We start from the raw sequence: 66,573 nt of genomic DNA on the forward strand, positions 1-66,573 counted from the left end.
TCACCATGGCGGCGGCTACGATGTGCTGAGATCTCGCTGCACCTGGCCACGGCTGCTCTGCCCACTTCCTCTCGCAGCAAGAAGAGAAAGGAAACAGTGACGCGCCTGCGGCTGCCCTCCCATTGGCTGCCCCAGTGCCCCCACCCCACCCCTGCGCTCCTCCAGCAGTCAGGGCTGGCCACCATGGGGCACTAGAGGGTGCTGTGCTGCAGGGGGCGGGATGCTCAGCAGGGGGCGCTCTCCCCCGGCTGTCAGGGCTGGCCGCCATGGGGCGCTAGGGGGTGCGGGGACAGATGGACACACACACACACAGGCTGTTTCCTCTTATCCTGGATTTATTGGTCTTGTACCCACAGCCCAACCTCCCTGGCACGAGCCACGCCGAGCTCCCCACGAAGCTCTCTCCTCGCACCCGCAACACCCCCCGTGGCGGGAAGGAAAGTCCTCCAGAGCCCTGCAGCGGGGCACTGGCGTCAGAGGGAGCCACGCCCTGCACTGTTGCAGCCGGCCGGGAGGGTCCTGGGCTTCAGGGGACCGAGTAAGGGAAGTCCAGGGCCAGCCGCAGAAAGAAGGGTTTGACCAGCAGCCCCAGATATGACCCATGGGCCCATCTAGCCCGGTATCCCGCCTCTCCCCGGATCAGGCCCATGGGCCCAGCTAGCCATGAGGTTTTAGGGGACAGGGGAATGGGTATAGGAGGCTGGGAAGGATGTGGGGAGAGTGGTTATGGGGCAGGGAGAAGTTTGGAGACTGAGGAGCAGGGAAGGGATGAGAGGACAGGGCATAGATGAGGGTGGGGAGAGGATCAGGGGGCTGGTACAGGGATTTGGGGGCACAGTAGGCAGATAGGGATCTGGGAGTTAGGGAGGGGATGGGGGGAATTTGGGAGGAGTTTCCCCCCACCCCCCAGACCCTACGCGACACCCATGCCCCCTTCCCACCGCCCTGTCCAGCTCACGGCTGGCCTCAAGCAACATCTGCAGCTTCCCCCACTGAGGGTCCCTCCATCCATGGGCCAAGTGTCTTGTGGCAGCCAGGCCCCGAGATCCTCCCTGTTGGCTTCTCCGCTGGGGTCTCCATTCTGGGGGGAGGGTCTCCCATGTCCTGGGCTCTCCGCAGCCAAACCAGCCCAGCCAGTTCCCGGAGGTGGAGCTCCGGCAGTCCGGGCTGGCACCACTGAGGCATTCCGCGGTTCCCATGTCCTGGGCTCCACCATGGCAGCGTCTCTTGGGGCGCCCATGTCCTGAACTTTCCCCCGGGGCAGCTCTCCCCATCAGTCGTCTGCACCCAACTCTCACCCAGCGCATCCGCCCCCATGGCACAACCCCTTCCCTTCCCCATCAGGGCTTGGCCCGGCCGTGGACCCGGCGGTGCTTGACCACGTGGGAGCGCTGGCTGAAGCTGCGCCCGCACTCCCCACAGGTGTAGGGCTTCTCCCCGGTGTGGACGCGCCGGTGTTTGAGCAGGTCGGAGCTCTGGAGGAAGCGCTTGTCGCAGTCGGCGCAGCCAAAGGGCCGCTGGCCGGCGTGGACGCGCCGGTGCTGGAGCAGGCTGGAGCTCTGGCCGAAGCGCTTGCCGCAGTCGGCACAGCCGAAGGGCCGCTCGCCGGAGTGCGTGGCCTGATGCTTGAGGAGATGGGAGCTGCGGCCGAAGCCCTTGCCACACTGGGCGCAGCGGAAGGGGCGAGCGCCGGAGCTGGCGCGCCGGTGCTGGAGCAGGTTGGAGCTTTGGCTGAAGGCCCGGCCGCAGTCGGGGCAGCGGTAGGGGCGCTCACCCGTATGGACGCGCTGGTGCCGCACCAGGTCCGAGCTCTGGCTGAAGGCCCGACCACAGTCGGGGCAGCGGTACGGCCGCTCGCCCGTGTGCGTGGTCTGGTGCTGCAGCAGGTGCGAGCTCTGCCGGAAGGATTTCCCGCACTCCCCGCACTGGTAGGAACGGCCGGCCGGCTTGCGGCGGGGGTTCGCTGGCGGGGAGTGGCGGGGTGCCGGGGGTGCAGACTCCCCGGCAGCTGCTGAGGAGAGAGAAGGGAGATCCGTGGGTGAACAAGGTAAATCGCTCCCCCTGGGATTGGAAGAAGAGGTTACTGACCTGTAACGGGAGGCTCTTCAAGACATGTGGTCCCTATCTGTATTCCACAGAGCATTTACACGTGCATAATGCGTCCGGAGCTGGAGAATTGGAAAGTAGCAGCGTCCATTGGTCTGTGTTTTCACCCTTGCTCCGCCCCATCGTTTTGTCCGAGGCGATAAAGGGCGGGGTGGACCAACCGCAGCGCCAGTTCCTTCTGCACCGCAAATCGAAGAGAGCCGCAGCAGAGGGGAAAGAGGGTGGGCTTGAAATATAGACAGGGACCACACAACTCAAAGAACCTCCAGTTACAGGGAAGTAATCTCCTCTCGTCTTCTTCTTCGAGTGCTGGTCTCTATTGTATTCCACAGAAGGTGACTGACAAGCAGTACCTAAATCCTCCTGTGTGTGGAGATCGCTTGCCCCTTAAGCCTTTCTGCTCTGGCGATAAACAGTCTAGGGGACTTCCTGAAGGGTTTCATCCTCAGCAAAAAAGCCAAGGCCCTGCAGACATCAAGGGAGTGAAGGTGCCGCTCTTCCACCGAGGCGTGAGGCCTTGGAAAGACGGCAGGTAAGTGCATGGGTTGGTTGACATGAAACCGGGATACGACCTTTGGTAGAAACGTTGGCTGCAGAGAGATTTTGTCCATATGGAATGTGGTGGTGGAGGTCCACCATCATGGCCCCCGGTTCACCTGCTCTTCTCGCGGAGGTGACAGCTACAAGGAAGGCGACTTTTGTGGAAAGGAGGGGCAGGGAACCAGTGGCTTGAAGGGAGGTTTCATTAATGTCGCGAGAACGAGGTTGAGATCCCACTGGGGAGCAAAAGGTTGAACAAGTTCAGAGGAGACTCTTCCAGTCAATGGGTGTGTAAATACAGTGGGGGATGAGCGGACATGGAAAATGTGGGAAAACCAGAACTGGTGTGGCCAGAACGGGGCCACTAGAATAACAGAATTCTCCCACCTCATCTTGTGGAGGACTCGTGTCAGGAGTGCTAATGGGGGAAAGGCATAACTGATCTGGTCTGACCAGAAAAGGACCAGGCATCACCTTAGGAATGGGCACAGAGCCCGCTCCTGGAGCTGTTGGTGCAGGAGGCAAAGAGGTCTGTGGTTGGAGTTCCCCATTGGCTGAAAATGTCATTGACTACCGTGTCGTGAAGCTCCTATTCATGATCAACTACAAATTTCCTGCTGAGAGAGTCTAAGTCCCCGGAAGACAGGCCGCCAACAACAGGAATTTGTGGGCAATGCACCAATCCCATAGACGAACCGCTTCTGCACAGCGCATAGTCAACCTCGTGCCCCCTTGTCTGTTGACATAACAAACAGTGGTGGCATTGTCGGACACACTGAGAACACGATGGGAGTGAACGGAGGGAAGAAAAGCTTGACACGGTGTCTGCACCACCCAAAGCTCTGGAATGTTGATGTGCTTTCTGGATTCCCGACGGATCCAGGTCCCTTGTGTCATGAGTGATGCATCCATGATGGTCGTCATGTCCGTGGAGGATGGGAGGAACGGTGTCACCTGCCTTGGGTCCATCCACCATTAGGGAGCGGACTGACAGCAGAAAGTCCATGGTTTGTCACATGGGTGAATAAGGCTCCCTGGAGCCACAGCTGAAGACAGCGAAGGCGGTGATCTACGTGTGGCCAAGGAGGTCTAGGCAGGTCCTGACCGGAACAGAAGGACTGTTGTCTACTCAGGTGACGAGTTCCCACAGGGTCTGGAACCTGTCCCTCACCCAGTACGCCTGTGCCAAGACTGCGTCAATTGAGGCCTCTATGAAATGCAGGAACTGTGTAGGAACCAAAGTTGATTTTTCAACGTTTACTCTCAACCCATGGAGGAAAGGAATCTGAGTGACATGGAGGTCGAGGTTTGTCCCTGGATTGCATGGATAACAGCCAGTCATCGCTGCTACGACAGAGGAAACTTTCATGAAGGCTTGTGAAGCAGGATTGAGTCCGAAGAGTAGGACCCTGTATTGGAAGCACTGCGGGTCTACCGTGAATCTCAAGAACCTTCTCTGGGTCGGATGTATGTCTGTGTGAAAAGAGGCGGCTTGCATATTGAGAGCTGTAACCCACGACTTTTTCTAGCGATGATCTGATGACTGACCACACAGAACCCAGACTTGCAGATGAAGCGATTGAGGCGGCGGTGGTCCAGGATTGCTCTCCACCCACCCTTTTTCTTGGGTGCTGGGAAATACGTGGATAGGACCTCACGCCCTGATAGTCCGGAGGAATGTGCTCTACCACTCCTAGCTGCAGTAGGGAGTCCATGTCTAGGGAAGTGGCTGGGGTATGCCAAACAATGGTAGCTGGGAGGAGAATGGCATCGTTGATTGGTAGGGCAGCCCTGGTCAGTATCGGGGAACTGAAGGATGTCCAGGAGCTAATGCTTGTTCCCTCCAATGGAACATGGAAGTCCTCTACCACCCTGCATAGGAAGTCCTGGAACTGGCAACAGTCATCCGGAACGGGAAGGCTCCAAAGGTGGATACTGGGGCCAGGACCCCCAGTATGGATCTGGTGGATGCTACAATGGGACACATGGAGTGGGATACCAGTGACTTCTCTGCTGGGGGGAGAGGAGGGTGCTGCCACAAAGCTGGTGGTCCCCTAGGGGGTGTGTAGAGGCCGTATGGGATGGGCAGTCTTTGTGCTTCATCCGCACCCTCCAATGATGAAAACTCGGATCCCGGTTCCACTGGTGCTACCTACCCTTGAAGCCGGCAGAACCATATAAATCGAATCAACTGCGGTAAGTCCTGGGCTGGAAAGCATAATTCCCTGGGCGCAGACAGCAGAAGAAGATGTGGAGAACTTGGTTCTCCAAGGGCAAAGAGTTCACATGCTCCGGCACTGGCTTTAACCTCCCTGGTGTTAGTGGTGGCGCTCTGTAGCTGGAACTAGAGCAGAGGACTGTCTTGAAACCGACGGTTCCCTTGATCTAAGGAAGGCTGGCATGGAAGGCAGGCGTGGCTCGGTAGCGGCAGATCTGCCTCTCTACGCGATTTCTTGTCCTGCTTGTGAGTCCTGAAATGCTCCACTTCTCTTTGGCTAGACCTCGTAGAGGGCACATTGTCCTTGTTAGGCGTGGAGGAAGATGTACAGCCGTGCTTATGCGCGTGCTTCCTTGCTTCCCAACTAGAGCCCGGCACGGGTCCATAGCACTGGTACCAGCAGAACTGGAACGTGGTCTCCGTGGTTGAAGGCACACTCCTGGAGTTCTCAGGACAATGCACAGGGGGATTCCCTGACCTGGGTCCCACTGCGGGCTCATGGCGAACTCTATAAGAGGCTTCTTGAGGTGGAGAGCCTGGCGTTCTCAGGTACGGCTCGGGAAGGCCAGGCAGATACGGCAGCTGGATGAAACGCAGGCTCCTCCCAAGCAGAAGAGGCTCCTCCCTCACTGAGAACGAATGTGGACAGGAGGCGCAGATCTGAACCCCGGCATCTTCGACATAATTCAGTCCCCAGGCCTGAGTGCTGAGTTGTGGGGGGTGAGTGGTAAACAGATCCTCCCAAATCTTTTCTCTCCTAAAAGTTACTTCCAAGACCTAAACTACAAGAGTGGCAAAAACTAGAATAAAACTAAGACTATACAACTCTACAACTGCGTTTTTTCTGAAGTGCATCAGAGATGAGAGGACACTAGCTGCTCCAACCCGGATCATGTGGTGGTGAGAAGGGACTGAAGGCAGGGTCAGTCCGCCCTGCCCATTATCGCCTTGGACAAAACTGTGAGGCAAAGCAAGGGTGGGTGTGTGGACCAATGGACACTACCACTTTAAAATTCTCTGGGCGCACGTGTGGCACAGGAGGAAACCCTCAGTGAAATACAATAGAGACCATCACTCGAAGATCAACTGAAAGTGAGGGTAGAACCCAGGAGTCCTGGCTCCCAGCCCCTCCACTCAAACCACCAGACCCCACTCCCCTCCCAGCCCTAACACAATGGGGTCCCAATCTGGGCCAGGAGCTCTGATGCTGAAGGTTATAACAGCGAGTGTCAGGGGACACTGTTTGAAAGGGCCCCAATTATGACCTTCCCCTTAAGGGTCTCCCTCATTCCTCACCTGTGTGGGTCTCATTGGGGGTCCCCCCGGCCTCAGGAGAGGGGAGATCAGGGCCCCACGGCTCTTCCCCTCGCTCCATCCACCTTACGTCGGCCTTGGGGAGGGGGAAGCCTGGGGAGAAACATGGGGAAATGATGGAGTCAGTGGGGCCCGATCCCCCACTGGGGTCAATGGGGTGTGGTTCCAGTGATGCCAGTGAGGCAGAGGGGGATGGTGGGATACCATTGGAAGGGCCTAGCTGGGGATGTGACGGATTCGCCATCTCTCAGAGGCCAGTCATGGGTGTGGGACGTCTCTCTGAAAGCTCCGCTCTAGCTCAGCCATAAGATATGGGCTGGAAGGAGGAATTACCCGGTGGTGGCCTGTGGTCTGGGTTAGGCGGGAGGCCAAAGCCGATGGTGCCCACGGTCCCTAGGTGGCTGGAGGTGTATGAACAAGGGGCCATGAAAGGGTTAAAGACCATCTCGGACCTAACGAGCTCGGCTCAGCTAGGTGGGGGGCCAGATCCCTACCCAAGGCCAGAACAGCTCCGTCATTCTGCTGCATGGCGTCCCTGGCGATCTGCTTTGCCCCTTGTCCACTGGCACTGGCACCAGTGCCTCCCCTTCGCCTGGAAAGACAAGTGTCCCTGCACTGAGTGGCTGGGCTGAGGCAGCGCCCGGTGCGATGGGGCCCAATCTCAGGGGGTGGGGGAGCTGTTCTGTGAAGTCCCTGGCTCGATGGGGCCCCGATCTCGGTCGGGGGGAGATTCTGTGCAGCGCCTGGAACAATGGGACCCTAATCTCGGGGGGGGGGAGGGGGGCATCTGTGCAGTGGCACAATGGGGCCCTGATCTCAGTGAGAAATCTGAGGCACTACCTACTATTAAGTAGTTATTCTGATATGGTCCAATCAGGCTGGTACCTAAAGGCAGCTGAGATCAGCCCTGCCCCTCTGCCCCCCAACTCTGCCCGCCCCCCCCCCCCCCCTGCGCAATCAGATGTGACTCAAGACTGCCCCAGAGACATCTGAAATAAGAACCTGGCCCTGCCTCCTTTGCAATTAAGGGTGACTCCAGATTGAACCTGGGAGGGCGGGCTGAGATCAGAATCCAACCCTGCCCCTGTTGCAGTCAGGACCAGGATTGACTCCAGATTGACCCCAGGGGAGCTGAGATCAGAATCCAGCCCCGTTCCCCCTCCATAATCAGGAGTGACTCCGGATTGCTGCAGCAGGGGTAGCTGAGATCACAGAGCTCCCCAAACCCACATCAAGGCTCTGCCCAGCCCTCTCCCAGGACCTGAATCTCCCAGCTCCTCCCTCCCCCCACTCACCGCTCCGTGGGGGGGAAGCACTGGCCCTTTAAGGGCGCCCCGAAAAGCTGCCAGGGGGATGTTGAGATTCCTCCGTTCCCAGGCTCTGCCCCCGTGGGGGGTGGGGTGCATGGGAAGATCCCTTCATTATGACATCACAGCCCGCCCCCCAAGGAAGGATGCATCTGAACTCTATGGTTTTAACCCCTTTGTGTCCACAGGGCAATCGCTCCATGCACCTGGGGCTGGCGGGTGGTATGTATTTTCTGTCCTGCCTAGCTTGCCGTATCTAACAGAGCTAGAATATTATGCTATAGACCAGACAGAACTAGCTGAGCTTTGAGTTGGAGAATAAACTCACTCTGTTTTGTGTGTGCTGGCACATCTGTGTCCCTGCCTGCTGGTTTCTCTCTGAGCGCAAGTAACTTCCAAATATCCAAACATAACAAAGTGGTGAGGAGGATGACGGGTCTGTGCCTGGCCAGCCACCGGCAAGGAGCAAGAGTAAAATGTAAGGAAAACCTTTTGCCGTTCTGTGTGGCTGCGCTGTTCGCGCTGACGGTGGAAACTGAAAGCAGACAGATTGGGAAGGGGGAGGAAGCAGTGCAAAGGAAATTACTAGTAGTTGTGTGTATACAATAGTATACAAATAGTAACAACCCCAACACACATGAATAAAAGACATTACAAGAAGAAGAAGAAAAAAGACAGCAATGGCTACACTTACTGGGCCCCGGGACATTTTGATGAAATTGGCGCAATGGAGCTCGTATTCTGAGTGTTTTGAGTTTTGTGTTGTTGCAAATGGAATTGGAGATGATAAGAAGGTGGCAACTTTCTTAACTGTTATGGGAGCTAAAATATTTAGTCTGCTGCACAGCTTAGTGCACCCTGATAAGCCAGGCACAAAATCTTACAGTGACATTGTGGAAATCCTGGAGGCACATTTTCCCCCAAAACCACTGGTAATTGCAGAGAGATTTAGGTTCCACAAAAGGAATCAAGAAGAAGGTGAAACAATTGTGCAATCTGTAGCAGCTCTGAAGAAGCTTGCTGAGCACTGTGAATTTAATGATATGTTAAATGACACCCTACGTGATAGGTTAGTGTGTGGTCTGCACAATGAAGCAATAGAGAAGTGCCTATTGACAGAGGCCCAGCTCACCTGGCAGAAAGGCATTGAAATTGCAATCTCTATGGAGCTGGCTGCAAAGGAAGCCCAACAGCTCAGTGCATCAACCAGAGTGCATAAGATGTCACAAGAACCTACCCACAAGACAGTGGAAGCCGGGAATGTTACCGCTGTGGAAAGCTGGGTCACCATGCATCAGAATGCTGGTGTAAAGACATAATGTGTCGACAATGTGGCAAAAAGGGACACACTGAGCGTGCCTGCAAACAAAAGAAAGAAGAGGCAAACCAGAGAAAAAGAAGCCTGCTCTCTGGCGGATCTGCATGTGGTAGAGCAGACTCAGGATGATCAAAGTGACACCCAGTCAGAAGAAGAAGTGCCACTCCATGCCTTGTCTATGGCAGTTGGCTCACATGAATACTGGGTAACCCGCTGTTGGAAGGTAAACCTGTACACATGGAACTGGATACCGGCACAGCAGTTTCACTGGTCTCAGACACTGTGTATAAAGAGACGCTAAAGCATCTCCTGCTTAAACCAACAAAAATTGTTCTGAAGACGTACACTGGAGAAGCTGTACCCATGTTGGGCACTACTGATGTTAAAGTGGAATTCAATGGACAGACTGCTACATTGCCACTGTTTGTGGTGGAAAGCAATTACCCAGACTGAATGGGAAGGTCCTGGCTTAAGAAGATCCAATTGATTGGACAGAAGTGCACAGGATGGCTAAAGGAGAAAGGGGTTTGACAGCTGTATTAAAGAAACATGCTGCTGTTTTTGGAGGGGACTATAAATCTCTGTGGTTGACATAAGTCTGGTAAGGCTGAGTGCTAAAGGATTCTGGGAGTAAGGCCTCTTAGCATTAGACAAATTGCATGGCAAGTCACTAAGAATACAGAACTTGCACCTGGCACTGACATAAGCCATGAATGTTTATCCAGGCCTTGTGAACGTTGCTGTGCTGATGTGACAGACCAACGGTCATGGTCAGCGAATGGTCAGTTCGCCTAGTGAATACACGTGGGTGTGTATAATGGTGAATCTGGGACTAAGTGACCCGGGTCAACTGACCAGCACAACATCAGGTGCCTGGGTGAATATTTGACAATATGGACGTCAGCTGATCCCCATTGTTCCTCCCAAAATTAATTAAACCAAGTCATAAATAATCATGATATGCTAAATAAGTGCTAGCAGAGCATGTTTTGAGAACATGCGATTCCTTTGGGAAATATAAGTACAGGAGAATATCACATGCCAAAGAGAAAGAGAGACTCCAATTAACATCTGAAGAAGGACTTTAGAACCAAAGTCAGGATAGCCAACACCCTACCACAAGGGACCATTAAATAGATCAGGTATTCAAGAATGAGAAGAACCAGAGAGTCAGGGTAGCCAAGACCCTGCTACAGGGGACTCAAAAAACAGACCAAGTACCTAAAGGAACCAAAAGAAGGAAGAAAACAGTCTCCATCTAGAATTGGTATCTGTACCTGCTTTTTTTGCTAATCAGGATACTATGTGGGGCCAGCATAGGTACTGAGGGTTTATGCTTGTGAAATTGAGGCTTACTAAGGAGAGGCATTGTATAGTCCTTTCTATGTGTCTGTGATACCTGCTTTTCAATAAATAGCTCTACATTGAAGAGATTGTATCCTAGTCTTCACTGGTACGGTTATTGGGTGTCCAGCTGTGGGTATCTGAATTGATCCTGGCCCAACAGGTACCTGGGAAGTATGAAAGGAATCACTGTGAAACTGAACATTAAGCCTGACAGCCAATCAAAACATCTGAAAGCCAGAAGGGTGCCATCTGCCATCAGGCCAAAGGTTGAAATGGAACTGGAGCACCTGGTCAAGAATGGAGTCCTAGTACCTGCTATCCACAGCCAATGGGCAACCCCAATCGTTCCAGCATTGAAGAAAGATGGATCCATTCGGATTTGTAAGGATTTTACGGTCACTGTTAACACTGGTGTTGTGTGCAGGACAATACCCTCTTCCCCGCATCAATAACCTCTTCGCTGGCTTGGCTGGCGGACAAAAGTTCAGCAAGATTGATCTGAGTCAGGCGTATTTACAGACACACGTTGATGAGAAGTCCCAAGAGCTGTTGACTATTATGACGCATGGGCTGTACCAATACTGTGGCTTGCCCTTTGGAATAACGTCGGCTCCAGCTTTGTTCCAGAGAGCTATGGACCAGATCTTGCGTGGCTCGCAAGAGTCCAGTGCTATCTTGACAACATTCTGGTCACTGGCAAGAAGGAGGAGGATCACCATAAGAACTTATATGCTGCCCTGCAAAGACTGGAAGAGTATGGCCTACAAGTCTGTAAAGACAAATGTGAATTCTTCCCAGCCCTCTGCTGAATATTGTCATTGATGCCACTGCCTTCGTAAGGCTCCTGCAAAGGTCAAGGCTGTTGTGGAAGCTCCATCTCCTCGAAAAGTGAGCCAACTTCGCTCTTTTTTAGGGCTATTGAACGATTATGGAAAGTTTATTCCACAGTTTGCAACACTACTAAACCACTACATGAACTCCTCTGCCAAAACAAGGTCTAGATGTGAACTGAAGCCTGAGATGTTGCATTTAAAAAGGGTAAACACTCATTGCTTAATTCAGAGGTTCTAACTCCTTTTGACCCATCTTTACCTCAATAATTGGCCTGTGATGACTCTCCTTATGGCGTGGGAGTGGTCATGTCACACATTATGCCTTCAGGAGAGGAGAGACCCACTGTTTTTGCATCATGCACCTTAAGCAAGGCAGAAACTAACTATGCCCAAATCAAACGTGAAGCACTGGGAATCGTTTTCGGAATTCGGAAATTTCACCAGTACCTGTTTGGATGGAAGTTCACACTTCTCACCGACCATCGACCTCTAACATCAATTTTTGGACTACACACAGGCATTCCACCATTGGCTGCTAGTCATATGCAATGGTGGGCATTGTTGCTTTCCGCACACACACGAGATCAAATATCAGAAATCCACTCTGCACTGCAACGCAGATGGTCTCTCAAGGTTGCCTTTACCAGTTAACCATCAAGATACTGGCCAGAAAGAAATCTATTTTGAACAGATGGCAACCACACCCCTCACCGCTACTCAAGTAAGGAAGGCAACCTGCATTGACTCAGTATTATCCCAAGTTATGGACCTAGTGATGCATGGAACATCTCCAAGGGACTCTCAGGTCTCACCCGATGTTCATCCTTCCATGTCCAGGCGGATGGAGTTATCAAGTCATTAGGGTTGCTTATTGGGGGGGTTGTGTGTCCTTATTCCACCACTACTAGCCACTAGACCCCATGCCCCTCCCAGAGGTGGGGATAGAACCCAGGAGTCCTGGCTTCCAGTACCTCTCCCAGTAGGGGGGCTGTGGGAGGCAGGGCAGGAGTGCTGGTTGTGGGGGGAGCTCCCGGCTATGCCAGCTCTGGCCTCTCCCAGCAGGAGGCGCTCTCTCCTGGCAGTCAGGGGTGGCCTCTGTGGGGCCCCAGCAGTGATGAAAAGCAGAGATGCCAAGTTACAGCTCTCCTTAAAAGTGAGATTTACAACCACAAAGGGTGAGATTCTGCAGAAAAGGAACTGGGAGTTACAGTGGACAAGAAGCTGGATATGAGTCAGCAGTGTGCCCTGGTTGCCAAGGCTACCGGCATATTGGCCTACATTAGTAGGAGCGTTGCCAGCAGATGGAGGGAAGTGATTATTCCCCTCTATTCAGCATTGGTGAGGCCGCATTTGGAGTATTGTGTCCAGTTTTGGGCCCCCCCCCCCCCTACAGGAAGGATGTGGACAAATTGGAGAGAGTCCTATGGAGGACAAGAAAATGATTAGGGGGCTAAAGCACATGACTTATGAGGAGAGGCTGAGGGAATTGGGCTTGTTTACTCTGCAGAAGAGAAGAGTGAGGTGGGATTTGATAGCAGCCTTTAACTACCTGAAAGGGGGGTCCAGGGAGGATGGGGCTAGGCTGTTCTCAGTGGTGGCAGATGAAAGAACAAGGAGCAATGGTCTCAAGTTGCAGTGGGGAAGGTCTAGGCTGGATATTAGGAAAGTTTTTCCCTAGGAGGGTGGTGAAGCACTGGAATGGGTTACCTAGGGAGGTGATGGAATCTCTATCCTTAGAGGTTTTAAACTGCGGCTTGACAAAGCCCTGGCTTGGATGATTTAGCTGAGGTTAGTCCTGCTTTGAGCAGGGGGTTGGACTAGATGACCTCCTGAGGGCCCTTCCATCTCTAATCTTCTATGATTATAAGACAGGGACTCCCATCTTTGGTCCTTGGCAACATGCAATAGTCTAGATTTTTAATCCAACCAGCAACACCAGATTCGCACAAGCTTGGATGTTAATAATCTGATACAAACAGCGAGTGGATGTTTTTATGCAATATAAGTTTTGCACGTTTGTGTCTGTGTAACTTCATGCTTAACTTAACATGCTGTATTTTAATAATCCCATTGCCTCGGACAAAGGCATCGGCCAAATGAATCAACTGATATTTAACCTTCATCAGGACACACTGAAAACTGTACAGAAAACAAAAAATCTTGGACCCAATAAAAAAATTAACCCATAAAACCAATCAAATCTTTCTGAAAGAATATTGCTAACAGAGTTTCTGGCAAAATACTAGGAATCAATTACTGTACTACCAAAAAAAAAAAAATGTCAGGAAACAAATTACTGCTAGGAAACCTGTGCCCTGAAGAGGGTCAAAAATAATAATGAATTAATAATAACAGTAATCATAATGATTACACATATTCATCTTACTTTACCAGTGAGGGGATTTGCCACAGGTACACAGGAATTTGTGGCTGTGAACACACTACTCTGCCATTTGTGCAGTGTATTTCACTTTCCAGATGGCGACTTGCATCTTTTTCGCCTTGACGACCACAGGACAGCTCCCGGTGACACAGCGTACGTTGAAAAAAAGTCTTGCCTGCTCCCGGGACAAGGAAGGGCCGTGAATTTGGCCAGTATGGTTTAAATTTGGAACCGTATTTTGCAGAACCCGCAAACTTTTGATCAAGTCCTGCTTGTTTTTTGGACACTTTTTTTTTTTTTGTGACTGTCAAGTACTCACACACACACAAAAGCCTCCATGTAACCTCCTCTCATGCACTTACACTCACAGCACCGGAGTAGAAATATTTTAAACCTTTATATATTTACTGAAAACGAGTGAGAGAAGCTTAGGAAAGTGCATGACAGAGTGTGTAATGCATGAGTCTCACAGTCAGGGACTGAGAGTTGACGTGTTTGGGAGAGTCCCCCAGCAGTTGCAGCTCTCTCGGCCCCACAGCTGGGCACTAGCTGCAGAGGGAGCCATGCTTTGAACTGTCCTGCAGGGTCCCGGGCTTTGGGGGACCAAGCTAGGAAAGTCCAGAGCCAACCGGAGAGAGGATTTGAATAGCAGCCCCAAATCCAACCCATTGGCCCATCTAGCCCGATATCCTGACTCCCCCTAAACCCCACCCCAGGTGAGACCCATGGGTCCATCCAGCCATGAGGTTTTGAGCCAGTGTCCTGAGTTCTCCTCTGTGGCAGCTCTCCCCACACGGTTTGTCTGCCCCCATCTTTCCCCCGATCACCCCCCCCCCCCCGCCCCCGCCGCGCTCCTCCGTGACTCTGTACGGGGAGATTTTGATAGACCAGTAAAAGGGCTTTATAGTGCAATATTGATTATCATACCTGTTGCTAACAGCAACCAAATTTGGTAGGCCTTTCTGCAGGCATGCACAGCCTTGGCAGAACTAAGCCAGGAGGGGAGGGGAGCCTCTTGCTCACCCCTTGCCTGACTCTGCACCTCTCCCTGATGCCCTGGGGGACATGCTGGGATCTGTGTATCAGGAAAAGACCAATAAGTTCATTTACGCATGCCCTCTGGGAGATGTGTGTCCGGGCCTCAAGATATAGGGCTTTTGTAGGAACACATCTAGTTAATTAAGTACTCTGGCAACCTTAGGTCTAGCTTTTTAAACTTTTTTCCTCTTTTTTGACGTGTTATTATCTACTAACAAGGATAAATCAGGGGGGGGGGGGGGCGCGGGTGGAAGGGCTTGGACTCTTTGGGGATCTCTTCTTGGACACAGCTTCTGGATCCTCCAACAACAGCTGGAAGATCAGGCCAAGCGGAAAGTTGTTGCTGTTTCCACTCAAAAGCCACCCCAGACTTCAGTAATGATTGAGGATGGGGGTGTTTACTAACCTGATGTGAATGTGTGTAAATGCTTGAGCCTAAGTAAAAGTGTAGCTTTGAGTGAGAGGCACTCTTGTGATATACTGTTTCTACCAGTCTATCTAGCGGCTGAATGGCCGTGTCTCCATTTGGCTTATTTCTCACACAAAGTAAAATTATCACAAGCTTTGGGTTGGCAGAACCCCGGGTGACAGCTCATCTGCCCTTGCTCCCTCCCATCCCAGCTCATCCGTCCTCAATCTTCCCCGGTGGCTCATCTGCCCCCAGGAGTGGAAGACGGCAGCCTTCACGTGGCCCACTCTGTTCAGTGAGATCATGACTAATACCATCAACCCGATGACTCAACATTGATCAATGATCTTCCGGTCTTCGGCGCAACAACTCAAGCCACCACGATGGCCCTCTTCAGGGCCCAGCAGTACACCAGATAGGTCCCAGAACAAGGATCCTCCAACTCAACATTGAGAGACTTTCCCGAGTGAAGTGCGAGTATCTAGTGACCATACTGAAGACGCACAACAGTGGCATCCTCACGCTGCAAGAAACCCACATCTCCAATGACCTACAGGCCAGCTACTACTCTATCCATGGATACAACCTCACAGACTAGCCCACTACCACTTGAAATATGGCCTGGCCTTATACGTGAAGAATACCACCATGGGTTTCAATGTCTTCCCCTCAGCTGAAGAAGCCACCTACACCACCGCCAACAAGACAAGAGAGCTGCACCTTACTGACATGTACAAAGATCCTAATTCAAATTGGCAGCAGCCAGCGTTCCCAAGTGCATCAATTCCAGCCCCACCCGTTGATGACTTCAACAGCCACCATATTACATGTGGCTACGAAGCAAATGAAGCCAACAGCGAAGACCTCACAGACTGGATGTCCATGGAAGATCTGCAACTGGTCTTCGATCTCAAGCAGTGAGCAGCATTCCACTCTGCTCACTGGCAACACGACTACAACCTGGACCTCAGCCTTGTTTCCAAAGATCAAAGCGGGAGCATGCTTCACGCATCCCACAGAATACTTCCCAACGTCCCCTACTGCCAACGTAGGCCCATGAGCATCCATGTCGGCATCAAAATCCTCACAATTCGGTATAAATGAATCCCACGTGGAATCTGGCCAAAGGCGACCGGGACTGCTACAGGGAAGCCGTAGAAAAAGTGGTGATCCAAATCGCTGCGACACCAGAACGTTATCATTGGTTTGTTGGCCTCCTTACTGCTGCTGCCAAGAAGAACATCCCCTCAGGGCTTCTGGAAAGAATACACTCCCTGCTGGACAAGAGACCAGGACCTGCTCCAGCAGTACCACCAGTCGGGCAGCCCACAGGCTGCGAAGGCCCTGCTAGAGTCTCTAGACTCAGCCAGACGCCAGCGATGGATTGAGTGTGTTGAAGATCTGGACTTCACACACTCTAGTTGCTGTGCCTGGGCCCTACTACGATGTCTTGGAGCTGTTCATCGGATGAAATGTGAAACTTCGAAAGTTGCACTGGACACCAATTTAGTGAAGAGCACAAAAGGACCACTCGACAAAAACACTAAGCAAGAGATCCATCGTCAACTACACCAGACAATGACCTCAGTCCCTCCCCAAGATCCCACTGCCATCAGCACCGGTGACATGAAAGAGGGTTTAGCTGCAAAGAAGGGAAGGTGGCCGGCAGGAATGTTATCTCCCTGGAATTTCTTCATCAACTAGGCCCCAAGGGACTCCAATGGCTGGAGAAAGCATCCACCAATACTATGGAATCCACATGCATCCCAAAAGCTCATCAGGAAGTGATGGTCATTGCCATACTTAAACCAGGCAAGCCAACAGATGACTCAGGAAGTTATGGGCCGATATCACTCCTGGACACGACCTACAAACTCCTGGAACATATCATCCTCCAAACAATCAGCTCTCTTTTTGAGTCAGTGATCCCAGAAGAACAAGTGGGATCCGGCCTAAACGCAGTTGCTGCAACCAAGTTTTGGCCCTTGTAATGCAGATGGAGGCCAGGTTCCAGAGGAAATCTAAGACCGGCGCAGCCTTTGCAGACCTGTCATCAGCCTACAACATGATCTGGATTAAAGGCCAGGATCATCCCCTGCCTCAAAACACTACACCTGCTATGGACGATGTTAAGCAACGGACAGCTACTTGTCTACTTGGGCGATGAAGTCAGCGCGCCCTGGTTCCTCAACAACGGACTGCCACAAAGCTCGGTGGTCATGCCACTGCTCTTCAATGTCTATGGGAGCAAAGTGCCGCCAATGAAGTCATGCAGATTTGCAGGTGTGGATGACCTTGCCCTGACAATGCAAGCAACCACCTTCAGTGACATCGGGTCCACCTTGAATGGTGACCTAAACACCATGGAGTCAAGCTGGACTGCATGCTAACCTTCTACAACCACCTGAAGAAGGTAGCTGCCAAGACGAAGACAAGGGTCAATCTAGTGCAGAAGCCGGCAGGCACAAAATGGGGGGCATCAATGATGGCCCTTGTATACTCCGTAGGTGAGTACTGTGCACCATTTCAGAGACTACCTTATCGAACAGGGAGTTGAAAGCCTGATGTTCCCTCTGGAACTGGCTGTAACAAGATGGAATACTTGTTCAAAGTTTTGGACTATGCCATCATGTGGAGTACCACAAGGGGTTCGTTGCATGGGAAATTGAAGTGGAGGACACGACTGCCATTCTAAAGGAGCTCAGTGTTGCAGGGAGTTGAAAGCCCGACATTCCCTCCAGAACCCACTGTAACAAAATGAATTTATTTATCCCAGCAGAAGCAATGCTGCTTCTTCAGACTCTAAACTGTGAATCATGGCTGACGTTACCCAACAGACACACACGACCTTGTATCTGATCTCCCGGCAATCTCAAGGGTCAAGTTTTTTCAAAGCTGTGCAGAGAAACTGCAGGGGTACTTAGATACACAAAAGCAGCCAGACTTGTACGCGAAATGAGAATCCTTGATTCCAAGCAAGTTCATGGACTCTCCCACAACTGCAGTGACTGTGAACAGGGTATTCCGCTGCTGAGTTCTGCCCACTCACCTTCAGGTGCATTTTATTTGAACATGGTAAATGAACTTCCAAATACCAATGACATTTCTCTCTCCGGTTTTTGGAAAAGCGTGGACAAACGTTTGCCAAGACTTAGCCAGATAGCTCGTGCTGTTTTGGCAATCCTGTGCAATTCAGTTGATGCGAAGCGCTGTTTCTTCAAATTTGGACTTGTACTAGCTCTGCAACGTTATAGTAAGTGATTGGAAAGCATGCAGATGGATGCCCAAATGAGCGGTAATGTGTCCTAAGCATGTGTCAATGAATATTTCTATGCTGATATAGGTGATATACAGATATTCGCAATAAAATCTTAGTTTACTTTAAAGAGCAATGTAATTATTCCAAATTTCCCGGTGCTGTTAGATGGTTGCATAAAACAATCATCCAACTTTTATTTTAATTGTATAGTCTTGTGTGGCAAGAATTCTGTTTTGGGTTTATGGCAATGATCACTTAACACATTCTTTATGTTCTAAAACTGACAATTTCGGTTGTCCAGAAAAATGTAAAAAGTGTCTATGAACACTGTAATGCAGCTAGCACATCTTTGTACTGCAAAGGGTTATACATTGCTGGTGTTCGTCGATACAGATGTTTGCTGTATTAATATAATGCAGATCTGAAATATAAAACTCTGAAGATCCAAAATTACTCGGTTTTCATTGCCAGAAAACACTGGCCTTACTGATGGCGCTTGGAAAGCCAAACAGCATTCACAAGGCACAACAAACACACACCTCGAGAAAGGGCTGCTGGCTTTGATCTCCCAGGCAGCTCATGGGCAACCCCTCAACTGCATCCACACAAGCCGCAGCTACTGGCTGCTCAAATGGAAAATTAAAGACTCTCCAGTGGGCAACTGGGCTCACCCAAAACAGAACACAGAATGACTCAGCACTCAATTCGCACCCACAAAGGAGGCATCACAGCGATATACTCTGCTACTCCCGACGCAACTATCTGGTTTAACCATCTAGATGTAAAATTACAGTGGTTGCTCTGCATTGTCATCAGCCATATGAAGATCTGCCCCCTACGCACCTTTCCTGTAGCTCATTCGCCCCTTCTCTCCCCCCCCTCCCCTTTCCCCATCAGGGCTTGCCCCTGTCATGAACCCGGTGGTGCTTGAGCACGTGGGAGCGCTGGCTAAAGCTGCGCCCACACTCCTCGCAGGTGTAGGGCTTCTCCCCGGTGTGGACGTGCCGGTGCTTGAGCAGGTCGGAACTCTGGAAGAAGCGCTTGCTGCAGTCGGCGCAGCCAAAGGGCCGGTCAGCAGCGTGGACGCGTCGGTGCTGGAGCAGGTCGGAGCTCTGGCTGAAGCGCTCGCCGCAGTCGGTACAGCTGAAGGGCCGCTCGCTGGCATGGACACGCCGGTGCTTGAGCAGGCTGGAGCTGTGGCGGAAGCGCTTGCCACAGTCGGCACAGCCGAAGGGCCGCTCGCCGGAGTGCGTGGCCTGGTGGTTGAGGAGATGGGAGCTGCGGCCAAAGCCCTTGCCGCACTGGGCGCAGCGGAAGGGGCGAGCTCCGGAGCTGGCGCGCCGGTGCTGGAGCAAGTTGGAGCTCTGGCTGAAGGCCCGGCCGCAGTCGGGGCAGCAGTAGGAGCGCTCGCCCGTGTGGATGCGCTGGTGCCGCACCAGTTCCAAGTCCTGGCTGAAGGCCCGGCCGCAATCAGGGCAACGGTACGGCCGCTCGCCCGTGTGCGTGGTCTGGTGCTGCAGCAGGTGCGAGCTCTGCCGGAAGGATTTCCCGCACTCCCCGCACTGGTAGGAGCGGCCGGCCAGCTTGCAGCGGGGGGCCACACTGGGGGAGTGGCGGGGGCTCAGGGGCATGGCCTCCCCGGCAGCTGCTGGGGAGAGAGAAGGTAGATCTAGGGGTGAACAAGGCAAACTGACCCCTCTGTAACTAGAACCAATAGTGATGGTAGAACCCAGGAGTCCTGGGTCCCAGCCCCCCTGCTCTAACCACTGGACCCCACTCCCCTCCCAGAGCTGGGGATGGAACCCAGGAGTCCTGGCTCTCAGCCCTAACACAATGGAGTCCCAATCCGGGCCAGGACCTCTGATGATGAAAGTTATAACAGCGAGTGTCAGGGGACACTGTTTGAAAGGGCCCCAATTATGACCTTCCCCTTAAGGGTCTCCCTCATTTCTCACCTGTGTGGGTCTCACTGGGGGTCCCCCCAGCCTCAGGAGAGGGGAGATCAGGGCCCCATGGCTCTTCCCCTCGCTCCATCCACCTCACGTCAGCTTTGGGAAGGGGGAAGCCTGGGGAAAAACATGGGGAAACGATGGAGTCAGTGATGCCCGATCGTCAATGGGGCATGGCTCCAGTGATGCCAGTGGGGCAGAGTGGGATGGTGGGATACCATTGAAAGGGCCTAGCTGGGGACGTGACGGATTCGCCATCTCTCAGAAGCCTGCCACGGGCGTGGGGCGTCTCTCTGAAAGCTCTTCTCTAGCTCAGCCATAAGATATGGGCTGGAAGGAGGAATCACCAGGTGGAATCTGTGGTCTGGGTTAGGCGGGAGGCCAAAGCCGATGGTGCCCATGGTCCCTAGCTGGCTGGAGGTGTATGAACAAGGGGCCATGAAAGGGTTAAAGACCATCTCGGACCTAAGGAGCCTGACTCAGCTTGGTGGGGGGCCAGGTCCCTACCCAAGGCCAGAACAGCTCCGTCATTCTGCTGCATGGCGTCCCTGGCAATCTGCTTCACTCCTCGTCCACCGGCACCGGCACCGGCACCAGTGCCTCCCCTTCGCCTGGAAAGACAAGCGGCCCCGCATTGAGTGTTTGGGCTCAGGCAGCGCCCGGCGCGATGGGGCCCGATCTCGATCGGGGGGAGGGTCTTTGCAGGCACTAAGTAACATTAATTAAATAGTTACTCTGATAAGGTCAAAAGTGGTACCTAGAGGGGCCTGAGCTCAGAATCCAGCCCTGCCATCATAAGCAGGAGTGACTCCGGATTGCTGCAGCTGGGGTAGCTGAGATCACAGAGCTCCCGGAACCCACATCAGGGTTCTGCCCCGCCCTCTCCCGGGACCCGCAGCTCCCAGCCCCCGAACTCACCGCTCTGCGAGGGGTGGGGACGCTGGCCCTTTAAGGGCGCCCCGGAAAGCTGCCAGGGGGATGTTGAGATTCCTCCGCTCCCAGGTTCGGCCCACCCCGGGGAGGGAAAGTTGGGAAAGTCCCTTCTTTATGACGTCACAGCCCAGACCGAGGAAGGACGCGTCTGAGGGCTATGGTTTTAACCCCTTTGTGTCCGGAGGGAATTCGTGCATGCATCAGGGCCTGAGAGCCAGGACGCCTGGGTTTTCTCTCTGGCGCTGAGACAGGAGTGGGGTCTAGTGGATTGGGGCGGGGGGGACGGGACTGGGAACCAGGATTGCTGGGTTCCATCCCTGGCCCTTGGTGGGGAGTAGCGTCTGGTGGTTAGAGCAGGGGGAACTGGGAGTCAGGACGCCTGGGTTCTCTCCCCAGCTCTGGGAGTCTGTGAGTGAGAGCCTGATACCCATGGCGATGCAGCCGATTCACACCAGCTGGGGTGTGACTCCCAGCGACACAATTACGGGGTGTGGGAAACTGAGGGATCTGGGATTGTGACATCAACCTATTTATGGCACACCCAATACAAAAGGATTTATTTTGGTTTTTATTACTTAGTATCTGTATTAAATTGGCAGCTACAGACAGAGATTGGGCCCTGCTGCCAAGCTCCCCGGGGCGCTGCACAGGCCACCCTAGCAGAAATCAGGGCCCCATGGTGCCGGGGCTGCAACGATCTCCTCCTGACCAAAATCAAGGCCCTTGCTGCATCAGGTTCAACCCAGGTCCACCCCTCCCGCACAAACGAGATTGTGGCCCCCATCACACCTGGCACTGCACAGACCCAGCAAAAGAGCCTGTCCCCACTCTGCAGAGCTTCCTGGCAAAAGCAGGAGCCTTCTTCCCATTTCCCAGCTGGGTAAACTGAGGCCCAGCAGGATGTGATGTGGCCCACATGCAGTGTCAATGGCAGAGCCAGGAAATGAAGCTGCTGGTGCCCCAGAAGTGGGGGGGGGGGCAGGTTTGCAGTAGATAATGAATTGGAGACGAACCCCAAGTACGAGGCTGTAGCTGGGAGGGCTACTGCAATGCCTGGACATACATAGCACTGGTTCATGCAGCTGCGAATTCCCTTGCCCCTTCTGCTGGCCATGTTTCTGAAGCAGTGTCGCAAAAATGGGAGAGGGGCTCCAGGGATGCCCCCAAAAGAACCAGAGGACTGGAAACCCCTTGACATTGCTAGAGGTTCCAGGTAGGAGGTTTTAATCATGTGGGAGCTGATCCCTAGGCGCTAACTTCTGGCATACGCCTAGTGTGGGCTGGTACAGGGAAGCCTGAGGGCTGGAAACCACCCGTGGCCTTGGACATGGCTGGGATGTGGCCTCGTAGTAGCTGTCCCATGGTTAAATATACACCTTTTCCTAGCGTGGAGGCAGCCATGTTTTGCCACGCTAGATTCCCCCAATACACACATAGCTCGCCCATTATTTAGGCCCACCCGGCATTTAGGGACCATGTTGCCCAGTCCCGCAGGCTGCTGTTGGGTGGTGACAAATGTTTGGGGTTTGGATGGAATCGGAGCAGCGTTATTTTATCCCTGTATTTGGCCCCGGGGTGGCCACTGCTGGAAGCCTGTGTCCAGTTCTGGTGCTCATCATTCAAAAAGGATGCTGCTAAATTGGAGAGGGTCAGAGAAGAGGCAAGAGCCCGGTTAAAGGATTAGAAACCCTGCCTCATAGCGAGAGATTCCTGGGGCTCCATCAATTTAGCTTAACAGAGAGACGGTTAAGGGGTGACTTGATAAACTGATCATCAAGCATTCGTCCATCTAGCAGACTCCTGGGTACCATCCCCAGCTCTTCAAACATGCCCCGCCAGGCTCAAAGAAAGAAGAGATCTCTCTAAGGATAGCAAAGCGCTATGCATTTTGGGAAGGGCTATTAAACCTTCATGGTTTAAAGCAAACTCTAGCTATTCAAGCCCAGAAGGAGACCAAATGTGGAAGATAAATTTTCCTAGAGCTGGGGGGGTTCTTGTACTTTCATCTGCAGCTGCTGGATTTAACCTGTTTCGGAGAGTGGACTTAGATGGACCATGGTTCTGATCCCATCTGGGAATGACCAAACTCGCACCTAGAGTGGGACAAATGCTGGATTTTTTCGTTCGTTGGCAATTCTGAAACACTGGGGGGGGGGGGGGGGGGGGGGGAAGGAGGCGGAAATGGTTGAACTGAACATTTTTGGTGAATTGAAAAGTCAACAACAACAACAAAACCATTCGTGGGACCCAAAACGTAGCAGGTTGGAGCACTTTTTTCTATGCTTCTGTTTTTAAAAAAAGAAAGAAACGGAACATTCCAGATCGAAAAACGGAAACATTTCGGCTTGGGAAAACGTCTGGCTAAAATGTTTCGATTCAACGCTGAGCATGCTGTTCTGGTTTGGAATGCTGGAAAGAAAAGGTAAAGGAAACTCAGAAAGAAAAATTTGGCATTGAAAATTGGAAACATTTTATTTTGCAAAGGACAGAAGAAAAAAATGTTGTTTCAATTTTCTTTCAGCCTCTGGTGGTTCCCCCCCATTCCCCATTCGATGAGCAAGAAGAGTTCCTCTCAGCTGGCATTTTACGCTAATCAAGCCAAGCTCCTGGCTCTCCAGTCCCCTGATCCCCACAGCAGCTTCTCTGCACCTGGCCCTTTCATTCTTCAATATGGGGGGACCAGACCTGGACACAGGATTCCAGATGAGGTGGGATCAATATTCCCTGATCTCAGTTGGAAATATCTCGCCTCACCCATCCTAGGATTGCTTTGGCCTTGTTCCCGGCTGCATCACACTGGCGGCTCGTTGTCAATGAACAAACGCACCCACACGTTTCTCCTCCTGTGTCAATTCCAACCAATGAGGCTCCCCCCACCCCCGGTGTAGAGCAGAGTTTCTAAGGCTACAACCTGGCATTTTGTCCTATTAAATTTCATCTCATTTCTCCCATCCCACCAACTCTTCTCATAGGATAGTCTCATCTTCTGTTGTATGGACGATGCCCTCCCAACTTCTGTGTCATCGGCAAATATCATTAGCATGCTCCTACTTTTTTGTGCCAAGGTCATTAAAGTTCTAGTCCAGGTTGGCCTATCCATGTCCCATTCCGGTTTCGGCCGTTGCTGGAGAGGAGTAAACGTTGGATGGCTCTCGACCCAGTTCGGCCAATCCCATGTCCTCTTTGGTTCTGGCCATCATGGGTGAGAGCCTAGGCCGTATGGCCCTCGGTTATGATCCATTCTGGCCAATCCTATATTCTAGTTGGTCCTGGCCACCCTTGGAGAGAGGAGACTAGGCCTGAGGGTCCTTGGTTTTGCGCCAGCCTAAAACTGGACCTCTAAGAGATGTGCTCTAGTTCAAACACCAGATACGGACTGGATGTGGGAGTCATTGGGTGTGGAGTCCTCCAGCTGACATAGTCCCTGAGGCCGGGCTAGATGGGCCCCGCTAGGTGGGCCTCCGTAATGACCTCCTTCAGGCTGTGTGGGTCCTGCGGTGCCTCACCAGGTGGGAGCTCTGCCCAAAGTTCTTGCCGCACTCCGGGCAGCCGTAGGGGCGTTCGCCAGTGTGGGTAATTTGATGGCGCACCAGGTCGGAGCGCCAACGGAACTTCTTCCCGCACTGGCTGCAGCCGTAGGGCCGATCCTTGCTGTGGGAGGCCCGGTGCCTGGCCAGCTCTGAGCTGTGGTAGAAACTCCTGCTGCACTGGTGGCAGCGGTGGGATCTCTCTGCCCCATGGATCCGCAGATGACGGGTGAGCTGGGAGCCCCGGGAGAAGCTCTTCCCGCACTGCGGGCACTGGTGAGGTCTCTCGCCAGTGTGGGTCCGCTGGTGAGCAAGGAGGGCGGAGCTCTGGCGGAAGCTCCGCCCACATTGGGAGCAGAGGTGAGGCCCCTGGATTGGGTGTGAGCCAGACGTGGCATCAGGGTCACGGGCAGGCTGGGTGGGTTCCCTTGATGGCTGGGGGACATCTGCCCTATCCTGACTCCTGGGAGCCTCCTCCACATCCGATTTTCGGGAGCAGGAGCTGGGCACTTTGACCTCCGTGCGACCCTTATGCTGCACATTCGCCTCCTCTGTCCCAGCTCCTGCTGAGGAACGAGTAGCAGAGACCACAGGTGAGGGGACATGAGAGGGCTGGTAGGTTCCTGCTTGCCATGCCCCACAACCCCCCGCCCCTCACTCGCCCTCCGCCTGTACCCACAACCCCCCGCCCCTCACTCGCCCGCCGTCCTTACCCACAACCCCCCGCCCCTCACTCGCCCGCCGTCCTTACCCACAACCCCCGCCCCTCACACGCCTGCCGCCTATACCCACAACCCCCCGCCCTCACTCGCCCTCCGCCTGTACCCACAACCCCCCGCCCCTCACTCGCCCGCCGTCCTTACCCACAACCCCCCGCCCCTCACTCGCCCGCCGTCCTTACCCACAACCCCCCGCCCCTCACACGCCCGCCGTCCTTACCCACAACCCCCGCCCCTCACACGCCCGCCGCCTATACCCACAACCCCCCGCCCCTCACTCGCCCTCCGCCTGTACCCACAACCCCCGCCCCTCACTCGCCCTCCGCCTGTACCCACAACCCCCCGCCCCTCACTCGCCCGCCGTCCTTACCCACAACCCCCCGCCCCTCACTCGCCCGCCGTCCTTACCCACAACCCCCGCCCCTCACTCGCCCGCCGTCCTTACCCACAACCCCCCGCCCCTCACTCGCCCGCCGTCCTTACCCACAACCCCCGCCCCTCACTCGCCCGCCGTCCTTACCCACAACCCCCCGCCCCTCACTCGCCCGCCGTCCTTACCCACAACCACCTGCCCCTCACTTACCCACCACCTGTACCCAAAAACCCCCGCCCCTCACTTGCCTGCCGTCCTTACCCACAAACCCCTGCCAAGACCCCTGCTGTCCTTTCCCACAACCCCCTGCTCCTCACTCACTCGCCCGCCACCTGTACCACAACCCTCCACCCCCACTCACCCGCCGTCCTCACCCACAACCCTCTGGGGCTAGCACTAACCCCCTTCCTACGGTTCTATCTCCTTGTGTCAGCCCCCCCACTGCACCCAGTGCCCCCCATGTCTGCCACTACCGCCCTGCATGCTCCCAGCACCCCTCCGCAACCCCTCCTCTCCCACCAGTGCTTTGCCCGGAGGCGTCAGCCCAAGTGCCCCAAGTCCCCTCCATACCCGGGGGCAGTTGGGGCTCGTCCTTTGGGATGCAGGGCAGCTCGGGGCCGGTCCGGCTGAGCGTCACCCCCTCCTGGGGATGGGGCAGCGGAGGGGCGGGAGCGTCCCATGCTGCTCCAGCACACGGTGTCTCCTCCACGCTGCCTTTTTCCACCTTCACCCGCACGGTGACCTGGGAAGGTGTCATGGTGGAAACAGGACGTGAGGGGTAATGACAACACTCCACAGAGTTACACGTCCATGGGGAGCACAGACTGTCACTCATTTCCTGGGGGAGCTGCAAATGCTTCATAATGCCCCCAGCTCTGCCACTGCACTACCCACAATGCCTTGGAAGCACCTGGCCTGACCTCCCACCCAGCTCTCCCTACCCACAATGCCCTGGGGGAGGCACCTAGCGTGACTCCTCCCACCCTGCTCTCCCTACCCACAATGCCTTGGGGGAAGCACCTAGCCTGACCCCCCCACGCACTCTCCCTACCCACAATGCCTTGTGGAAGAGGCCAGACTTCACCTTTGCTCTCCATACCCACAATCCACTTGGGGTGACAGCACCTCTCTGGCCCCGCCGGTCGCACCACCTGCCCCAAGCCCCGCCCAGCCCACTCCTCTGTCCCCTCTTGCACCTGCTGCTCCCACATCCCGGCCTCCGGCCGTCCCCGCTGGAAGCCCTCGGCCAGGGCCACGGCTTCGGCACAGGTCTCAGGCCCTCGTTCCCAAACCCAGCTCTGCATTTCCCCCGGCAGGATGCTCAGGAACTGCTCCAGGACCAGCAGCTCCAGGATCTGCTCCTTGGTGCGGCGCTGGGGCTCCAGCCAGCGGCGGGAAAGCTCCCGGAGCTGGGCCCACGCCTCCCGTGGTCCCCCGGCCTCCTGGTAGCTGACCCCTCGGAAGCGCTGGCGCCACCTCTCTGCTGCAGCCTTGCCTACTCCCAAGATGGCTGCCTTGCCGACCCCCAAGATGGCTGCCTTGCCATAATCTTTGGTGTCTCCGGCCTCCAGGCTGCGGTAGGCCTCGCAACTGAGGGTTGGCGTGAGTCGTGTCAGTTGCTCTTCCAAGATGGCCGCCTTGTCCATGCCCAAGATGGCTGCCCTATCGGATCCCAGAATGGCAGCCTTCCCATACTCCTTGGCAGCATCTCTAGCCTCTAGGCCACGATAGGCCTCGGCGCTGAGGGTGGGCGTGAATTGCGTCAACTGCTCTCCCATGATGGCCGCCTTCTCATAACCCTTGGCATCTCTGGCCTCTAGGCTCCGGTAGGCCTCACCACTGAAGGTTGGCGTGAGACGCGTCAATTGCTCTCCTAAGATGGCCGCCTTGTCCACACCCAAGATAGCCGCCCTCTCTGCCCCCAAGATGGAAGCTTTCCCATAATCCTTGGCATCTCCAGTCCCCAGGCTGCGGTAGGCCTCACTGCTGAGGGTTGGTGTGAGTCGTGTCAACTGCTCTCCCAACATGGCCACCTTGTCCACTCCTGAAATAGCCGCCCTATCCACCCCCAAAAGGGGAGCCTTCCCATAATCCTTGGCCTCTCCCGCCTCTAGGCCACGATAAGTCTCGCTACTGATGGTTGGCGTGAGTCGCATCAACTGCTCTCCCAAGATGCCAGCTTTGTCCACCCCCAAAATGGCCGCCCTATCCACCCCCAAAAGGGCAGCCTTCCCATAATCCTTGGCATCTCCAGCCTCTAGGCTGCAATAGGCCTCGCTGCTGAGGGTTGGTGTGAGTCGCGTTAACTGCTCTCCCAAGATGGCTGCCCTCTCTGCTCCCAAGATGGCTGCCTTCACTTTCCCATAATCCTTGGCATCCCTGGCTCGTGGGCTGCTGAATGCCTCCCCTCCGAGTGTCGGCGTGAGTCGCGCCAAGCGCTCCCCTCGGGGCCACGGGCAGGTTTCGGCCACTTGCCCGAAGAGGGCGCTGTTGTCTGGCAGCGTCGGGCTCTCCCAGGGGGGGACGACCTCCAGGGGTGACCGTTGCCCCCACCAGCATTGGGGCATTTCCTCAGGCCGAGCCTGCTGGGGAGCCGCCCACCTCAGCAGCTCCCCAATGGTCCCAGCCTGCACCAGCCACGGAGCCTTGCTGGCTGCCTCCCACTCCCAGCCTGGCTCCGGGCCTAGTGGCTCCGGCTCCTCCATTTTCACCCGAGGCGCCACCGTCTCCTCCAGCGGATACAGGAAATGGAGGCCCAGAGCTGGGGGGGGCACCTCTTGAGTGGCGGCCATTTTGTTCGCTCAGCAGGGGAGGGGGCTGAATCTCCACTCTGACTCTCGATCCCCAGTGGTGGCTTCTTTGTGGACTGGTTGGGAGCCTCCGGGCCACGGGCCACGTCCCTACGGGGCCCGTGCTGTGCTCAGTCCCTCTACGGCTGATCCCACTGCTCACACCAAGTGGACCAGATAAGGTGATCTGGGGTTCAAGGAGGGACACGCCAGCTCTTTCCTGCATTGTAAAGGAGAAACAAACAGCAATGTAACCAGAAATGAGACAGACAGGAGAGAAGGGCTTGAGATTTTGTGGTTAGAGTGGGGGGCTGGGAGCCAAGACTCCTGAGTTCTATCCCCGCCTCTGAAAAAGTTTTGCCATTTGGTATTTTTCCTCAATCCCCAGCTCCTGGATTCTTAAGACAGTGAGAAATTCCAAGTTTCAGTCAAAAATAAAAGAAATAAGTTTCTAGCCCATGGAAAAACAGAGAAAAGCTTGAAACCAGGAGACCCAAACTTGGTTCACAAAGCGCAAGGCCAAGAAAAAGCCCCAGTGGCTGTTATTCCGTTAAATAATATCATGACTTATTACCCAGCTCAACGGCTCTGTGGGCACTAAATCATGATTTGGGGCAGGCTGGGTGGGCCAACGCGGCAGACGGGCTGTGCTTTCTGTTACGGGGTGGCCTAGCAAGCATATGCTGGGCTGTGTGTGCTAGGTGCTGGACAGACAAACAAAGAAGGCAGTGCCTGGCTCCCGGCCCCCCTGCTCTAACCACTAGCCCCCACTCCCTTCCCAGAGCTGGGGAGAGAACCCAGGAGTCCTGGCTTCCTTCCCCCACCCCCGCTCTAACCACCAGACCACACTCCTCTCCCAGAGAGCCCAACCACTAGACCCACCCGGAGCTGGGGGTAGAACCCAGGAGTCCTGGCTCCCAGCCCCCCGCACAGAGAACCCAGGAGTCCCGGCTGGCGGAACCGGGCCGGGCCGGGCCGGGCCGGCCGGTACCTGCGGCGGGCCGGGCCGGGCCGGGCCGGGCGGCGGGTGATGGAGCAGGAGCAGGCGAGGAGGGAGCGAGGCCGCCGGCGGGGCGGGCCGGGGCGGGGGGGCCGGGCTGGCTGGGGCCGCGGGCCCGGCCCCGGGCTGCGGGCGGCCACTGGCTGGAGCGGCTGCCACTCACTCCGCGCCCGCCAATCAGCGCCGCGCAGGGAGCGAGCCTGGGAGCAGCAGCGCTGGGGCCGGGTCCCCCCGTATCCCCGCCCCCCGGGCCGGGCTCCTCCCTCCCCCCCACCCCGGCCTCGCCCCGCCTTCTCTGGCCCCGCCCGGCCCCGGGGGGGCGGCGCAGGCAGACGGACGGACAGACTGAAGGACGGACGAACAGAACTGGGGTGCGGGGGGAACGGGACGGACAGACAGACAGACACAGAGGGCATGTTGTGGAGGGGTGGCCAGGGGTGACCTAGACAGACAGACAAGGCAGAGCGGACAGAACTTAAACCGATGGAGAGGCATGACAGACAGACAGACAGACAGACGTCGCACAGAGAGAGCACGCGCTCGGCACAGTCTGGACAGTCATCTGGTGACAGACAGACAGAGAGAGTCTGAACAGACAGACAGTACAGACAGACTGACAGGCACCATCTAGGTAGATACAGCAATGACTGACAGTGACAGGCATGCCTAGACAGACAGACAGAATAAAGATACACAGGCACAACAGAATCTGGACAGACTGACACAGCACAGACTGATGGACAGGCACAAGTTAAACAGACAGGAACAATCCAGCCAGGCCTTCAGGCACAGTGGAGACAGATGGGCAGACCCAGCCTAGACAGATGGACCGGCAGAATGAGGATAAAAAGACACAATGTAGACAGACAGACACAACACCGATAGATGGACAGACACATCCTAGACAGATGGACAGACACAATACTGATAGACACAACATGGACAGACGGACAGATACTGAGACACAATATAGATAGAGGCACAGTCACAGCTTAGATAGACGGACTGACACAATACAAACAGATGGACAGACACGGTATAGACAGATGAGCAGACACAATATAGCTAGACGGATACAACTTAGACAGGCGGAATATTACGAACGGGGAACGGCCCTGACAGACGGACAGACCAATCCGTGATTGCACCCCCCAGCCCCCGCTCTGCTTGTTGTTTCATGGGGATTCACACTAGGTCCGGCAAGCCATGCAAACGCCCTCCTGGTGTATGGCGCACATTCGAAGAATCCCACCCACGAAGCAGATCGACCCTGGGTTTCTCTTCCATTTGCCCATCGGTATTTCCCTGGCTCCCAGCCCCTGCCACTCAGCAGAGCCTTCGCTGCCTGTCCATACCTCGATTCGGTCCGTATTGATGCACTGAGCTAGGAGGAACGGTGATCTAGTAGGTGAGATTCTGGATTGGGACTCACGATGCATGGGTTGTATCCTTGGCTCAGCCTCAGAGTCCATGTGTGACCTTTTTCTGCCTCAATTTCCCCATCTGTACAACGAGGATAACGACACCAACCGCCTTTATGAACAGCCTTGGGGGAACTCGATTATTTTTCATAACAGAAAATATCAATGTTTATTTTTAAGCATTTTATTTTCAATTCTTCCCACTTAAATTGTCACAGGTGTGCAAAATTATGGGGTTTATGGGTTCTTGCCCCCATTTTCAACTATTTACATTTTCACAGTTGCAGACAATTATCGGGGCGAATGAGACGATAATTATTTAATGACAGCAGGCATCTGACTGAAAGAGTTAAAAGCTTTATAAATCATTACAACAAATTGTCAACGTCATGTCTCAAAATCTGCCAAGTAAATATCCTTCCATCAATCTCTAAGAAGTTCTAAAACAGCATTTTTCTTACTTTGCCTAGCTGTAAATTCTGATTATTATCCATGGAAATATGTTTTCATCAGCTAGTGTGTCTATGATGAAATTGACACTAACCCACATTCAGAGATAAAAATCTAATATATGAAACATTTAGATTTTACTTTGGTTTCAAAACTTGGTTTCTTTCATGTGATTAAGTTCTAACAGCAAACTTTAAGCAGTCGAAAGTGTAATGAAATGATTTGATCTAAATTAAACATTTTTGATTGTCCCAAAATGAAATGTTCTCAAAAGCTGCCCTTTCATGGAAAATTAATTTTGCTTTTGTTTTACATATTTGGAATGAAAACACATTCCAAAATCACAGAATTTTCCACAAAACAGAATATTCAGGTTCCCACATATAATCGTTAACCTGCAGAACAGAAATTGCCAAGGCCTAGAGCTTAGTAGGTGTCATAGGCAAAAAACCAAACTATCCAGGGTTAGACAAGAAAGGGTTAAAAATCACTGGCCGTGGTGTTATACTCATGCTTCAGAACTCAGAATAACCCCTAGCTGAGGATGGCCAGGAACCCTATTTTTCCTGGCATCTTATGCAAGAGCTGTCCAGTACGGGGTGTCCTTTGTACATTCTTCTGAAGCAGCTTGGACTAGCTATTATCAGAGATCAGGTAACAGGCTAGATGGGCCCCTGGGTCTGATCTGGGGGGACAGGGAGGAGGCGGGATACCAGCATAGATGGGGCCATTGACTCTGGGTCTTCCTGCCCATGAGAGTCACAGCTGATTGGAAAGAAAGAAAGAAAGAAAGAAAGAAAGGATATTGGTGGGGGGGTTTCACCTAAACAATTTAGAACAAAATGACAAAAACTAAGAGGTTTTTCCACAAAAATGTTTAGAAAGAAATGAAAAACACATTAGATTTGTTTCCTGCAACATTTGTAAAGAAAAGACAGAAGCTCAATATTTCTCCCTCATTTTTTTTATAAAGAATGACAAAAATTGGGGTTTCCCACAAAAAATTAGAAAAGATTGACAAAAACTGGTGTTCTTCCTACCAAAAAACGTTTAGAAATAAATGACAAACAATGGATATTCCCCCCTCCAAAAATAAAATTGGTCAAAAAGAATTGCAAAAATCCATTTTTTTCTGCAAAAAAAAAAAAAGGGAAAAAATGACAAAAATTGAGAAGTTCTCCACAAAAAATTTTGAGAAGGAAATTGTAAAAAGTAGGCTTGTTCCGTCCAAAATTTAGAAAGTAATGGTTTGTTTTTAGCCACTAGATGGCGCTAAGACCACATGCCAAAGTCCACGGAAGCCAATGGGAATGCTCCTGCTGCCCTCCTGCCCCTGCCCACAATCCCCTGGGTGAGGCGGCCTGTCACCCTTACCCTCAATCCCCCATCAGGAGGGAGATGGCCTCACTGCTGATGGTTGGCATGAATCGTGTCAATTGCTCTTCCAAGATGGCTGCCTTGCCTCACCCAAGATGGCCACCTTTGCCGTCCCCTGACTCTTGACATCGCCAGCCTGCTGTAGGCTCTGGCGCCGAGGGTTGGCGTGCGTCGTCACACATGCTTTTCCAAGATGGCTGCCTTACCCTCACCCAAGATGGCCGCCTTCGCCGTCCCATGATTCTTGGCGTCTGGCCTCCAAGCTGCCATTCTGCCTTGCTGCTGACAGTTGGCGAGAGTTGCATCAACTGGCCTCCCAAGATGGCCTCCTTTGCCTGCCCATAATCCTTGGCATGCCCGGCCTCCAGGCCACGGTAGGCCTTGGCACCACTGATTGGCCTGAGCCCTTTCACCTCCTCTCCCAAGATGGCTGCCTTGCCCTCATCCAAGGTGGTCGCTTTCCCTGTCCCATAATCCTCGCTGTCTCTGGCCCGCAGACAGCTGTAGGCCTTGGCACCAAAGTCACGCCAAGCTCCCCTCAGGGTGACGGGCAGCCAGACCTTGACATCATCCCAGGCCGATGTCCCCTTTCAGGCTGGGCCTGCAGAACCTTCCACCACTGGACCTCCCAGTGCTGGGGCGGCTCCTTGGGCTGGACCTGCTTGGGGGCTGCCCACGGTGGGGCCTGCACCACCAGCGGGGCCTCGCCAGTGCCCCCAACCTGCAGAGCGGACCCAGCGTTGGCGTCTCTGGTGTGGCAGCCATCTTGTCCTGCACCGCAGGAGTATCCCAGCCCCATGGCATGGCGGGTGACTCACTGGAGGAGGAACTGGGGCGCCCTGCTGGGGAGAGACAGGAAGGTTAGAGGGCTATGGAAATGGCAGTGGCAACCCTGGAAAGAGCCCAGGCCCTACCCAGTACCCCCCCCCACTCCCCCCTCCCCCCGTCTACAGTCTTTTACTGCAGCCCCCTACTCCCATCCAGTCCCTCCCAGCTGGGCTAGAACGCAGGAGTTCTGGCTCCCAGCCCCCCTGCTCTAACCTCTAGACACCGCTCCCCTCCCAGAGGCAGGGAAAGAACCCAGGAGTCCTGGCTCCCAGCCCCGCCTGCCCCAAGGCCACCTCCGTTCACACTCTCTCATTAAGCACTGCCTGTCTGGTGCCAACCCGACAGGTCGGAGTTGCCCAACCGGTTCCCGGTGCCGGCGGGGTGAGGGTGGGATGCATCATCGGAAGCCCCCACACAACCTCCACCGACTGCTCTCCCCCCAGAGGCAGCAGACGCCTTGCCCCACCCAGCACCAAATTCCAGCTCCCCTCCCAGAGCTGGGGAGAGAACCCAGGAGTCCTGGCACCCAGCCCCCTCCCCCGCCCTCGCCTCCCAGAGCTGGGGAGGGAACCCAGGAGTCCTGGCTCCCAGCTCCCCTCCCCCTCGCCTCCCAGAGCTGGGGAGGGAACCCAGGAGTCCTGGCTCCCAGCCCCCCTCCCCCTCGCCTCCCAGAGCTGGGGAGGGAACCCAGGAGTCCTAGCTCCCAGCCCCCCTTCTCTAACCCACCCAGGGCCCAAGCATAACTTTTTCAGGCCTAGCACAAACTTGTAACAAGGAACCCCTCCCACACACATACCCATGGGGGTTGCAGCCTGGGTTGGGCCCCTCAGGGCCTCCGGGCCCCTGTAAAGTGTATCCTTTCCCCCCCATGTGGGGGTCTGAACCCACCAGGCCCCACTCCCCTTCCAGAGCCAGGGAGAGAACCCAGAAGTTCTGCCTCCCAGCCCCCTCTACTCTAACCTGCTAGCCCCCACTCTCCTAGGAATAGAACCAAGGAGTCCTGGCTCCCAGCCCCCCTTCCATCTCAGAGTCGGGAGGAACCCAGGAGTCCTGGTTCCCAGCCCCTTTGAGCCCCACTTTAACCCACTAGACCTGACCCCCATCCCAGAGCTGGAGATAGAACCCAGAAGTCCTGGCTCCCAGCCCCTCCTGCTCTAACCACTAGACCCCACTCCCCTCCCAGAGCTGGGGAGAGAACCCAGAAGTCCTGGTCAGCGCTGCTTGCGGGGGAAGAGCACCCCCTGCTGGAGAGACATCCTCTCATCTCCTGTACCCTGAGCCCTGGGGTCCCCCCAGTGCCTAGGGGTTGGGGAGATGGGGTTTGGGTAGCAGGGCGGGGAGGTTGTTTGCTAATCTCCCCATGGGTTCCAGCGCGGGGTGCTAGGTGAGAGCTGGTGGGCCCGTTCCGTGGTGTGACAGGCTTCTCTGGCAGACTGTCCCTCTTTGCTGTGCGGGGTGTGACGTGTGTCCCGGGTGCCCTGCTTGGGGCCCATTCTGGGCTAGCCGAGACCTGGCCGCTGCTCGAAAATGAAGTCAGTTGCGTCTACACTGAAAGACTGCACCAGCACAGCTGCGACTCTGCTTCTGGAGCGCTATGCATGTAGACAAGGCCGGGGGGCTGGCGGCAGATAAGAACTTGCTTGATGGGTTTGTGTAGCTGGCCTGTGTGTGTGTGTGTGCCCCCACAGCAGGCGTGGGGCAGCGGAGGGATGGGTGTGAGCGTATGCGGAGTGGGGGCTAGTGGTTAGAGTCGGAGGGCTGGGAGCCAGAACTTCTCGGTTCTATCCCAGGAGTCTGTGTGTGTGATTCTCTCTTCATCACGCTCCCAGCCCCCACCTGCAGCCTCCATCGCTTCCCTTCCCACCCCCTCTCCCTGCCCCACAGGGGATTCTGGAGCCTCCATTCCCAGAGCAGGTTCCCACAGGCCCTGACTCCCAGCCCCTTTGTTCTCCCTGCACAGAAACCCCCGGATACCAGTCGCTTAGACGGGCCCACCCCACCACCAGACCCCCAACCCCCCAGCTCTGCCAGTACCCTCAATCCGGACCCACAGCCCCCTGCTAGCCCACACTGCATCCCCCCAGGGTTTAGTGGGTTGGAGCCGGGGGCGGGGGGGATGGACTTGGCAGCCAGGACTCCTGGGTTCAATTTCCATCTCTGGGAGGGGAGTGGTGTCTAGTGGTTAGAGGGGAGGGGCGGGGGCTGGGAGCCAGGACTCCTGGGTTCTCTCCACAGCTCTGGGAGTGGAGTCTAGGGGTTGGGGGGGAGGCTGGGAGCCGGGACTCCTGGGTTCCTCTGTCCTCGGGCTTGGAGGCCGGGCGGAGCTGGGGCCGCTCCCACTCAGCCGCCTGGCCGGGATCCCAGGCAGGGCTCGGATTTCAAGGGCCGCGGCCGGGGATGCGAGGCGGCGTGGGCCCTCCCCGTGGGGGCGAGGGGGTGGGAGCTGGGCCGTCCCGGGGGGGCGGGGAGGCTCCGTGTCCCGACTCCCAGGACGGGGCTGCCTGGAGACAGGGGAATGGAGCAGGCAGAGGCCAGCAGGGAGCCGTGCGCCCCTTGTGCTGGGCATCGGACCCTGCCAGCCCCCTAGCCCGCCTCTTGCTACCCCCCCGGGGCAGGGCAGGTGGGAAAGGGGGCGGGGGGTCTGGATCGGAACCAGCTTCGGGACAGAACCCAGCGGGGAGACGGTATCGCAGGGGAGAGCGGATCAGAACCAGAACCGGCTCCGCGGGATCCACTGGGCTCGAGAACTGTTCTGAACCAGACCTGACCCCATACAGGACCTGCTGGGGTCATAGCCCACTGGGTAGATTGGAGCTACTGGGATTCAGAGCTAAGTGGAGCCAGAACTGAGCCGGCACCCGATCCATTTGGCTCCAGACCCTCTACGTGTCCGGGAATCCACAAGGACCAGAGCCCAGCAGCCCCCGCTCTGGATGGGAGACGGATCCCCTGAGGACAGGCAGAAACTCAGACCAGAATTTCCCCCTGGAGCCGGGCAGTAGGAGTGGGATCCGCTCCGGAAAGGATTCGCTCATGAGAGGATCCAGCTGGGACCAGATTCCACGTTCTCTCCAGAACCCATCTGGGGCTTGATCTGTCCAAGCACAGGATCCGTGGGGAGAACGGCCTGGCCAGGACTTGAGATCCACTGGGGATCCTGGATCTCCAAGGACGACAAGATTGCCACTGACCTGGGGAAAGTAGATCCTGCTCCTTCCCCAGCTGCAGGCTCTGCCAGGAACTGGGGAGATTGACTGGGGATCTACTTCGCCCCACTGACTTGGGAGAGGCTCCCCTGCAGTGACCAGATCCATTGGGATCCCAGGAGCACTGGATCTCTCCGGCCCCCACCCTGGCGGCCCCATTGGATAAGAGAGCAGATCCCCGCGCTTGCTGTCCCTCTTCTGGTGGGGCCGCTTCAAGTCGAGATGTTCTGGATTCAGGGTTTCCTGCTGCTGTTCCTGCAGAGCTCAGCCAGGCTCCGGGGAGAAGGTGAGTCCCTGCCTCTGACCTCAGGACTCCTGGGTTCTCTCCCCAGCTACAGGAGGAGAGTAGGGTCTAGTGGTTAGTGCCGGGGAGGGGGGGAGGGAGTCGTTGGGAATCAGGACTCCTGGGTTCTGGCCCTGGAGATCTCCAAGCTGCAGTTTGCCATGCAGGAGTTAACCAGGGGCACATGGGCAGGACAGAGAGCAGCGTGACACCCCTGCAGGGGGGTTTTGGAGGGTGAGGGCCATAACTCTCAAAGTCCCCACTCCCCAGAGACTCCACTTACCAGCCTGAACCCCCCCGGAGGAGGAGGGCAAGGCTGGGTGGGGCTGTCAGTGGTGGAAGGAGGCTCCCCGGCCTGCCAGCCTCCCACCAGCCCCCACCCCACTCAGCTGCCAGGCTCCCCAGAGGGGAAAGATCCCGTGGCCCAGTCCCTGACCCCCTGGGGCCAGAGGGCCCAGCCAGTACCGGGTTCTGTAGAGAACACCGTTTGCTGGGGCCCAGTGAAAGAAACCTGCTAAGCAGGGCTGGGTGGGGTTACAGGTTGGCAGGGCAGACGGGGAAACACACAGTGCTGTGGGGCAGGGGCCTTGGTAGGAGGTGCTGTGGGGCAGGGAGTGGGACAGGGGGCTGTGTCGTGTTGTGGGGTGTGGGGGACCAGATGGGGTGCGTCATACCTTGAGGGGTGGGGGGTTCCATGCATCCATGTGACCCCCTCACTTCTCCATTCCCCTCACTCCATCCATCCCCACACACCCCTCCATCTATCTCCCCCCCAAGCTCTCTGGGTCAGTGGCAGTTCTGGCCCAGTTTACCATCCCAAAAGGATAGGGGGCTGGCCAGGCCCCTGGCGGGCTATGGGGAGTCCCCACAAATTTATTTCTCCTGGCAGCCGGGACAATGGAAACTCGGGGTCCCATCAGCCTCGGGTTGGGGGCATAGATGATCTGGGAGCTGCTACATTTTATAACACAGAACAAACGTCTGAAAACTGAGTCGAGGTTGGGGCATCTCTGCTTGGCACAGACCAGAGCCAGCTGCTCTAACCACTAGACCCTACTCCTCTCCCAGAGCTGGAGGAAAACCCAAGAGTCCTGGCTCCCAGCTTCGCTGCTCTAACCCACTCCTCCCCTCTCAGAGCCAGGGAGAGAACCCATGAGTCTGGGCTCCCCTACTCCTCTTTTTCCGTCCCCTCCAGAGTGAGCCCCATTTCTTACCACTCCCCTCCAGTGTGCCCCCCAGGCTCCCTGCTGGGAGTTAAGGCTGCAGACAGCTGCACGGACCAGCTGCCAGGCGCCAGGCAAGCTACCGCCTCCTGCGGCGGGCTCCGCGCCCGCCCCACAAAGCCCCCTGTGAGGGATCGGAGCCCCCCATGGCGCCAGCCACCTGTCTGTCATAATGCTGGCTATTTTCATGCACGGCAACAGGTGGGACTGGTCCCCAGAGCCCCGGGTCTGCCATGAGGGCTCAGAAACAGGGAGGTGTGTGTGTGGGGGGGTCCGGTTACAGGGCTGGGGGGACGATCCTGCGCTGGAGAAGGGGAACGGGCTAGATGGCCCCAGTGGGGCATCTCCTCTGCTGGGGAATAGACTGAATCATAGAATCCAGAAGTCCCAGCTCCCGGCCCCCCTCCTTCTCTCTGCTTCCACCCACTAGTCCCTACTGCCCTCCCAGAGCTGAGGACCAAATCCCCAGCCCTGGGAGGGGAGTGGGATCTAGTGGTTAGAGTGGAGGTGGGGGGGCAGGGAGCCAGGATGCCTGGGTTCTGGACAGCGAGTGGGGTCTTCGCCCTGTGCTCTGCATGGGTCGCCCCCCCACATCCTGTTTCCTGTGCCATTGACCTGGTGTGTGGCAGGGCTGCCTGCCCCCATGCCTCCCCCCCCCCCCCCCCACTAGCATCTCTCAGCAGGAGAGGCCCCAGCTGCTCCAGCAGCAGCTGTCATAGCCCTTCCAGATGTGGCAGGCCATGAAATGGGCCCGGATGGATCCCTCACCAGTCCCCACCCAGCCCCAGCTCTGCTGCCAGGAGTCTGAAAAAGGCACAGACACCTGCCCTGCTCTAGCCACTGGACCCCAATCTCCTCCCAGATCCAGGGATGGAACCCAGGAGTCCTGGCTCCCAGCCCCCCTGCTCTAAGCATTACCTGGTAATCACCTGCTGTTCATAAGCTGATCTATGTATTCTCTATCAAGAAGGATCATCTGGACTGTCTGCTCTCCCAGCAGAGATGAAGCCACCTCGCCCGTCCCCACCCAGAGCAGCGTGGGCCTTGACAATCCGGTCCTGTCCCACCTAACTCCTCCATTCCTTCATGGCCCCAGAGCGAGACGTGTCTTCTGAGTCCTCCCCGGGGCGAGCCAGGGCTCTGAGCCATCTCTCTGCTTGCTCGGCAGCGTCTTCTCGGAGCCCTTCACACCCAGTCATTAATTATAACCTCCCTGCCTGCCTGGGAAGGCCTCCCCATTTCATGCCCCTTTGAAGAGCTCCGGAGCTGGTGCCAGGCCCTCGGCTGGCTTTTCCAGAAGTGCCAGCCAGAGACAGAAGCATGTTTCCGGTTGCCCATCGCTCAACTTGCCAGGCCTTTGGATGGTCCTTTGTGCGGTGAACCTCTTCCCCATCATTCAGCCTTCCTTCTGTCTAGAAGATGAGGGTTGGAAGGAACCTCAGGAGTCATCTAGTCCCACCCCCTGCTCAAAGCAGGACCAACCTCAGCTAAACCATCCCAGCCAGGGCTTTGTCAAGCCAGGCCTTAAAAACCTCTAAGGATGGAGATTCCACCACCTCCCTAGGTAACCCATTCCAGTGCTTCACCACCCTCCTAGGGGAAAGGTTTTTCCTGATATCAAACTTAGACCTCCCCCACTGCAACTTGAGACCATTGCTCCTTGTTCTGTCACCTGCCACCACAGAGAACAGCCTAGCTCCATCCTCCCTGGAACCCCTCTTCAGGTAGTTAAAGGCTGCTATCAAATCCCCCCCTCACTCTTCTCTTCTGCAGACTAAACAAGCCTAGTTCCCTCAGCCTCTCCTCATAAATCTTGTGCTCCACCCCCTAATCATTTTTGTTGCCCTCTGCTGGACTCTCTCCAGTTTGTCCACATCCTTTATTTAGTGGGGGGCCCAAAACTGGACACAATACTCTAAATGTGGCCTCCCCAGTGCCGAATAGAGGGGAATAATCACTTCCCTCCATCTGCTGGCAATGCTCCTACTAATGCAGCCCAATATGCTATTAGCTTTCTTGGCAACCAGGGCACACTGCTAACTCATATCCAGCTTCTTGTCCACTGTAACCCCCAGGTCCTTTTCTGCAGAACTGCTGCCTAGCCCGTTGGTTCCCAGTCTGTAGCTGTACATGGGATTCTTCTATCCTAAGTCCTTGATCCTCCATGCATCCATCTATCCCTCCATCTTCTAAGTTCCTCCATTCTTCCTTTTCATCCCTCCAGCATCTCAACATCTTCATCCCTCCTTTCATCCCTCCATCTTCCCTGTTGTCCTTTCTCCATGCAAACCCTCATCTTCTTCCATCGATTTCAAACACCTTAAAGCCAGACAGCACCATCTCCTCTAACCCCCCATGTGACCCAGGGAGGAGACTTTCACCCTGTTTTTCCCGGATTGAACCTGGTACCGTGTGTGTCGATTGAGGGCTGCTCCTTGCTCCAGCGTTTTGGCGACACAAGTCGGCGTTCTGGCAACCGAACCGTGGCAGCATGCACACTCTGGCGCTCCTCCCGCTGTTGCAACTCCCCAGCTTCGGCGACAACATAGAGCCACCTCGGCGAGAGGCGCAGAGCTTTGTGCGGCAAAGATAGAGCGACAAGGTGTCCATGTGGATGTAACTGGGCTCCAGGAGCTATCCCACAATACCACCCTGACCGCTCTGCTCCCCGGTTTGAACTCCGCTGCACTGCATCCAGCCACACCGGCATGCGCCCCTCCCTGGTCAAAGCCCGGGCAAGTTTTGAAATTACCCAACGTGGAGCTCTCACGCTGGCTCCCGGCAGCCAACAAGCTCCTGCCTGGACTGCTGGGGAGATGAGGGTCTGTGGGAAAACTCAGAGGGAATCAGCCCTGTTCTCCCATGGCCGGCATGCAGGCAGTGTGGGCTGCTGGAGGAGGGGGGAGAGACCTCTGATGTGCTGTGCAGAGCCAGGGAGGGAGCTGGGGGCTGATGTTGGGGTGTCCCCCTCCTCCCGCCGCGGTCCAGTTCCCTGCTGAGCTGGGGGGCACAGGTGGACGCCATCTGTCTGTGCACCAGGCTCTGCCTCAGGATTGGTTGCTTCTGGCTGCTGTTTGATTAAAGAGGCAGAGTTTGGACACACTCACTGTCCCCCAGCACACGCTGTCTCTGTGTGTGTCTCTCACACACACACACTCCCTGTCATACACTTCCCTCCCCACACATACACACACTTCTGTGGGCTTCTTGTGTGTGTGTCCAAACGGCAGCTCATCTGAGAGGGCAGTTGAGAAGCAGCCGTCAATCTGGTAGGATGCCCCTGGCGTGATGGGATTCAGAAACCTTCATCGTGCAATGTTGCGCCTGCCCCGTGCAGCTTTGCAAACCCTTCCCAAAGCCCCCTGCCTGCAACCACACAGGGGGAACAGCTAAACACAGCGCACTGTGCCCCGTGGCGATGTAAGAGCCGGTGGTGCGAATGCACGCCACGGATGTGAGGCGTGCCGTGGGGACGTGCCACAGCGGTTTAATCACAGCAGTGGCCGTACGCCGGCCTGACTTGTGTCAGCAAACCTCTGGCATGAAGACGAGGCCTACATCATGCAGGGAGAGCTCCAGTCTTGATGTGAAGCCAGCATGTCCCCTGGCTAATCACCTGCGCTGTTGAAAATCTGGTGCCTTATTTCTAGGCTGAATTCGTCTGGCTTCAGCATCCAGAAACTGGTTCTTGCTCCGCTTTTCCCCACGCTGTCTGAAGAGCACTTTAACAGCTGGGATTTTCTCGCCGTGAAGGCGCTTTACGCATCACGGTCAAGTCACAGTGAAGTCCCTGGCTTTCAGGCATTTTCTCCAGCCCCCGGATCATTTTCGTGACTCTTCCCTGCCCCTTCGCCTGTCTTCCAACCTCCTCTAGAAGATGTGCACCCCAGCAGTGGGCGCCGTGTTCCAGTGCCGGCCTCATCGCTGCTGTCAAGTCACCTCTGCTCCCACTCGTGGCTGCTCTGCTGATGCGTCCCAGGGTTGCTTGCGACCTTCTTGTCATTGGTGGCTTCTCTGACGCTTCCTCTTCCCCTGTCACCCTCATCTTCTCCGGTACGCCCACCTGCTGTCAGCGGGGGACGTGTGTTCTCTCTCCGCACGCTGCCCCAGGCCAGCTCAGCAGACCTTGCTAATACCGCCCAGCAGGAAGGAGCATAGGCACAGTTGGTGGCAAAGGCACCCAGCCGGGCATGTTGCCCTCAAGACACGGGCCTAGCGCCCTGGCTACGGGGTTACAGGTATGCAGACACAGGAGTGCTCGGTGGCAAGGCCCCTGCTCCACGCTCTCTCTTTCCTACATCATTCACTGTGGCCTTCTTTCACGGTCCACCCTCAGCTGCTGGATCCCATAGGGGTGCTGGACAAGCTGGCAGTTTCTGGCCAGTGGACTCCATCCATCGGTCGACCCCGGGCTTCCTCCTCCAGCCAGCGTTGTCTGGGGGAGGAGGCAGCCCATGGTCCTTCGTTCCTCACGGTGCCGCCACCAAAATATTCCTCCAGCCTCTTTTCCCCTACATCAGCCATCCCAGCATGGAGCAACCAGCAACAAGGCTGCCAGGTAAAGAACCCAGGAGTCCTGCGGTCCTCACCTGGTGTAAACCAACACAGCTCCATTGGCTTCAAGATGGCAGGATTCCTGGGGTCTAGTCTGGGAAGGGAGAGGGGTCTAGTGGGTTAGAGAAAGAGGGGCTGGGAGCCAGGACTCCTGGGTTCTCTCCCCAGCTCTGGGAGGGGAGGGGGTCTAGTGATTAGAGCAGGGTGGTGGGGAGCCAGGACTCCTGGGTTCGCTAACCACTGTCTCCTCCCCCAGAGCCCTCCGAATGCTTCACGGTGAATGGCGCCGATTACCGGGGGGCCCAGAACCGCACCTCCCCCGATGGCGGGGGTCAGCCCTGCCTCTACTGGAACCAGACCCAGAAACACGCCTACAACACGGCCAAGTACCCCCACGGGGAGTGGGGCCTGGGCAGCCACAATGCCTGCCGGAACCCGGACGGGGACGTCCAGCCCTGGTGCTACGTCCTGGAGACAGAGGAGGGGGTCTACTGGAAATACTGTGACATTCCCACCTGCCACAGTGAGCGCCGCGGCGGGTGGGGGGGGGGGGCCGGCAGAGGGGCGCCAGGCTGCAGGGGGCGAATGGGGGGACTCGTTACCCCTAACCCTGTCTCTCCTCCCCTTAGTGCCCGGGTACCTCGGCTGCTTCTTAGACTCGGGCAACCCCCCGGCTCTGAGTGGAAGCAGTGGTTCCTCCAGCAAACTCACCATCCAGGTCTGCATCCGATACTGCCGGAAGAGAGGGTACAAGGTAACCACCCCCCACCCAGCTGGCGGCTGCCCCCTGCCTGGGGCTGGATGGGAGCCAGCGCCCCCTGGAGAGGGGGACTGGCCGGGCAGGTGGGCTTAACCCTTTGTTTCCCGCAGTTTGCCGGCGTGGAGGCCGGGTGCGCCTGCTTCTGTGGCAATGAGGGGGACCTGCGGTGGGCCCAGCCCGTGGGGGCAGTGGAGTGCGACCAGGTCTGCTTCGGCAAGGCCAGCGAGCTGTGCGGGGGGGACGGCCGCATTGGGGTCTACGATGGTGAGCGGGGCCAGAAGGTGGAGGAGGGAAATCTGGGGGAGATGGGTACGGGCGCTGTGTTGCGGGGAGTGGTGTCGGAAGCCCAGTAGGGGGCACTCCCCCTGACCCCGATCCCCCCATGGGCTGCTGGGGGGCACTGTGCTGCAGATCAGCATGTGCCCGGATCATTAACCCTTTTGGCACCTCAACTCTGTTGCCTCCCCTCTTCTGCTCAAACCCTGCTCTCCCCTCCAGTCTCCGTGGGGGCCTGCCGGGGTAACTTCAGCACCCCCTCGGGAGTCATCTACTCCCCGGATTTCCCAGATGACTATGGCCCCGACAGCAATTGCTCCTGGGTCCTGCACCCACCGGACTCCGGCGCCTTAGAGCTCCGCTTCCAGATCTTCGAGATCCGGGACCCCAAAGACCGGCTGGAGCTGTGGGATGGGCACAGCCACCGTCTCCTGGCACAGTTCGATGGGCATCACTGGCCTGGCCCCGCCCTCCTCCTCTCCACTGACTTCCTCGTCCTCAGCTTCCACTCCGACCAACTGCTGCATGCCCAGGGCTTCGCCGTGGCCTACCGGGGTGAGAGATGCGGCTGAGTCTGGGGCGTGCGGGGGCCATTTATATGGGCGCTCCTCACCGATGCTTAGATGTGGCATCTCTGGGGTGGGGCAGATGGGTAACGCCCACACAAGGTTCATAAACTGCAGCCACCTCAGCCTCTTGGATTCGGGGCAGGGGAGGGGTGGTTCTGGGTGCAGCTGCCTTTGAACTCAGATCCTCGTCCCAGGTGCTGCTAATGACGCCCTGGGGGCTGGAGCTGGGGTCTGTAATTAGGCACTGGGACACCTGCACGGTAAGGGGAGGCTGGGGCTGAGGCAGGGCTGTCGCTCCTGCAGCTGGAGCCGGGAAAATTCCCTCCAGGGAATCCCCTTCTCTCTAATCCAGCCCCAGAGTGCCAGGGTGGGGAACTCTGGGGGGGGAGGGGCACTCTCCCCTGCCCCACAGCGGCGCTAGGGGGCTCACGGCCGACTCTCTTTTTCCAGGAGTGAAGGGCCCCATGCTGGAGACCTTGGAGGGTGATTCCCGTACGTTGCCCAGTGACCTACTGCATCCGACCCCCTCGGAACAATTCAACTCCAGCTGGACCCACAGCGCCGACAACATAGCCATTGGGGCAGGAGGTGGGGAATGGGCCATGGGGCCTCTCCCCTCTGGGGGGCGCTAGCTCCGATCCGGCCCCAGGACAGGGACTGCCTGGCTTGGGTGGGGGGAGAATGGGACACGGGGCCTCTTCCCTCTGAGGGGGTTGGCTCCCAATCCCTGCCTTACTGCACTTCTATATCCTGCCCGAGGTTTCCACCCACACGCGCTGGACTTTGTCAGCCATTTTTGTAGCACCCATCTAATCCCTCTCTCTTCCTGCTCTGCCAGGCTGGGTGATGTACACAGCTTCTGGGGCCTTCCTCCTCATGCTCCTCATCATCTCGTACCACCTGCGGAAGAGGTGAGGTCCCCCGGGATGGGTCTGGTGGGTTAGAGCTGTGTGGGGTGGGGCTGCGAGCCTGGACTCCTGGGTTCTTTCCCTAGCTCTGGGAGGGGAGTGGTGTCTAGTGGTTAGAACAAGGGGGGGCTGGGAGCCAGGACTCCTGGGTTCTTTCCCTGGCTCTGGGAGGGGAGTGGGGTCTAGTGGTTAGAGCAGGGGAGGCTGGGAGCCAGGACAACTGGGTTCTCTCCCTGGCTCTGGAAGAGGAGGGGGGGGTAGTGCTTGATACACCGCCCCCTAGTGGCTGCATCCAGCACTGCAGCACCCCCATCCCACCAGCTGTGGGTCTCTCTTGGCAGGACCTGCCTGTTTGTGCAAAAGAAGAGCGGGGGGCTGCCCAGCTCCTTCTCCGCTGCCACGGGCCCCCGGTGCCGGTGCCAGTGCCTGGCGGGGGAGGCCTGGGCTGTAGCCTATCGGCACACGGGCGTGCTGATCTGCACCGGTCACAGCTCCCGGCACCAGCTCCCTCTCTCCGGAGCCGATGATGAGGCCGCCTCCGACTGCGCCTGCCTGTGCCACAGCTACGAGAACCTGGCCCCCACCAGCCAGTCCTCTCTCAAGTCGCTCCTCTCCACCAGCTGAGCTGGGGGGCAGCCTGACCCCTGGGATTCTCCCCTAGGGAGAGACCACCTGAGCCGGGGTAGGCCAACCCGAAAGAGACTGCTCTGCAGCAGAGCTGGGGGGCCCCAGAGCCCCCAAGGGACTCCAGAAATGTGCCTTCAGGCCCCCACTGTCTGCTGCCCCCGGCAGCCTCCCAGCTCCACAGAGAGACTCCAGAAATGGGGGTTCATGCCCCACTCTCTCAGCAGCCCCCTGATGTTCCTCAGCCCCACAGAAATGGGGATCACATTCCCCAGTGTCTCCTTCTGCCCAGGAGCTCCACTGCCCCCCAAATGGACCCCCCCAATGGGGTGTATGACGCCCGGTGTCTGAAACAACCCCTGCAATCCCACCCACCGGAGACCTCATCCGAGGCCCTACAGATGCGCCCCAGATGAAGTTCCCGCCACCCCTTGACGAAGATGCTGGTTTGACCCACTGAAAGAAGTGGCGCCCCTCTGGTCCTGGGGCGGAGGACGAGATGGCTCAGGGGGTGGGGGATGGGACACAGGGCTTCCCGCTTCCCCCTTCCCCCCAGCAGAGGAGAAGTGCAGCCCCGGGCCATGGGGCACATATGGACACCATGGAGAGTGGGGGGATCTGTGGGTGGGGTGCATCCCCCCTGGCAGGGGCACTGTGTCCCAGGGGAACCCCAGCCACACAGTCCAACCTGGAAGAAAGGTGAGACGAGATTGATCTCTGAATAAATTATTTTACATAATTTCATATGCTCTTCATTAGCATCTAGGGGAGGAACAGGCTGGGAGCCAGGACACCTGGGTTCTATCCCCAGCTCTGGGAGGGGAGTGAGACCCTGATGGGCTAGAGCAGGGGGGCTGGGAGCCAGGACTCCTGGGACCCTATGGCACCTGGAGGGAGGGGCACAGTTCAGGGAGGGGGATCCAGAAGGTCAATAAACTGTTTTGCAAGAATATTTTATGCTAATGAGGTGGGTGGGGTAGTTGGTTTTATTACCTGGTCGTCCACTGAGGGGTGCATTTATTATGCTATTGAGCCAACTGTCTGTCTCTATTATGCTAACCAGGCAATTCGGGGCGTGGCCTGCTGCTGACATGCAAATTACACCCAATACCAGGGTGAGCGGATTGTAGGGAATGGGCAGCAGGGCGGGGGGAGTATGGTAATGAGAAATATCTTTGCATATTTCATGGTTATTAGGCAAGCCTATTTGCAGCGAGGCGCTGAGCGGTTTAAGAGCGAAATCCCCAGCCACCCTACCTTGTCCAATAGGCGGCGAATACTAATATATGCTAATGAAAGCGTACGGTGAATCTGTGGGCGGGGCCTGTATGGAAGTGATACAACTAACCCTTCCCACTCCGGGTTTCCCGCACAGGGGGCGGTCATATATTATGTTAAGAGAAGGAATTCATCGCGCCTCTGCGGGACTTGATGGGCGCGGTCAGCATATATTATGCAAATGAAGGGATTCCTTCGATCTCTACCAGAGAGCTGGTGGTGTCATGCAAATGAGGGACGCCGCTGTTGTCCAATAGGCAGCGAGCCTCAGGCTTTATGCTAATGAGGAAGGATTTCATTTGCCTGTGGGGAGGGTGATGTGGGCGTAACCTGTATAAATTACGTAAATAAAATCGGCGGCCACTTCCCTGCTACTCAGGAAGGCGGGCCAGTGTCTACCTTATGCAAATGAGATTATTGGATATATTATGTAAATGAAGGCACTCTCACGGCCAGTTTCACGACTACTGGACGGAGTTCCAGGGTGTCTATGCAAATATATGCAAATGAGGGGAAGGGCATACCGTATTTGCATATTGGCAAACGCTGGGATTCCTGCGCGTGCAGCCAGCTTCTCTGCCAATTAACGAGCGGCGTGCCGGTGTTATGCAAATGAGGGGCGGTGCATATCTATGCCTCATGTAAATCGCGAATGAGATACTTATTATGTAAATAAAGGAACCGTCCGCTTCCGGGGAAGGCGGGGAATCCCTGATGCGGGCGAGGGGGCGGGGCACCGGGCATGCTAATAAGGCCGGGGGGCGGGGCTGAGTGAGCTCACAGCGGGCGGGGGCGGGGGGAGGGAGGCAGCGGCGGCCCCGGCCGGGATGCGGCGGAGCTGACCGCGGGGGGGGGGGCCCCAGGCCATGGCCTTCCTGGGGGGCCCCGGCTGCTGGACTGGGCCAGCTCCCCCCCCCACCTGCAGTTCAACCGCTTCGTGCTGACGGGCTACCGGCCGGCGAGCTCGGGCTCGGGCTGCCTGCGGAGCCTCTTCTACCTGCACAACGAGCTGGGCAACATCTACACCCACGGTGAGACCCGCCCCTGCCCCGCGCCCCCCCCGGGCCCGGCGCCGCCCGAGGTCCCCCTGCCGCCCGGCCCGGCCCGGCCCCCTCCGCCCCGACACCGGGCCGGGCTCCCCCGGGCCCGATTTCTCCCCCGCCCCGACACCGGGCCGAGCCCGCCCCGCGGACACCGGTCCCCCCCCCCCCCCCGCCCGAGGTCCCCCCTCCTCCCCGACACCGGCAGTGCCAGGCCCGGGTCTGATCCCCCCGTGCACCCCAATCGCTCCCCCGGGTCGGGGGCAGTGCCCCCCGAGCCCGAGCCCTGACGGCCATGCACCGGGCAGTGCCCCCCGGGGGTCTGGAGAGCATGGGGGGGTTCACACTCCAGTAGCAGAAGAAGAACCCAGGAGATTGGCTTTGCTGCCACTGGGAGCCAGGACTCCTGGATTCTCTCCCCAGCTCTGGGAGGGGCGTGGGGGCTAGTGGTTAGAGCGGGAGGAGGGGGGGGGGGGTTGGGAGCCAGGACTCCTGGGTTCTGTCCCCAGCTCTGGGAGAGGAGGGGGGCAGGCAGGGCCTCTCTGACATGCGGTGGGGCCCTCGATTGCAGCCTCCTCAAGTGAGTCCCAAGTCCATGGGCACAGCTGCTTCCTGGGTCCCCACCCAGTCCAGCAGGAACCTGCCACCTGCCTGGGGCAGAGGTTTCCCCTGGGAGCCCAGCTGACGTCAGTTCCCCCTCGATCTGCTGAGCTAGGCACAAACCACCCTCAAGGTGCCATTGGGACCCAGGAGGCCTGTCTGCTACCCTGCCCCCCGGTCTGCCCCACCACCAGCCCCCCCTCCTCTCCCCTCCCAGAGCTGGGGAAAGAACCCAGGCATCCTGGCTCCCAGCCCCCTGGCAGTGGGATAGGGCTGTGGGTAGGGCATCCCTGGTCCCACGGGACAAGCTTAGACAGCTCCATCCTATTACCCCATAACTCCACCTGATGGGGGGGGGGCAGTAGAGGAATAACTGGGGCGCCCCAGAACAGCTGCGGTTAATAGCTTCCTAGGACGCCTGACTTCCATCAGTGCCTCTGGGAGGGGAGTGGGGTCGAGTGGTTAGAGCAAGGGGCTGAGGGCCAGGACTCCTGGGTTCTCTCCCCGGCAGGGTCCCCCTGCACAGTGTCCCCTGTTGAGCTCAGCCCTGGCCTTGAGGGACCTTGGTCTTGGAACCTTTGGGGAACAGGTGGAAATGTTGGCTGGGGCAGGTGTGACAGTGAATCCCTGTCGGGCTGTGACCTTCCTCTGTCCCCTCCAGCGTCCCCACATCCCCCCCTTCTCTGGTGCCTGAGACATCTCCTGGGATTAGCTGGGATCAGGACAGCTCAGCTCAGCTCAGGGGGTAGATTCACCTGAAGAGGCAGAGGCAGGCGGATGGTTTAGAGGTTGCATCAGGACGCCTGGGTTTGCTCCCCGGTTCTGGGAGGGGAGCGAGGTCTAGTGATTAGAGTGGGAAGGTGTCCAGACCAAACCCCAGCTTGTCTGTCCCTCAATCAGATGAAATTGGAAAGAGGCTTCTCCTTCACTTCCTGTCCCATACGCTGTGGTGCTACATGCGGTGTTTCCTAGTTACCTCACCCCAGAGGTGGCTGCATGTCAGCACCAGGCAAGCCATCCACATGCGGTATCGCTGAGTGGCTGTTCCCCTGCTGCTCTACCCCAGAGACGGCTGGGTCGGGGAGGGGATCCTGGCACTTCAGTGGAGGAGGTGGACGGTTCAAGGCCGGGAGCCGATTCTCTGGTGCTGGCCCCTGCCATTTCTCTCCGCCTGGCAGTGTCAAGATCAATCCTTCCTGCCGTGTGGGGGACCGGGAAAGCAGGGATGGGGCTGAATTTCCCATCTGACCGACGCTGGGGGCAGGGATGGATTGACCCTGCTGGGGTAGGTGGGTCAGAGGAGCTGTGTCTTGGGAGAGAAGTGATATCGGGGGAAGAGGCTTGGAATGTGTGGGGCAGAGACCAGGGGGATTTTGGGGAGATGTCAGGGGCCTGGAGATGTGTATGGGGGGGACAGGGATATGGGGTGCTGGAAGTGTGGGGAGACCAGAGGAAAGTGAGGGGCTGGGGATGTAAGGAGGGGTCTGAGAATTTGGGGGATTGGGAGCTGTGGGGGGAAGGGCTGGAGATTTGGGGGGGCAGTGGCCGCTGAGCAGGGATGTTGGTGGGGGGAGTGGGATCCTGCCTGGAGGAGGTGAATGCCAGAAGGAATTGTGGGGGGCACATGTAGGGGAGGGAGTAATGTGAACTGAATCGTCCCTGGTGACTTTGAGGGCTGGGAGCCCCCATGGGGCCCTCGGGGCATGTTTCCATGAAGGGAAATTGCCTCCCTTTCCCTGGTGCTGAGATGCGACCTCCTCTGTGGTGGGGCACAGGGGCTGGTTCTATGGGGCCTCGTGAGACACGGGGTGTGCTGTCTCCAGCACAGCGCCCCCTGGCAGAGCCTCCCTTGCCTGCTTTTAGCTCCCTGCTCAGGATGATCTCATTAAAGGCTCAGGTTAGACCTGGGGCCCTGACGTCAGGGGCCAATGCCTGCCTACCCCCATTAGCCTAAGTGGCTTAGACCTGGGCGCCTGACCCTATTTCCTGCCCTACAGGTGCCCCTGGCAGGACTGAGCCCTTCCTGCATCACCCATGGCTGACACGAGTTGTCTGGTTCTCTGTGTAGCTCCTAGGCACAGAGACTAGAGCACAACAGACTCCCCAGTCCCTGGGACTCCTGGGTTCTCTCCCTGGGAGGGGAGTGGGGGCTAGTGGATTACAGAAGGGGGCTGGGAGCCAGGACTCCTGGGTCCTATGTGAAGTTGGCATGGGGAAGTCTCTTTGGAGTGTAAATTATGATTATTTAACATCTCACTTGGCCTTACCTGAGCTGTGGCGCCGCTTGTGAGAGAGCAGTGGGGATTCCTCTGGGCAGCGGTTCCCCAGCTGCCCTGCCTCCGAGCTGGCTGCATCTCCACACTGGGCAAGCCATCCCCCTGTGGTGTTATGTGCGGCTGTCCCCCACTTGCCCTGCCCCAGAGCTGGCTGCATCTCTGCTGGTTCATATTTCCTCTGCAGCTGCTGGCAGGCTGGTGCCATGGGCTCGGTGCTCTCAGATGTCAGCAGAACAGCTCAACGTCTGATTTATCTGCTGATTCGACTGCCAGTGCCCTTGGCGCTATGGGTGAATGGAGGGAGGGGTCACTCCTAGGAAACTGGGCCTGGCACTTGGGGGTGGATTGCCCTCACCAGCTGGATCTGGGAGACCCTGGCCCTCAGACCTGGGATCCCTCCGGTCCCTTCAGAGGCCTAAAGCAGGGAGGTGGGTGAGAAGTGCTGGAAAATCTCAGAGGGGTGTGAGCGTATTAATACACTATAGTTCTCTGCAAAGGGCTTATTGATTGTAACTGTCCTGACATGATGGTTGGCGGGGGAGTTAGGAGCCAAGACTCCTGGGTTCTGTCCCCGGCTCGGGAGATGGCTGGGAGCCAGGGCTCTTCCGTTCTGTTGCTGACATGAATTTTCATTCCCATTACTTCTTGTCTCTGCAGTTTGACTGCCCTGCGGCTCCTTAAGGAAGAGGGAATGGATCCAGGGGGATCAAGGGGGTTTGGCACCTCCTTGAGCTGGGCCACCCCAGTTAGAGCAGTGATTGGACTGAAGGCAGAGCTAATCTGTCTAATGCTGGAGCCTCAGTAAACTGGGGGGGGGGGGGCTGTGAGTTAGGATTGAGGGGCACTGGCAGAGCTGGGGGGGAGCTTGCTGACCTTGGGGTGTCCCTCCCATCCAGCCCCAGAGCAAACAGCTGATAAAGTGATGCCAACTGCATCTCTGCTCCTCACTCTTGCCCCCCTGAGGACTTCTGGGAATTGGGGTGTGGGAGCGGGGGGCTGCCTGCAGCTCTTCCCATCTCTGCCTGTTGTAGAGCTGGGACAGAACCCAGGAGTCCTGGCTCCCAGCCCCCTGATCTGCCCACTGGACCCCATGCCTCTCCTAGAGCTGGGGAGAGACTAAGACACTAAGGGGTCTTAGGGGGACACTAAGACAGTTGGGGAGGCACAGCTTGGGGAGTGGGGTTTGCAGTGTCTGGGGTGCCTGTGTAGAGGGGGGCTGGTTCGGAGGTGACTGGGGGCGGGAGCCAGCGTGTGGGCACTGGGTGCCGGTGGTGGGGCAGCTGTCCAGATTGGGTTGTGGAGTGGGGCATCCCATGGCTGATCGTTGCCGCTGAGCCTCCCCTGTTTCGGTCTCAGGCATTCCCCTGTTGGGCTTCCTGTTCTTGCTGCCACTGTCCATCCCGTGGGCACGGATCTCGGTGGGCTGGCTGGCGCTGGTGCACTACCTGGCCTGCGTGGTCCCCCAACTCGGCAGCGTGCTCTACCACCTCTTCATGAACCACGAGGGTGGCCCGGCCGTCTACCACACCCTGCTGACCCTCGACATGTGCGGGGTCTGCATGGTCAACACGCTGGGTGAGCGGGAGGCAGGGGTGTGTGGAGGGGGCAGAGCTGGGGGTGGGAGTGCTGGTGCTGTTTGGGGGCAGAGTGAGGGGGATGTGGGGGGTACTGTTTGGGGGGGGGGTATGAGGGGCAGAGCTGGAGCCAGGGTGCTGTTTGGGGGTAGAGTGAGTGGGTTGGGGGGGACTGGTTGGGGCAGAGCTGGAGCCAGGGTGCTGTTGGGGGTAGAGCGAGCAGGTTGGGGGGGACTGGTTGGGGCAGAGCTGGAGCCAGGGTGCTGTTGGGGGTAGAGTGAGCAGCATGTGGGGGGCTGGCTGAGGGGGGTGGCAAGGGCAGAGCTGGGGGTAGGACAGATGGGGCAAAGAGACAGAGGATCCAAGGGGAAGAGTAGCATTACGGGGCAGTGCAGGGAATGGGGTAATTATCTTACCACTAACCCCCTTGCCTTCCCTCCTTGCAGGTGCCCTTCCCATCATCTACTGCACGCTTGCCTGCTCCCCGCTCCCCCGCAGCGCCGCCCTGCTGGCCTATACCACACTGTCCAGCTACGCCATCTTCTGCGCTGTGACTGCCCACTCCAATGTGCGGCGACTGCGCTCCTTCGCCTGGCAGGCCCTCTTCCGCTTCTTCTTCTTCTACCTGCGCTGGGTGGGGCTGGGCACGGGCCATCCCTCCTCGCTGCGCTCGTACCTCATCATGGATGGCCTGGCATTGCTGGGGGGAGTCATCAACATCTCCCGCATACCTGAGCGCTGGCAACCGGGACGTTTCGACTACTGGTTCAACAGCCACCAGATCATGCACGTGCTAGTGGTGGTCAGCATCCTCTACCTCCACTGGGGGGTGGTGGCCGACCTGCTGTGGGTCACCAGCTACGCCTGCCCCCAGGATTGATCGGGCCCACCAGCCAGCGGGGGTGGTATGGCCTTGTGGCTGCATCCCCCAGATCACCCCAGGATAGATTCCCATTGGCCAACGGGGCCTCAGGATGGTCAACAATGGATTCCCATTTGCTGAGATCTGGATTCACTCCTGTTCGCTGAGGGGTCTTCTGGGTGGCCAGTGATGAATTCTCATTGACCAAGATGTCGTCTTGATCCACTCAATTGGCCAGCGATGGATTCCCATTGGCCAAGGCATCCTCTACACTCCTTTTGACCAAGTGGTCTTCTAGCTTGCCAACAATGGATTTCTGGTGGCTTTTGGGACTTCTGGATCAACTCCTATTGGCTAAAGGGTCTTCTGGCTCACCAGAGCCCTGGCTGAGTTGTTGCAGATCACCAGGTCTGGATTTCCATGGTTGAGGGCTCTGTGTTGCCAGCAATGCACTTCCATTGGCTGAAGCCTCCTGGATAGACTCTCTTTGGCTGATGAGGGTTTTTTCTGGGTTGCTAGCTGCAGACTCCCATTGACAAAGCTCTGGCCATATTCCCAGTCTCTGTGGGTCAGTCTGGACCACGAGGGATGGATTTCTATTGGCTGCGATCCTTTGGATCCTTCTGGATCACCAGCAATGCTCGCCCACAGGGGCTGGGGTGGGGGGCTGCTAGGGGGCACTTTGGGGTGGAGCAGCCCCCCTACCCCTCTAAACCTTTTATCCAGGTATCCTATAGACTTTGACATCATGCAATACTTTCTACTTTTTAAAGGGCTGACGAGGTGCCTGGATACCAGGGTCTGCACTGCACTGAGTATGGGCTGTGCGTGTGGGGCGGGGTGGGATAAGATTGGGATATCTGTGGTGTCTGAGCTGACTCCAACACTAATGAGCTGGCCTCTGTGGAGTGGAAATGGGGGAGGGGAGGTGGGAGGCCAGTGGAATCTAGGAGGAGCTACAGCAGGACTCCTGGGTTCCATCCCTGGCTCGGGGAAGGGGAACTAGTGGGTCAAAGGAGGGGGGGGGGGCGTGCAGAGGGGGAGGCCTGGGAATCAGGACTCCTGGGTTCTATCCTCAGTTGTTGCAACCACCCTTGGGCCACATGTGTGCCTCAGTTCCCTGCTGCTCCCTGCTCTGGAGTGGGGGTATGTTTCCTATTACTGAGCCCTGGTCTGCACGCTCTCCCCTGCTGGAGGTGATGGGGGGAACAGGTATCCCCCTTTCGGCAGCAGCCATGGTTCCTGGTGCAGTAACAGCCAGCGGGGGATCGTCCCCCCCCATCAGCCTGTTTTTATACAACTCATCCCATCTGCTGCTAACCCCATGGTGCTCACTGGAAGCCCTGGGCATTGAAGCCCCACGGCTCCCCTTCCACCCTCTGCTGGCATTGGGGTGTACCTACTCTTCCCTCCCCCTTACATACTTTAGGGCCACTAGAAGAGGCAGCCATGGATCACATTGTTTTCCAATCCCCATTCACTGGACCTGAGATAGCTAATCTAGATTCTGAGCAGGAGCCTGAGTGTGTGAATGGAACTAATCTGGATTCAGAAGCCAAAGGCGTGAATGTAACTAAACTGGTTCTCAATCTGGATTCCAGTTGGCCACATACATAGCTGAATTAATTCTCAAGTGTGGATTCGTCCAGAGGCCAGGTAGTTAAAATTGCTCTTAATCTGGATTCCAATTGGTCATGTGTAAACATAGCTAACCTCATTCTCAGTCCTGATTCTAGTCATGTGGCTGTATGTGTGAATATAGCTAAACTGGTTCTCAATCAGGATTCCAGGTTACAGGCTATGTATCAATATAGCAAAATTGATTTTTAATCCAGATTCTAATCTGGTTTTGCCAGGAAGTATATATGGGGCCAAACTGGTTCTTAATGTGAAGGCCAATGTCCCTAAGCAATTCTTAAATTCCAACTTGTTCTCGGGTTGTTACTCAATGTAAACAGGGCCCAGGCCTCTCACCCTCATTCATGCTGAACAACCAAACTGGTTTAGAAACCAGTTCAGTATTAGAAACTTGCTTTGAGTTGCCATATAGACAAAACTTTAAGGAAGCAGTACAAATGGTTGGAGAGGTAGAGTAGACCACAGGTAGACAAAATGGGTAAGTGAAACAGTTGTGCTATGCCAAGACAAAGAGTCAAGCATCAAAGAGTAGCCCACCATGCAGAGTGGTGTGGCTTAGCGCAGGGAGTATTGGAGTCAGGACTCCTGGGTTCTCTCCCTAGTTCTGGAAGGTGTGTAGGGTCCACTGGTTAGTGTTGGGGGGTATAAGAGTCAGGACTCCTCGGTTCTGTCCCCACTCTGGGAAGGGTGTAGGGTCTAATGATTTGGGAGTTGGGGGATCAGGATGTCCAGGTTCTGGGCCTATTGTCCTGCACTGTAAATGAGGCACAAAGGAACCCTAAGGGGAAGTGAGTTGAAGGCAGTGAATTGTTTGACCACGTTGAGGGGATGGATCCATTTCTCTCTGGCCTCCCTCCCTGCTCTCTCCTATCCCAAATCCAGTTTTGTCTCCGTTATCTCAGGGCACACGAACACAGCTAGTGTTCAGAGCTTCATGCTGAAGCAGCATATCTTTTAAAATTACAAATGCAAAACTGAAAAGCAAGAGGCTAAAATCCACACCGTGCCAGGGTGGGCGGGAGCAGGGGGATGGGGGTTCTCACAGGCACAACCTCCCACGAGGGTCCTGTTGGATGGCACACTAGGCTTCAATAAAGCAAAGAGACAGAGCTCCTGTGCGTGTGGTTCTTGGTCCTCCAGCAAGAGCTGGCTCAACAGCATCTCTTTCCATGAAGGGGGAAGAGTCACCAGGCTCCATTGAAGGCTAGGAGTTGGCTACAGCGATGGTAGGGCAGAGTGAGACCTCTTGAGGACCAAGCCCGGACAGGCTTGTCTACCCTGGGACCTACGGAAACGGTTGGGTGTGGATCTTCAATGCTCCTCTGGGCCCCAGGGGTATGAGTTTTCTCCAGTGATCTCCCATGTCCCGTAGCAAAGGATCTTCAATGTTCTTCCACCCCTGGCAGATGAGGCTCTTCAATTATCTCCCACTCGACCCTACCTTCTCCATAGCTGCCACCCACTTAGAATTAAGAACGGGATTGTTCTATGCTCCTCCAGCTTCCCACCACCTCTCCCATCCTCAACACCAGTTCTCTAAAGGAAAACCTTCTTTCCTCTGATGTGGCTGCAGTTGGAGCCATTCTAGTTAGGGAAGCAGATTGAGAGGCTGTCCCAGGGGTTAGACTGATACCCTAGGACTGGGGTCTGGGAGGCCTAGGCCCAGGCCCTAATCTACCACAAACTCCCTGAATTGCCTGAGCTCATAGATTTAGTCTGTGGCTCAGTTTCCCCATCTGTAAAATGAGATAATAGTATTTCCCCTCCTCACAGGGTTGTGTGAGGATAAACACAGACTGTGAGGGGGGTCGACTAGTAGGGTAAAGGGGACCAGATAAGTAGCTCAGGTAGACAGACACACCAGTGCAGACCATCTTAATTCAAATTGAAGCCTAGTTTCTAGCTCTTTGTCTTCAGCAGATTTCTGGCCCCAAATTTAATTTGAATTTGGAGCATCCACACTGGTTAAAATGGGGTCAGCTTTGAATACAGAGAAGGACCTATTATAATCTGTGTAGCAGTAGCCCCGAGGAGCCTTAAGTCATGGCTCTCAGTCCCATTGCACCAGGCACTGTACAAACAGAACCAAGAGCAGATCGCTGCCCCCCTAATTTCATCTTGAGCCCTTTGGGTTCTAGCCCCAGCTCTGGACAGGAATGGGATCCAGTGGGTTAGAAGGGGGGAGAGGAGGACTGGAAGTCAGAACTCGTGGGTTCTATCCCCAACTCAGGGAGAGGAATGAGATTAAGGGAGCCAGGACTCCTGGGTTCTGTCCTAAACTTACTGTGTGCTTAGAGCACAGTTAATACCCTGCTCTGTGCCTGTTTACTGTAGAGGAGGTATGGTGGGGGTCACTCCACAAAGCACACAGAGACCCCCCCATGAGAGAAACCTCATAAGAGCAGAGAGGGATATGGGAGTGCCACTCTCTCCCATTTTTGTGGTATGACACCCAAACTGCTACACCTCACTTGCTGTGGCTGGCTGCCTGGACCAGAATCTCTTGTGCACCCCACCATGTTACACAACCAAGGTCTGTAGGGTGACAGGAAGATCCCACCTAGTCAGCCCTGGTGGGGAGGGAGGCAGGCAGGCAGTGGTGCTAGCAGTCAGGACGGGGGTGGACTGGCACAGATAAGCCCATGCACCCAGGGGATTCCAGTTCCCTCCAGCCAGGCACAGTGCTACCCACACCCCAGAGACAGGATCAGCCCTGAGTCTCTGTTCCCCCTCCCAGCCGTGGCTCAGCCTTGGGAGCATTTGAAAAACATTTTATTAACACTTCACCCAGCTGCCACCTTCCCTTAAAAACAAAAAAAAAAACCAAAAAAATCCAAACCACACTGGGTGCTGGCGTGGGGTTGAACAGCCCTGCGCCGTCACCCTGGGGCAGACACCGTGCCCCCAGGGGAAGGGGAGGAGAGCACCTGCCCCCCTTTCACGAAGAGGTTAAAAAGCTTAAAAAGCAAAACACAGAAAACAATTGTATATGGGAGATTCAACCCCCCCAAGCCCACTGCTGCTCCCCCCGCAGCTGGCCACTTGATTTCACTTCACCCAGGAACAGCAGCTGCGTGAGGGAAGGGGGCCTCTCTCTCTACCACCAGCAGGGTGAGGAAGAAGGTGCAGGGGGGTGTCTAGGGCTCAAGTAGCCTCAGCTGGGAGCATATGGGGTAATACCCCAGTGGAGTGCATTCACCACCCCCCTCCCTCCCGACTGGGGCAAGCCGAGAGCAGGCACCCTTGGAGCCTTGTCACTTCTGCTCAGCCGTGGCATCCTCGAACATGCTCAGGAGGTTCCTGGGTTCGAAGGAGCAGTGCTGGCCTGGGCCCAGGGGGGCACTCTCTTCCCTTTCCTCTTCCTCCTCCTCGTCCTCGTCCTCATCCTCAAAGGCCAGGGTGTGGCAGAGACGGCCCGCGGTGGGGGAGCCGGGGCTGCTGGTGGGGGAATCCGGGCTGATGCGGCTCAGGTTAGGGCTGCCCTGGAGGGCAGAGGACCTGGGAGGGGGGAACCGGGGTGTGATCAGGGCAGTGGGAGATGGAGACACCCTATTGAGGCCCATCTAGCCCATACCCACTCAAGGCAGGATTGTTCCCAACAGTTTGTCTCCCCACAGAGACAGAGATGCCCCAACAGGGCCCATTTAGCTCTGGCAGGGGAGAAGGGTCTAATGGGTTAGAGCAGGGCGGGCTGGGAGCCAGGATGCCTGGTTTCTCTCCCTGGCTCTGGGATGGGAATGGGGTCTGGTGGTTTAGAGTGGGGGGGCTGGGAGCAAGGACTCTTAGGCTCGAGTGTGTGGGAGTGAGGAAGCAGGCCCTCAGGAGAGGCTGCAGCCCTGCCTGCCGGCCAGCGTCTCACCTCTTCCTCCTGCTGCCAGTCTCCGGTGGCGAGGGGTGGCGTGGGGTGGACGTGCTGCCCACAGAGGGACACAGGTTCAGTGGTGGGGAGCCTGGGGGCCTGTCAGGGAAAGCAGAGGCATGAGCATAAGCCCCAGTGGGTGCAGGAGGGGCTGGCCGTGGGACACAGCATTCCCACATATCCATCAGAGGAAGCTTGGAGGTCCATCTTCCACCCGCCATGCCCTCCACACTTCCAAGGGGTTACCCTGGATACCCCACGCAGGAGCTCCCCACCCCTTAGAGGAACCTCCATGTACATCCTGCTCAGATCAACCTGGGATCTCTCCTACACCTTCTCATCCTTATTACACCCCAAAGGAAGGAGAATCACATAACCCTGCTTCCCTGAACCCCAGCCTCCACACATCCCCTTATGTCTACTTGTCCCCCAATCTGGATTACTTTATATTCCAAGTGGTCCACCCCAGTTTCCTCCTCCTGCATTCCTGCCTGCCGCACTTATCTCCCACCCCATATACCATCCCCACAACTCCTCCACATCTCACATTCTGTTCCTCCCACCCTCAGACCTTCAGACCCTCCCAGTCCCCCAGCGTCCTACATATTCCTACATTCACACCCAAGCCCAAATCATCCCTGCACCCCAGAAGTCTCTTCCTGCCCCATGTGTGAGAGCGTGCATGCTTGGGCAGCGCTGCCCCCCTGCTGGGAGGAGATCAGGGTTTGTGTGTGTGGGTGGGGGAGGTGGTGGTGGTGCATGTGAGAGCAAGAGAAGCAGTGCTGCCTCCTGCTGGAGGGACAAAGCCCATGAGTGGGGGTGGGGGTGTCGTGTCCCCCACTCACTCGTCCTGGGGTAGCAGCTCCCCGGGGCAGGTCCGGTTGTGCCGTCTGCAGACCCCCGACACCTCGAACACATCCTCCCCGAGGCTCCCGTCTTCATCCTCTTCCTCCTCGTCCCAGTCGCTGGAGAAGCTGCTCTCCAGCAGGGTGGCAAGTAGCGGGGAGCAGGGTGGGGTGACAGGCACGCTATGACGCCAGCTGGAGAACCAGCAAGCTGGCAGGCACAGGACAGCCCACAGCCAGCGCACAAAACCCCCAACAACCTGAGTGGAGGAGAAAGTTCAAGCAAAGGGATTAAGGAGCTGGGGTCTGCAGATCAGAAGTGAGGGGCATCTGCAGAGATGTGGGGTGAAGGAGCCCAGGATAAGGGGCACCAGCAGAGCTGTTGGGGGGCAGACCAGGGCTGGGCTAACAGGGGTGCTCCTCGACCCCACAGGACTCACCTGGCACAGTGAGGCTGCTCTCAGGAGTCCGTCCTGCACCAGCAGCGTCAGCTTGCGCCACTTCTCCGTCTTGCGTATGATGCTGGAGTTGAGCAGCGCCTCCACTGAGGGCCGGAGCCGGGGATCAGGCTCCAGCATGGCAGCCAGCAGGGCCCGCAGCTCCGAGGAGAGGCCTGGGTCAGGGAGAGATGTCAGCAGAGCCCCCTATTAAACCCCATTCTCCTCCCTGCAGCACAGTGCCCCCAGCACACTTGACTTCCAGTCCTGCCTTGTGTAAGCACTAGACAAGTGATACTCAGGGCAGGTTTCCACCACCACTGAAGTCAATCCAATTTACATCGCTCAGGGCTGTGTAAGAGACCCCTCCTGAGCGATGCAACCTACGATGACCCAAGCGCTGTCCACACCGGCGCTATGCCTCTTGTGGAAGTGGAGTAATTATGCCAACGGGAGAGCACCGCTGTAGTGCTTTAGTGTAGACCTGCTTTCAGCAGTTCAGGAGCAAGATTAGAGATCACCACCACCCAAAAGAGCCACTGTCATGTGAATTCATTGCTTCATTTACTATTGTTTAAATACGAATATACAGAACTGTGACAGGAGAAATTTGGCTATCATTTTATATCATATAATTAATTATTCTCACAGCAAGAAGACTGACCAAGTATTATTATTATTTTATGTATGACAATTGGTTAGTAACCTAGTAAAAGCCTCTTGATCGGTTAATAATTAAATCACACGGTGTTTTAATGTCATATGCTGCAAAGAGCCGTAGGAGACACATTAAAGAATCACGTGAGGCTCATGTGCCTCAGTCGGAGTATCACCACACTAGTCAGACACTACTCGGCTGGGATGGAACCCAGGAGTCCTAGCTCCCAGCACCCCCCAGCTCTGACCAAAAGACTGACTGCCAATTCCAGCAGATTGGGTCCATGGCACACTGGGTAGTCACCAGCAGACGCAGCAGCATCTGTACCAGGAGATGACCTCCTCCCCCACTTACCGGCAGTGAATTCGGGGGGCAGGTAGCCCTGGCGGAGCTGCTGCCAGCCTTCCCCTCCATTGGGCAGCTCCATGTTGCAGGCGATTTCCAGGATGGTCATGCCAAGGCTGGAAGAGAGACAGGCATGCTGGGTCAGCCAGGGAGCCAGCCTCCCAGAATCCTCTGCTCCCTGCAACACGCCAGGGTGAGGGGGTGGCAGCCAAGGAAGGAGGTGTGGGGACTGCAGGCCAGGAGAGGAGTTGGGCTGGGAGCCAGGACTCCTTGGTTTCATCCCTGGCTGCAGCAGGCCCACCTGAAGACATCAGCCGCCTCACTGTACTCCCCCCGCAGCAGCTCAGGAGCCATGTAGCGTGGGTCGCCCTCCTGGGCGTCGCTCAGGTCTCCGCGGTCCAGCTCCAGCACCAAGCCGAAGTCGCCCAGTTTGCAGACGTGGCGCTCAGTGAGGAAGACGTTAGCCGGCTTGACATCCATGTGCAGCAGCCCACGGGCGTGCAGGTGGCGCAGAGCCTGCAGCAGGTCCCAGAGGCAGGCCCGCACCTGGCCCTCAGGCAGCGGCCCGCGCCCCTCACAGTGCTGCAGCAGGCTGGCCGGGCACAGCTCGGTCTGGATGTACAGCTGGCCCCGCTCCTCCCAGGCCCGCACGAAGCTCACGCAGTTGGGATGGCGCCCCACCCGCTCATGCTTCCGCACCTCGGCCAGCTTGCGCTGCCGGTCACTGGCACCCCGGAACGGCACCACTGAGCGCTTCACCGCGTACAGCCGCCCGTCCTCCTTGCTGCGCACCTGGGGAAGGTGGATCAGCCATGGTGGGCAAGGCCAGGGCCCAGATCCCCTCCTTCCCCCTCAACTCTGCCCTACAGATTCTCCTGGAATAGCTCCATGCTCAGCCTCCTTGCTGAACACCTGCAGGGGGAACAGATCGGCCACCAGTGCGGGATTGGAAGGGTCCATTCTCATCACCCAGCTGGGAGCCCTCTAATCTCCACACCCCTCCCCTTAGCTAGGATCTCCCACGCCAGGTGTCTCCCCATCCTCCTCCCCTCAGATGGCCCCCCTTACCTTATACACCTCCCCGAAGGAGCCACGCCCCAGCTGGCCCAGCAGCTGGAAGCACTGGCTGAAGAAGGGCTCTCTGCAGGCGGGGTTGTAGAGGCGGCTGCGTGGGGCTAGTGCCCGGGCCTGGGGTCCATGAAACGAGACGCTGCGCGGCCGGGGCTGGCTCCAGGGCCGCAGCTGGCGGCCAGTGAAGACCCGGCTGACGGTCAGGGTGCTCTTGTGGCGCGGCCGGGGCGGGAGGGTGTAGCTGAGCGGCCGGCCCGGCTTCTTCACTGAGAAGCTGCGCTCAGCCTCCCGGAAGAAGGCCGGCACGGGCACCGGCAGGGGTGTGCGGCTCAGCTGGGACTCAGCCCCCGCATAGTCTAGGGGCAGAGGCATGGCCGGCTCCGCCAGTGGGAGGCGCTGCAGGGAGAGAAGGACACCCCCTGCTCAGCAGCGTGGCCAGGCACTGCTGCGGTGAGCATCCAGGGGCTGGGAGGGTTGGCATTTCCAGGGCAGGGCCCCTTGGCATGTGTGTGTGTGTGGGGGGGGGTGTCACCCCTGCACAGCCCCCACCTTGGCATGAGTAGGAGCCAGCTGCAGGTAGGTGCACCTTGATGGGAGTGGGTGGCGTTGGCAGGAGCTGGGGAGAGGGGTTCAGGGGAGGTGGCTGGGAACAGGGGGAGGAGTTATGAAGTGGGGGGCATTGGTGGGAGCAGGGGGAGAGGTTCGGGGAGCACTGGCAGGAGTGGGGGGAGGGGTTCTGAGGTGGGGGGGAGGTTGACAGGGGGAGGGGGAGGTTGGTGGGGGCGGGGGCAGGGGTTCAGGTGGGGGAGTGTTGGCAGGAGCAGGTCAGAGTGGGGGGGAGAAGGGCGTTGGCAGGAGTGGGGGAGGGGTAATGAGGTGGGGGAGGGGTTCTGGGGAGGTTGGCGGGAGGGGAGGTGTCGCGGGGGGGGGGTCGTTGGCAGGGGGGAGCCGCCCCTGCTCAGCCCTCCCCATGGGCCTCAGCGAGGGGGTCCCGGGCGGGCGGGGGGCGTGGTAGGGGCGGGGCCAGCGGCGGCCCCTGGAGGCGGGGCGGCGGCCTCACCTCCTCCCCGGTCCCCGCGGGGTGGGGGGCGCCGGTCGCTCCCCCCAGGTGCCCGGATGTGGCGGGTTCCCCTTCCCGCGCGCGCCCCGGAGCCGGCCGGCCTAACCGCCGCTCTCTCTGTCTGGCGCCAAAATCCCACCCCAGAGCGGCGCGAGATGCCAACCGCTTCCCCGCCCGCCAACACCTCGTTAGCCAATCCGAGGCGAGAGCGGCCGGGATGGCCCCGCCTCCTCGCTCGTGCGCCCCGCCCACTCTGGCTCGGCGCGGAAAGGGCGAGCGCGGTCAAGTGACGTCACTGACGTCCCCGCCCACAATGCACTGGGGGAACCAAAATATGGCCAACCGTCCTCCCGCCCCCGCCACCCCCCACGGGGAGGGGTTAGTGGTTCCCCTCCCCCACCTCAAACTGCTCCCCTAGGGGGATGGGGGCAGCCTCCATAACCAGCCCTGCCCCCACCCTCCAGAGCCTCCCCATAGCACAACCCCAGGGGGCCCCAAACCCAGTCCCCCACTGGGCAGGCCAGCAGGCTGGGAAGGGGAGAAGACAAACCCCACGGGTGGCTTGGCTGTAGGGGGCTGAAAACCCAGGCCCCACATTTGGTTCGGGGCAGGGGATGCCTCCAATAGGTCAGATTCTCCAGAGAAAATAAACTAACATCTCCCCCCGTCTGAGGGGGTGGGCGTTGGATTAGCCATGGTGGCCCAGATAGCCCCACCCCCTCATTCCCTAGAGTCTCAGCTTTAGTTTAAAAAATAATGAAGACTCTAGCTGCTGTGATGGCAAAGAAAAGCTTCGAAACATGACTGGAGGAGAACCAACATCTGCCTCTGTCTGCAGAGAGCCTGACCTGGTTGCTGGGAGAGGTGTGAACTGCCCTGAGTGTAACACATACAGTGACACTGCCTGAGTCTGCAGAGAGCCTGAGAAAATACGTCCATCACTGTCTGTGCAGCAGCCCAACACAACAGGAGCCCCCAGACACACATACCTTGAGACATAAGCTTTGTGAGGGATCTTTATTACAAACACTCCCACATCCCAGTCTCCAGATACAAATGTTCTCTGCCTGTCCAATGAAGGAGAGTTAACAACTAACTCACACCCCTTCGAACATCCCATATTCCTATATTGACCTACCCTTAAAACCCCTTTCACCTCACTGGCCAAGACCAAAGAGGAAGGGGGGGTCAGGGGTCACCAGAAAGGTCACAGCCTTGCTTTCCAAAAAACAAGTTAAATTTACAGTCACCATTTGTTTTTCCTTTAAAAAGCATCTAGCAATGAAAAATAAAGAGACCAAAAACAAAAAAACAAAAAAGAAAGAGAGAGGAGACAGAATATCAGGAGAAATTATTTGTTTTTTTAGCACCAGAAGCTGCAGTCTCATGCCATCTTGTGGCATGGAATTCCCCAGGTGAAGGTCTAGCACTCAGCACTTCCCGGGAGGGCAGTGACCTGGCATAAAAAGAGGCATGGGGTCAGAGCTTCAGGAGGAGGGAATGGCACATCTCCAAGGGTGAGTGGAGGCTGGTGTGTCCACACACACACACACACACACACACACACACACACACTCTCTCTCTCTCTCTCTCTCTCTCTCTCTCTCTCTCTCTGATAGACAGTAATTCTCTCCCATAGCCTGCGCCTCCCCTTTCACTAAAGAACAGGGCATGGATTTCCACATGGGTCATATAATTATATATCATACCCGCTGCTGCACCACCTGCCCCTAAATAACCCTCCTGAGGTTCACACTTCTCTAACGTTCACGCTGCTGTGATATTTGCAGGCAGATACCTCCTGTGGCAGTCCCTTAGCCAAAATGCAGAGATTTGGTTCCTTTAAACTACCACCCCCCCCCCCCGCAGATAACCCCCTTCGAGAGTAACACCTCTTCCCCATCTCCAAGATTCCCACTTCACCGATACACACATCTTCCCCAATTCTTACCTTTATATCCATTCCCCAGAAAGCCATTCAGGCCATACTTGGACTCCTTGCCTCCTAGAAAGGGGTGAGAGCAGATGAGAACTGGGGTCACAGGCCATCCTGGTCTCTGCTACCCAAAGGAGAATCACTCTCCATGGACAACACTAGAGGGCATAGGACACACACCAGAGCAGTTTTGGTTGCATCCACTAGGGGCAGTGTGACTCATATGCACCAGATAATAGGATACAATGTGAACATGGCCCCGCCCCACCAGCCTACCGTATGCCGCTGGAGTTAGTCCATAACCCGTGGGAGCTTGCCCTGCTGTGAGTGGCCCGTATCCCCCTGCAACAGAGACAAGGATTAGTGGGGACGCTGTGGGGAGGGGGCAGAAGCGCTTGCTATGGGGTGAGGACCTGACTACTCTGGTCCTAGCAATGGATGCTATGATGGGGGCATCTTACCAGCAGCCAGTCCGTTAGCCTGCAGGTCCCCTCCGTTCACATATCCCGGTCCGTTCCCATTGCCTGCAATGGGGGTGGAAGAGGAAATTAGCACAGGAAAGCGGCTTTGAACCCCGGGCATGGGGACCAAGGCCTGGGGGCAACCTGACCCACTGGGAATGGGAACCCATACATAGCGCCGCGCAAATCCACAGATGTCCTTTTTGTATCTACAGACCATTTTTGCGGCTTGGATGTGGATACAAATTTTGTATGCGCGCAGGGCTCTGCAGCACGCCCTCTCCCGAACAGAGCGGCTGCACCCAACGGCCCAGGATGTACCCCCGTGCCCAGAACGGGGAAGGAGGTATGGCGGGGGCAGAGCGGGTGGCGGGCCAGGAGGTCTCTGGGGAGAAGTGGGGGATGGTTGGGGCTGGGGGGGGGGAGCTTGATAGCCCTGTGTCACTGGTGCAGGGTGACCTGCGGAGCTGTTAGTAGAGCCCTGCAAATCCACAGATATCCATGGACAAGTTTTGTGGGTCGCAGATGGGATGCAGATACAAATTTTGTATCTACGCAGAGCTCTGCCCATGCAGCCAGATGGCCGAGCGGGCAGGGAGAACACAGGTATCCGGGCAGCCTCTTTCCATTTCTTACCATCCAGTGCACTGGGCCCAGCGGGCTGTGCCCCATACATCAGCTGCCCTGTGCCACCTGGGGGAGGAAACAATGGTGGAAGTGGAGTTGATCAGCAGGGGAGCATCCCTGCCCCCCACCTCCCTGCACGGGGCTGGGGGGCTAAGATATTGGGTG

The 66,573-nt window shown here is 56.8% G+C and overlaps 7 protein-coding genes across 15 annotated transcripts in view; 2 read left to right on the plus strand and 5 right to left on the minus strand.

The window, feature by feature from the left end:
- The window catches only part of SEPTIN1 (septin 1), a 4,949-nt gene extending 4,656 nt beyond the window's left edge, over positions 1 to 293 (minus strand). For both annotated transcript variants that reach the window (XR_010923188.1, XM_067565701.1), the window contains exon 1: positions 5 to 293. Coding sequence is in view for 1 of the 2 variants with exons in the window: in XM_067565701.1 (XP_067421802.1) it covers positions 5 to 268 (264 nt within the window). In the remaining variant the exon portion in view is untranslated. The remainder of the gene's footprint in view (positions 1 to 4) is intronic.
- Positions 294 to 1,332: 1,039 nt separating this feature from the next.
- LOC137164768 (zinc finger protein 135-like) lies at positions 1,333 to 20,923 on the minus strand. Its single transcript, XM_067565706.1, has 5 exons — positions 20,779 to 20,923; positions 20,487 to 20,632; positions 20,028 to 20,138; positions 18,971 to 19,720; positions 1,333 to 1,933 (listed from the first exon to the last, which is right to left on the minus strand). The coding sequence occupies exons 2-5, from the start codon at positions 20,560 to 20,562 to the stop codon at positions 1,341 to 1,343; spliced, it is 1,530 nt and encodes a 509-aa protein (XP_067421807.1). The 5' UTR covers positions 20,563 to 20,632; positions 20,779 to 20,923; the 3' UTR covers positions 1,333 to 1,340.
- A 2,477-nt stretch (positions 20,924 to 23,400) lies between these two features.
- LOC137164763 (uncharacterized) lies at positions 23,401 to 29,459 on the minus strand. Of its 3 annotated transcripts, none has more exons than XM_067565700.1 (4): positions 29,354 to 29,459; positions 26,770 to 28,582; positions 26,144 to 26,315; positions 23,401 to 25,044 (listed from the first exon to the last, which is right to left on the minus strand). In XM_067565700.1, the coding sequence occupies exons 2-4, from the start codon at positions 28,363 to 28,365 to the stop codon at positions 24,431 to 24,433; spliced, it is 2,382 nt and encodes a 793-aa protein (XP_067421801.1). In that variant the 5' UTR covers positions 28,366 to 28,582; positions 29,354 to 29,459; the 3' UTR covers positions 23,401 to 24,430. The 3 variants fall into 3 exon arrangements, with proteins under 3 accessions (XP_067421801.1, XP_067421799.1, XP_067421800.1); XM_067565698.1 differs by having other exon boundaries at positions 23,401 to 25,047; XM_067565699.1 differs by having other exon boundaries at positions 23,401 to 25,047; positions 29,245 to 29,377.
- A 6,496-nt stretch (positions 29,460 to 35,955) lies between these two features.
- KREMEN2 (kringle containing transmembrane protein 2) lies at positions 35,956 to 46,086 on the plus strand. The gene is made up of 8 exons (XM_067565718.1): positions 35,956 to 36,930; positions 42,961 to 43,227; positions 43,334 to 43,458; positions 43,575 to 43,728; positions 43,963 to 44,295; positions 44,760 to 44,897; positions 45,148 to 45,220; positions 45,559 to 46,086. Exons 1-8 carry the CDS (start codon positions 36,867 to 36,869, stop codon positions 45,839 to 45,841), a joined length of 1,437 nt encoding a protein of 478 aa, XP_067421819.1. The 5' UTR covers positions 35,956 to 36,866; the 3' UTR covers positions 45,842 to 46,086.
- Positions 46,087 to 46,997: 911 nt separating this feature from the next.
- Positions 46,998 to 56,635, plus strand: PAQR4 (progestin and adipoQ receptor family member 4). The gene is made up of 5 exons (XM_067565738.1): positions 46,998 to 47,141; positions 47,922 to 48,150; positions 52,392 to 52,610; positions 53,056 to 53,879; positions 56,285 to 56,635. Exons 1-4 carry the CDS (start codon positions 46,998 to 47,000, stop codon positions 53,487 to 53,489), a joined length of 1,026 nt encoding a protein of 341 aa, XP_067421839.1. The 3' UTR covers positions 53,490 to 53,879; positions 56,285 to 56,635.
- Positions 56,636 to 57,071: 436 nt separating this feature from the next.
- PKMYT1 (protein kinase, membrane associated tyrosine/threonine 1) lies at positions 57,072 to 63,515 on the minus strand. The gene is made up of 8 exons (XM_067565707.1): positions 63,385 to 63,515; positions 62,322 to 62,720; positions 61,555 to 62,045; positions 61,263 to 61,369; positions 60,254 to 60,426; positions 59,814 to 60,073; positions 58,969 to 59,067; positions 57,072 to 58,607 (listed from the first exon to the last, which is right to left on the minus strand). Exons 2-8 carry the CDS (start codon positions 62,694 to 62,696, stop codon positions 58,364 to 58,366), a joined length of 1,749 nt encoding a protein of 582 aa, XP_067421808.1. The 5' UTR covers positions 62,697 to 62,720; positions 63,385 to 63,515; the 3' UTR covers positions 57,072 to 58,363.
- Positions 63,516 to 63,787: 272 nt separating this feature from the next.
- The window catches only part of GREP1 (glycine rich extracellular protein 1), a 7,311-nt gene continuing 4,525 nt past the window's right edge, over positions 63,788 to 66,573 (minus strand). For all 6 annotated transcript variants that reach the window (XM_067565725.1, XM_067565723.1, XM_067565722.1 and 3 more), the window contains 5 exons: positions 66,418 to 66,474; positions 65,782 to 65,844; positions 65,597 to 65,662; positions 65,336 to 65,389; positions 63,788 to 64,840 (listed from right to left, as the gene is read on the minus strand). In XM_067565725.1, the coding sequence (XP_067421826.1) occupies positions 64,815 to 64,840; positions 65,336 to 65,389; positions 65,597 to 65,662; positions 65,782 to 65,844; positions 66,418 to 66,474 (266 nt within the window). In that variant the 3' untranslated portion in view covers positions 63,788 to 64,814. The remainder of the gene's footprint in view (positions 64,841 to 65,335; positions 65,390 to 65,596; positions 65,663 to 65,781; positions 65,845 to 66,417; positions 66,475 to 66,573) is intronic.

Source organism: Emydura macquarii, unplaced genomic scaffold (genome assembly GCF_026122565.2).
Source record: "Emydura macquarii macquarii isolate MOO-44397 ecotype Brisbane River unplaced genomic scaffold, CSIRO-AGI_Emac_v2 contig_2696, whole genome shotgun sequence".
In the NCBI taxonomy this organism is placed as follows: Eukaryota; Metazoa; Chordata; order Testudines; family Chelidae; genus Emydura; species Emydura macquarii.

Excerpts from the sequence above, each read along its gene's own strand:
- LOC137164768 (XM_067565706.1), bottom strand. The coding sequence starts at position 20,562 with ATGCAGCAGAATGACGGAGCTGTTCTGGCCTTGGGTAGGGACCTGGCC. Across the intron at positions 20,139-20,486 it reads AGCTGAGTCAGGCTCCTTAG|GCTTCCCCCTTCCCAAAGCT; the intron begins GTCCGAGATGGT and ends GTTTTTCCCCAG. Across the intron at positions 1,934-18,970 it reads GGTTCATGACAGGGGCAAGC|CCTACCAGTGCGGGGAGTGC; the intron begins CCTGATGGGGAA and ends CGGCCGGCCGTT.
- LOC137164763 (XM_067565698.1), bottom strand. The coding sequence starts at position 28,365 with ATGGCCGCCACTCAAGAGGTGCCCCCCCCAGCTCTGGGCCTCCATTTC. Across the intron at positions 26,316-26,769 it reads CCGGGATGTGGGAGCAGCAG|GTCACCGTGCGGGTGAAGGT; the intron begins GTGCAAGAGGGG and ends ACACCTTCCCAG. Across the intron at positions 25,048-26,143 it reads CGAGCCCCAACTGCCCCCGG|CAGGAGCTGGGACAGAGGAG; the intron begins GTATGGAGGGGA and ends CTCGTTCCTCAG.
- KREMEN2 (XM_067565718.1), top strand. The coding sequence starts at position 36,867 with ATGTTCTGGATTCAGGGTTTCCTGCTGCTGTTCCTGCAGAGCTCAGCC. Across the intron at positions 43,228-43,333 it reads TGACATTCCCACCTGCCACA|TGCCCGGGTACCTCGGCTGC; the intron begins GTGAGCGCCGCG and ends TCCTCCCCTTAG. Across the intron at positions 43,729-43,962 it reads CCGCATTGGGGTCTACGATG|TCTCCGTGGGGGCCTGCCGG; the intron begins GTGAGCGGGGCC and ends TCTCCCCTCCAG.
- PAQR4 (XM_067565738.1), top strand. The coding sequence starts at position 46,998 with ATGGTAATGAGAAATATCTTTGCATATTTCATGGTTATTAGGCAAGCC. Across the intron at positions 48,151-52,391 it reads GGGCAACATCTACACCCACG|GCATTCCCCTGTTGGGCTTC; the intron begins GTGAGACCCGCC and ends TTTCGGTCTCAG. Across the intron at positions 52,611-53,055 it reads CTGCATGGTCAACACGCTGG|GTGCCCTTCCCATCATCTAC; the intron begins GTGAGCGGGAGG and ends CCCTCCTTGCAG.
- PKMYT1 (XM_067565707.1), bottom strand. The coding sequence starts at position 62,696 with ATGCCTCTGCCCCTAGACTATGCGGGGGCTGAGTCCCAGCTGAGCCGC. Across the intron at positions 60,427-61,262 it reads GCCCCCCGAATTCACTGCCG|GCCTCTCCTCGGAGCTGCGG; the intron begins GTAAGTGGGGGA and ends TCCCTGACCCAG. Across the intron at positions 59,068-59,813 it reads GAGCTGCTACCCCAGGACGA|GCCCCCAGGCTCCCCACCAC; the intron begins GTGAGTGGGGGA and ends TTTCCCTGACAG.